Raw genomic sequence first — 72,089 nt, 5'->3', positions numbered from 1 at the left:
AGTAATTTCAGACGTTTGGAATATAATTTCTTCCCTGCTCCTTTAATCGGTCATTACCTCTTCAAATGTTGCCTGGACACCATTCTCTTTAGACGTATGTTGCACTTTACATTTTTGTGGGCGTTTGTGTTGTGTATTCAGTATCATTTCTTCATCTCTCTCAGTTCGCTCGTTCACTTCTCTGTTTAGTCTATATTTAATCTTTCCACCAAGGTTTTCATAATCAATTATATATCTTATTTCTAGAAGTTCTTTTTAAAATTCAAGTAGGCTGGTCATTTTGTTAGTTGATTATTTCTTACTTATGTTTCAATTCCTACTTTTAGAAATACATCAAACATAATTCATATTCTCTACCTGATATTTCTAACACCTGAAGCCTTTAAGGATTTTCTTTTCCTGCTGAATCTTGCTCATGGTGGCTTATTTCCTTATGTTGTGTGTGTGTGTGTGTGTGTGTGTGTGTGTATGTGTGTGTGTGAGAGAGAGAGAGGGAGAGAGAGAGATTGTTCACTCATGTGCTTTGGAATACAATCTGTGAGCATTTTTTGAGGCCTGGGTTAGAGGGTGCCTTCTCCCTGGGAAGACTTGCCTTCACTTTTGCAAAAGCACCTGCGAGACTTGGGTCCAGTTTAAGAATCTATATTCCAGACATTACAAATAATGTGAATTTAGCCCCCAGACTTACAAGAGGGTCGGGCTGTGGTCACAAATTCTCAAAAGAGACCTTTATATCCACTTGTATTCCAGGCTGGGCAGACAAGTTTACCTGCTGTCGGACTGCGTTTTATGAGATGCATTTTTAATTGTGTAGCTCTTCATGGGTCCTACTTTTATGCAAGGGGATCAGTGATCCAACTTCCCTCCTTTCACAGGCCCAAGGCTTCAATCCCTGCCCCCTATCCCATCCCACCCACCTCTATGTCAGCCCTGAAATCAGAGCTCCATCCCTAATGCGTCCCTAAAGCACCCGGCGACTTCACTGCTTGCTTCTTCCATGTATTCTCCTGCCTATTGCCAGGACTCTGGGTTTCCTTTACTTTCTGACAAACTCATCCATTCATTTTAAAAGTTAAGTATTTGTTTTTATATTTTAGCAAGCACTCTTGGTGTTTAGCAAGCACTCTTGGTGTTTGTTCGTTTGCCTGAAATAAAACACTCTGAACCTCACAGAGGGAAACACAAAGGGGAAGGCATTCTCCCCAGCTTTGCCAAAAACAACTACGCAGCTCACAGGCACACAGACCACAGACAGCAGATCAACAATGGCTCTAGGGGGAGGTGACTGGCAGTATCCAAAAGGAATGGACTCATTTGCCCACATGTTTAAGATGCCTCTGGGTCTCCCTGGAAGTATTTGGTAGGGGATCTTACAAATGACGAAGGGTTCCGTGTCACCCACCAGGAATAAAACCAGTGAAATTACAGCGTTCCATGTTCCAATGATGATTACCATTCATGTCCACAGACTGTGGACACCTAGGGAGTCTCAGATAACACCGATAATTCAAAAATTCAAAAGGCAACTATGATACCAAAATGCTGTAATTCTTTGAGGACAGGAACAATGGCTTTTTAATCCAGCTGCAAACCCAGCTTGCAGGAAGGCTCTGAATACATTTTTATTGACTGCATGAATTACTCATGGTTATGTTGTAACTGTTACAGATTAACCCTTTTTGCTTAAAAGAGAGATTGTAACTTTAAGAAATCATTTCTTTTCTCCAGCAAATAATACAGGCTCAAGGAAAATCTCTCTCAATAAATAAACCGCTCATGAGCTATGATTTTTTCTTTTTTTCTTTTACTACGGTTGTAGCGAAATTATGGTCAAGTCCTTCAGTTTCTCCTCGAGTTGCCTGCGATGGAAACCTACAATGGAAATATTAACCGAGAGAACAAGGATTCAATGACGCTGATGAGGAATCAATCATGAGTTTTGATGGGGCAAAGTCCCCTCCTGAGTCTATGCTGAGCCTGGGAGTGGTTCCTCTTGCATCTGAGTCCAGACTTTAAGAAGGTCTAGCAGCTTCCCTCTCCTCCCTCTTGGATTCCTGAGCTGCCATGAAGGCCAGGCCACCCTACTACAGAGAGAGGCCCAGAGGAGAAGCCCCAGAGAAGACAGCAAGCGACAGAGGGGCCACATGGAGGAGCATAGAAGCTCCACGTCCCCCTCCGGCAGCAGCCCAGCCTCCTGAAAGCCCTCTGAGGCTGCAATCCTGCGACTCTGTGTTCAAAACATGAGTCATCTTCTCTTGACATTTTTTTTCTTTGGATGTTAATATCATGTTTATGCCTCAACATAAAGAGGCTGAAACAGACAACTGTAGACAAAGAATGTCACCTGCCGTATCAGTAAACAAAGGATGTTGCGGCCATCAAGCCATCAGCCACTGCAGCTGCCTCTGACTGTGCACCCTGAGAAGATTCAGGATGGAAAACAACAGGACACTGGTCCTACATAGTTAAGGTGCAGATCAAAGGAATGATTTCAGTGAGCCCAGACTCTTGCATCTTCCCATATACAGAAAAGCACTAAATTCATTAACTTGAGACATTTGTTTTTTCTTAATTAACAGTAATTTTTGATGTTCTGACTACCTGGTTTTCATTGCAAAAACTCCTATGTATCCTGGATTCTCCCTTATCTCTTCAGAGCCATCCCTCAGAGCAATCTGAGAGGCTGTCTCCTGGGCTTAAGTCCTCAGCAAGTCTGCCGAATAAAACATAATACTCAACTTTTTGTTTGTGCTTTTTTTTTTTCAGTCGACAGAGCATATGTGCTATGCCCAGATCACCACTTGTTTGGAGAAAACTTTATAGCAAGCATATTCATACTGTATCGTTTAAACCAGGGATCCTCAAACTTTACTGTAGATAAGAAGTAATGGAAGCCAGGCCCGAGGGCTTGATCATCCTTGAACTCTGACCCATGGGCAAGTCTCTCTTTGTCTAGAACTGGATGTTGGACGGTGAGATTAATCGAGGTACACATCTGGACACCACTGTCACTGCAGACTTCCAGGTCTGTGGGGTTAATACCCATGGCAAAGAGGTGAGGCTTCTCTCTTTCTCCTGATCAAAACCATTCCCTTTATCCATCGTAATTCCTTCTTCTTTCTCTGAAGCTGGGCTTAATTTGGGGGCATCCCCATCTTTCCACGTTCTCCTCTTTACTGGCTACACACCCTCAGCCTGTAACCACCCGGGTTTCTTCTACGATTAGGATTAAAACATAAAGCCGTTTCTTCACTCCACATCCATTCCTAATTGTCACCCAACTTCACTTCATCCCAACCTCTCACAATAGCGGTCTATGCTCATAGCAAGTACTCACTTCCCATGTAGCCCCTAACCTACTGCAAATTGGCTTCTAATTCCACCCTCTTCTAAACTGTCCAAACATTCACAGGGGACCAGAATATGCCACCCCAAAGTATGCCACTTTGGCATAAGGATTATTTTGAGCTGAAGGCAATTGAGGAGAAGCAGATACAAGAGAAGCTCCCTGCCCTCCCCTATTTGCCCAACAGCAGGACACACATTTTCAAAAGGGACCCCTTCTCCTCTCTACTAGGAAGAACAGAAGTTAATAACCAGAGACAGCTCTAGACCCTTATCAGCCCGGAGACAGCACCAGAGGGATCTACACAACAAACTTTGCTGACTAGCCCTTACCTTCCATTAGTTCTCCCACGTATTTACCTTCCTACAATTCACACCCCTAGAAATTTAAAGTCCTTTTTCTTTCTTGTCACTATTCTAAAAATGTATTGCTCTTTGGTTAAGATGCTATATAAACCCACGTTCTAACCATCCCTTTGAGTTTTCTCTGAGTTCTCTCACTTGTGTGTGGGATGCACGTGTTAATAAATGTTGTTGCTTTTCTGTTGTTAATTTGCCTTTTGTCAGTCTTATTGACAGAGCCCCAGCCAATGAACCTCAGATGGGTAGAGGGAACAGATACTTTTCCTCCCCTACACATTTAACACTAAGAATTGTGTAAACTCCTGGAAGGTCTATTCTCTTAATACAATAGAGTGTGTTTCTGTGATAACGCACTCTTTGAATTGTCTTCATACTTCTCTGACTTCGTATCTCCTTCAGAGTTTTCTCCCAGTTCTCTGCACTGCTCTGGCCCCTCTCGTGCTGGGGTTCTCTAGAGCCTTGTTACTACAGGAATGGTGCTCAGACCAGCACCTTTGGCATCCCTGGGAGCTTGTTAGAGATGCAGAATCTCAAGCCCCGCCCCAGACCAGCTGCATCAGAGTCTGTAGTTTAACAGAATCCCCAGGTGATTTCTATGTACTGTAGAGGGGAGAAGCGCCCCTCTAGGGCTCACTCCTAGCTCCCTGCTCCACTTTCTGGGGGAGCTCATCAATTCCCAGGCTCACTACCTATTTCCTGATGATTCTCAAATCTGTGTCTCTACCTCCAGGCTTCAGACTCATATAACCACGTACTTGCTGGCTCCTCCGGTAGAAGTCCTTCCTTCCAACTCCATTCAGCATATCCACCACCTGCCAACCTGCTGCCCCCTCCTTTCATCTTTTTTCTCAATTGATGCCAACGCCATCACCCAGTTATCCATACTAGAAACTTGGGAGTTGTACTAAGGCCTTTTTTCCTCTCTCGTCTACTCCAGTTCCACTCTTCCCTCCTCCCCCCACTCCAATCAAATCCAAAGAGCCATCAAACCGGGACATTTAATGATATTTCTCTTACCTGTCATGTCCAGTCGGACATTCTTTGTCCTAGTTCAAGTTTCAGTTATATCTTATGTGTATGGCTGAAAGCCTGTTATGGGGCCTACACAAATCTATGCTTCACAAAATCACCAGAAAGAGTTACATAAAATAAAAATCTGGTCACATCACTGTCTTGCTTAAAATCTGCTTTACCCACAACAGAGGTTCTCAGACTGTAGTCCCCCGATCAGCAGCATAGCGTCGCCTGGAAACTTGTGAGAAAAGCAAACGATAGGTTTAACCCCAGACCTACTGAATCAGAAACTCTGGGGAGGAGGGCCTCACATCTTCATTTTGACAAGTCCTCCAGGTGAGGGCACACTGAGGTTGAAAGCCACACATCTACCAGATGAAACCAATCTGCTTAATCTGACATACACAGTCCTCCCTGATCTAGTCCAGGTCCGGACACTTTCGCCTTATTTCTATCCATTTTATGACTTGAACTTGACATCTGAAAAATGGAGAAATATTTGATATTTCCAGGTGTAGAAGCCCATCCCCAAAATTGTCCTCCAATGATCCCAGCCTCCTTGCATTCATGCCTTGTGTATTTCCCTCCACGTGGAATAGGGTTGGTCTCTAATCAGTGGGATATTGTGATAATGAAGGCATGAGGCCCAAGGGCAAGGGGATATGAAATGGGTAGTGGAAGAAGGTAATTACAAATACCAGCTACCACCACATGACCAGTTTCAGAAATGTGGACTACAATTGTCATGAGTATTTCTTCCTTATTTTGTTATGAACGTGTGATTCAGATCCATACACATATGTATATATTTGCACACACACGACAAATAGCTTCATTTCCTGCCCTTTTTAAAATCCCTTTATCGTGCAACATAAGATGTATTTATTTTATGTCATAGTATTTAAGTACTGATAACCTTACATCATGGTATTCAAGTTACAAGATATTAACAAGAGTAAACAGCATGCAAGGATGTTGCATCCTCCTCTGGAGAAAGGGTTAGTGAGTTTTCAGTTGTACACAGGATAGTTGTATCATGTTAGGTAGAAGTATGACCTCGTTATTATCTTTATTTTGAGATTAAGGGTGGTTGAAGGAGATGCCAAGTTGACAAGGGGTGGACTTGTGATGGTTAATTTTATGTGTTAACTTGTCTGGGTAAAGTTGGGCCTCATGCAATCAGTTGAAGGCCTTGATAGAACAAAAGGCTGACCTCCACCAAGCAAGAGGAAACTGCCAGCAGACAGCCTTTGGATTTGAACTGCATTATCAGCAACTCCTGGTTCTCCAGTCTGACAGCCCACCCTGTAGATTTTGACCTTGTCAACCTGCATAATGGCATGAGCCAATTTCTTAAATCTCTTTCTCTACATATACACATCCTATTGGTTTTGTTTCTCTGGAGAACTCTAATATATGGCCACACCAATTTATACCCTGTCCCACGTGCTTTTCTTACAACGAAATGTTGACATTCCCCCTTTAAATGGTGGAATCTATGATCCCCTTTAACCTAGCAGACCTTTGTAACTGCCTCAATTAGTAGAAAGAGGAGGAAGTGACACTACTTGACCTCTGAAACTTGGTCATTAAAGACCACAGGGTCCTTGGGATGCTGCTTTTGGAATACAACCACCATGTTGTGAGAAAGCCCAGGCCACATGGAGAGGCCCCAGCTGGCCAGCAGCCCCAGCTAGGGTTTCTACGTCACGAGCATCAGTGTGTCACGTGAGTGAAGGAACCTTCAAATGATTCTAACCTCTAGCCTTCAAGTCTTTCAGCTGGGGTGCTAGCTACTGAGGAACGGAGATAAGCCCTTCCTGCTGTGCCCTGTACAGGGTCCTCACTCCCAGAATCTACGAGCATAATAAATGAAGCTTTTATGCCACTACATTTTGGGGTAGTTTTTTATGCAGTCGTAGTAACTGGAACATCACTATTCAGAGAGGCACTTGAAGCAGCCTTTACGAATTCCCAGTCTTGCTATTGTAACATCAGGGGAAACTATAGGACCAGGCAGAATAAATTTCCACCATATTCAGGATTATTTTCTCCAGGCATTTTGAAGAATTCTTTTTTTTTTATGTTGATATCTTTTATTAATTTATTCAGTAAATATTTACAGAATCCCTCTTTGTACTAGGTGCTGCATTAGGGGATTAGGAGATCACAGCGTTTGCTTTCATGTTGCTTATGAGCTATATCTGAAAGGATTTAAGAAGACATATGAGTGACTATAACACAAAACATGGCAATTTGGGATCACAATATAACAGAGACCATACAAAGATTGAAGGAAAATGGATGGTATTGATTTCCTAAAGGAAACTGCTTTCTACCAACTGTGAATTTCTTTCTAAGGGTTCTGAGCACATAGAAGGGATTGGGGAGAGCAAATGTGTCGCATATGCTCTGTGCATGTTTTCTTTTTAATCTAGGCTAAATAAACTCAAATTGAAATTTTTCCTATAGGTCTTTGTATAAGAGAACCTGAAAATCAAAGAGGATATTCTTTTCAAATGTAGTTTTGTAAAATACAAAAAATTGGAGCAAATAATTTTTCTGATGGCCCTCTTTTTTCTGTTATGACTTCACAAAAGGATACAGAGCTGCAACAAAAGGAACTCAAAGTATATGCCTCAGAGCAATTAAATAGCCTGTTAGATAATCTCTCTCAAATATGAGCTATTTTCAATATACTTTGGATGCTGTCCTATCTATCTATAATCTATCGATCATTTAGCTATATGACTGATGTACCTGGAATAAGAACAGCAAAGCTGTCATTAACTGTGAAGATTTGGAGAATGGACTTTGCCCGGAATGTCTCCTACCCATCAACATGGACTTTGCCCACTGGAGTAACATATATATAGAACCTATATTTGTCTCGGAAAAAAGATCTTTGGATTTTCCCTGGCAATTGCATAATTGTTATTTGAACTTCCTAATTCTATTATGAAGGCAACTGAAAAAAATATGTCAGGCTTATGATAATGACTGATTGTTTCAGCTATTAAGAACAAACAAACAGAAACACAAAACCAGAACTCCAAACCAAAGTCTTCCATTTGGCCCTGTGGAACATTGAATTCCACAGGAAGATGGATTTATCTTCTCCCTGGGTCTGTCAATATGAATAAATCATTTTGAAGAATTCTTGACCATCCTTTATATCAACCCCCTCCTTCTTTAAATATAGCAGGTGGTCTTGTTTCAGTCTGCTTCAGATAAAATTCACAGACCTTGGGGATTTCGCTGGTGATCCAGTGGCTAGGACTCCTCATTCTCACTGCCGAGGGCCCAGGTTCGATCCCTGGTCGGGGAACTAAAATCTGACAAGTCGCGTGCTGTGCCAAAAAAAGTAAAAAAAAAAAAAAAATCACAGACCTCGTTAACAAGTGGTCAGTTTCACAGATAGGAAGGAAGTGCAGTAAAACAAGGACCCGGGGAGAGGGGCTGAGAAAGCAAGCCTGCACCCTGGGTGCAGGTGCAAAATGTGTCTCTTTTGTAGGTAATGGAACTCAAGGGTCCCAGCAGATTCTGGGCAGCTGGATTCAGGACATCTGTCTGGTGCAGAGTCTGTTCTTAAACACCTACAACCTCCAGGCCATGTTCTCCTGCTCAGACTCCAAGTGTGGAGCCATTTCCCCACGAGCCATCGGCGTCGCTGGCAGGAGCTGATGAGCACGGGAGATGGCGGGCAGGGGGGTCGGAGTGACGTTCACGCCTGCCGGCCAGTCAGCACCCAGCCATAAATCATGTCCCCGCCTGGCTTGCTTATAACGAGACCGACACAGTTAGTAAGATCTCTTTTTCTGTTTTACAGTCCCTCTGAAACTCATCCGAGTTGTGCTTTGTCTTCTGCTTCCCATATATCTGGAGTGATGGACTTTATGGCCACTTCTTCAGGGGATAGAGAATTATAGATCTCTGGATTTATGTCCATTTGCTGGGCTCTCTCTGGTCCCTGTACCATAAGGTGAACACTTGGGCAGCGAGAATGATGTTGCATTCTAATAGATCTAGACCCGTTTCTGACAGCTTATTTTGACAAAAGCATAAAATTCAATGATTGTTGCTCAGCTCAGAAGCTGTAGGAAATTCAGAGGGAAAAAAGGGGATGTTTAAACAGGAGCCTTCACTGTCTCCAAACTGCTTTCTGAGTCAGGTAAACTGTGAAAAACAGGGTAGACTAAGCCAACAAATTAATGACAACAATGGCTGGTCCGGAAGGAACATGATTTACCCCAGAGGATGAACAGGCTTTTTCCTGTTGTTGAGGGATTGCCACCTGCTACTTGAACAAATAAGGGGTCTGTTAGGGGAGCGGGGGGAGGGTGTGGAAGGCAACCTCTAAGCTGGTCCCTAAATTATCCTCATCCACTGGTCCTCATGCCTTTGTGTGTGTCTCATGCCTGTGAACAGCGCTCTGTGACCAATGAGATATGGCAGAAGTGGCAGTGTGACTTTGATGGCTAGGCTGTAAAAGATATCACTGGCTCTGCTTGGTTTACTAGGATCGCTGGTTTCGGTGGCAGAGGGGGGGTGGTATAGGGGGTGCCAGCAACCATCTCATGAGAACGTTCAAGCTGCCCTGGAAGAGGTCCAAGTGGAGGACAGAGGCCTCCTGCTAATTACCACGCAGTCATAAGAGCCAGTGACCTTTACAAGCTGATCTTTCCCCACTCCCACCCCGCCCCTGCCCCTAGACTTCAGATGATTGCAAACCTGGCTAGCAGCTTGACTACAGCAGCAAGAATGGCTCTGAGTGGACATGCCCAGCCAAGCTGCTCCTGAATTCCTGCTCCACAGAAGTGTGAGTGATAATAAATCTAGAGTCACAGTTCTGGCTGGTATGGTGTTCCTTGGTGCCAGGGACTCAAGTTACTTCTCTCTTATTGTTCTGCCATCCTCAGTACATGGCTTTCTTCTCATGGTCCAATATAGCTGCTCAAACCCCAGCCATTGCATCCCTATTCCAACAAGAGGAAGAAGCAAGAGCAAGAAGGATGCACCAACTCCATTAAGGGCACTTCTGTTTATATGCCACTGGCCAGAACACAGGCATACGGCCCCGCTACCAGGGGGTTAAGAAGTGGAGCCTTTATTCTGGGAAGCCATACATCTGGCTTAAAGTCAGAAATTTAAGGAAAAAGAGAAATAAACATTGGGGCAAACTAGCAGTATCTGTTAGCTGGGGATTGGCATTAAGCAGGATTTGCTGCAAGTTGCTAGCTTAGCTGAATCTGAATAATAATTAGGAGTTTGCCAAGAAGAGAGGCGTGGTATACTACAGATGGCAGCACACTCTTTGCCATTCCTTGCATCAAGAGGTAGAGCCTATTTCCGCTCCTCATGACTCTGGGCTGTGCTGATCATGTGACTTGTATTGACCAATAGAATCTGGCAGAAGTGACACTGGGCTACTTCCACAGCTGACTTGAGATATGCAGCCTCGGCTTTCTACTTTGGGGCCCTATCCTCTTGAAACCCAGCTACCATGTAGGAAGTCTGTCTTCCCTGGGATTAATCCTGCTGTGAGAAGGTCCAAGGTGGCCATGTGGAGAGAGCAAGACTGTGTCCGGGAGCCCTACGGCACCACCCATGGGAGTGAAGTCTTTTCAGACCTCCCAGTCCAGCCCACCAGCTGAATGCAGCCGAGTGAATGACCCCAGGCCATGCCGTGTGGAACAGAAGCAGCCAGGTAAGCCCTGCCCACATTCCAGGCTCACAGAATCATGACCAATAAATCGGTCGTTGTATTCAGTTGGGGGTATTACTCAGCAATAGGTAAGTGAAACTAACAGGGGAAGGCTATTCTGGGGAGAGGAAACAGCATTGGAAATACACAGCGGTGAGAGGCAACCTGCCGTACGCGAGGAATTCTAATATTCTTTTTTTTATTTGGCCGTGCTGCACAGCAGCCCCAACCAGGGACCGAACACGTGCCCCCTGCAGTGGAAGCACGGAGTCCTAACCGCTCGTCTGCCAGGGAATCCCCAAGGAATTCTATATAGTTTGACATGCTGGAGGGTAAAATGACCCCAAGGGTACATGCTGGCAGGAAGCAGGAGGCTGGACTTGGAGGGTCTGGTGTGTGCCATCCTGAGGAAGATGGAATCAGGAGTCTTACCCACCAAGAGCCGTGTCAAAGTGGAGAGGGTGTCCTGATGGAAGGTTGGCCACGTCCGCTCACAGCAAGATTCAAGATCCAGAGCAGGTGATGCCAAGTCCTCTGTTCTCCTAAGACATAGATCTGAGGGCAAACTTCCTGGGGAACCTTTAAGGAGGGAGGAGTTGCAGTTACCTGTGTGGCATGGTGAGTGGGTTTGTATTATGTATTGTGAGGAAGGATTTGGGGGGGAGCTATGTAATGAAGATATTGCATTTTCTAATTGACTTCTTTTACATTAAAACAACTCTCTCTTGCTGCTTCCCTCTTGGTGGTGGCTGGATCCTTAGGAGCTAGGAACGAGGGCCCAGAAGGAGCCAGGACAGGGACTGGGGAGTGTGGTTGGGGGCCAGTGAAAAGACAAAGTAAACAACCTGATTTGAATTATATTCCCTAGGCTGGGTTCAGGCTCACGTCCTCCATTACGTATGGCACATTTCATCTTCATCTTTGGTTGTGAGGAAATGACCATATATTCAAGGGCTGTTTTTTTTTAAATTCAAGTGATTTTTTTTTTTTTTTTGGCCATGCCACTCGGCATGTGGGATCTTAGTTCCCTGCCCAGGGATCGAATCTGTGCCTCCTGCAGTGGCAGCATGGAGTCCTAACCACTGGACCGCCAGAGAATTCCTCAAGGGTTGTTTTTGATGGTGCCTTCATGACTCAAGCCAAAGTCGCCTCCATCTTGGAGCCTCGATAGGTTTCTTATTGCTCTATTCTAGAACATTTGAAAAAATTTTCTGAGTGATTCATTACACAAAATCTATACTGATGAATCTCTCATCTCCTTTCTTTTCTGTACCTGTTAGGTATGTGTTGGGTGGCAAGCCAGAGAGAATTAACAGTGGCTCAACTACGTAACGCATTCTCCAGCCACAAGAGGTCTTGAGGCAGACAGACCTGGGCTGGTAGCTCACCACCATCATCAAGGATCCAAGCTCCTCCTATTTTCTGCTTCAATAGCTTTAGCATGAAGCTCTCATCTTCAAGGCTCATCACTGCCTTTCCAGGTACCATGTCCATATTGCAGAGCACGAAGAGTATCTGCCAGTCAGATTTCTTTTTCTTTTTCTTTCTTTAAGGAAATCCTCTCTATACTCTCAAGGGCCTGGGTATCTCAAGGACCTGTTTCGTAGGCCTGACTTTGTAGCTGCAAATCCATCTGGTCTGCAGTGGCCTATAGTACAGCTTACTTGAAAATTCAATACATGACACAATCTCTCTGGGTGTATGGATAATACAGCAAAATTCCACCATATGTGATTGGCTATGGGTCCAAAAGGTCCAATTACCCAACCCAATAAGATGCTGGGTTATTGTGAGGTTATAGAAATAAATGTCCAGGGAAAAGTCCCAGCTGGGAGTTTTACGTCCCTTTCAACCTTTACCGGGATCAACTGCAGTTTGGCGCCACCTAGTGGTGGTTGTCTTCCTACCTAATGATTTATGTAGGTGGGTTTCTGGAGCCAGGCAAGGATTCCAGGACTGTCTCCCTGATAGTATGTGCCCATTTAATCAGCCTGTTTTGGGCAGAGTGGACCAGCAGGATACTGGACTGGGGACACCCATCATTTATCTCTTGGTTGGATGAAGGGGTTGCCTGCCACTTCTTTGCCTGGCCTTGTCCTACCTGCCAAAGAGGGGAGCCAATCACATTATATCCCAATTCACATTATTGAAGGTATTATTATATCTCTCTCGTATTATATTTACTAAATAAGCTAAACTTGACAGGGAATGAGCAGAAAACATTATCTGTTACCTTGAAACCCTCTCTAGAGACTATTTTTTCCTCTGACCTAGATGGAATCTCCAGCATCTTCCAGAGTTTTTCTGGTCACTCCCAGATAACGAAATGTTGCCTGGCTATTTTCATCACAATTATAGTCTCATTTCTGTAATTAAACTATTGGGTCCAGTGTCATGATCATAACTCACAACTTTAGCCAAAATGACAGCTTCCTCCCTCCCCAGTTTATCAATGTGGTGAAGGATGCAGTCAATCTCTTTCCTGCTCTCCCCTCTACCATTAGCTGTTGTTTCTGACCCTTGGGGAGCGGTAAAATCTGGGCAGGGTGGAGACCCACCTTTATTTGGCTGGTGCCTTTGTGATCTGAATCTGGCGCTCTCTGGCTCAATAATGCCCAAGGTCGATTTTTTTTTTAGCTCAGGGGTACTTTTTGTTGGTTTCTTGGAGATTCTTCTGCTGGTATCCTGCAAACGCAACTTCCACGAAGCAGGTGATTTCTGTCCTCTGGTTAAAAGGTATGAATAAAACAGGGTCCTTTGGGGGTCTGTCTGCTGTATCATTTAGCTTCTACAGGCAGCTTTCTTGGGCACATTCCCCCCCCCCTTTTTTTTTTGGCTGCATGGCATGTGGGATCTCAGTTCCCCGACCAGGGGTTGAAACTGCGCCCCCTGCATTGGAAGTGTGGAGTCTTAACCGCTGGACCACCAGGGAAGTCCTGGGCACGTTCCCTTTGAAGAGAGCTTCAAGTCCACTCTCCACAGGTCCAGTTAGCCCTGGGTGGAAAAAGTCACACATGTTTCCCCACAGTTGTTGGAAAAGTGGTCTGCTCCTACAGCCGCCTTCTCTTGCCTCTGGCTCTTTTCCTGCCCTGCTGCCTTGGAGCCTTCTAGTCACAGCTTCTCATAGCATGCCTTCTGCTTCCCAAACTGCTGAGATCAAAAGTCCTCCGAGTAGTCCCCTGGAAAATGCTTTGTCCCTTGACAGAGGAAAAATACGGCGTACGTGGCATCTATTCAGAACTGCTACATTGCCTAACTCTCAGGGGGTATCACATATAAATTTATACAAAATATAATGAGACTATAGAATATCATGTGAATGGTGCCCCCTGGAGGTGCGAAGCTGCAGGCAGGCCTGACTGTATTGTCCTTGTTGGAACTTTAGGTGAATCCTATTACATGTAATAGTATAAGAATAGAGCTAACACATATACTGTTACCACGTGCTGTGCACGTGGTGCTTTACCTATTTTATTCAAGCCTCATACCAATCCTTCAAGTAGGTACTATTATTCATGGTTATTTCACAAATGAGTAAACTGAAGCCCAGACTTGTTCAAGGTTACACAGCTAGCAAATGGCAGGGCTAGAATTCAAACGCAGGGAGTATGGCTCCAGAAGTTGTAGTTCTAAGTCCATCTAAAACATCTTGCCTGAGGGTTTGACTTTTCTCATGTCATTCTGGGGCAGGCTACACATTAGGTACAGCACGGACCCTGAAGTTAGGCGGATGTGGCTCAGATCCCACGCTGCCATTCAGTAGCTATATGGCTTTAGATAAGTTACTTAATTTTCCTGAAACTTAGTATCTTCGTCTAAAGATGCTAATACAATCGGACAGAGTTGTTGGCAGGATTAAACATTCGTTTACTTTTCCCATCTTTCTGCAAAGAGAAGAGTCAAACTGTAAGGACGTCAAATAAACGTGAAATTATCAATACTCCATCAAACACCGGGGAAGGGAGGTTGGGAGACCGAAATCAGTCAAAAGTATTTAGTAACTGACTGTTGGGTGCCAGGCGCTCACTAGCGCTGGTTTTCTGGGCGATGAATTCAGTTCGTTCTCTCCAGGTCATTCACACACCACAAAGCCCTGCTTATCTTTGAGAGGCTGCGGGGTCTGAGTGAGGCAGCAGAGATGGCACAGTTTTGCTGTCAGATCAGCCTGGGCCACTGTGTGACCCTCATGACGTAACGTCTGCTTCCTTGCATGTGGAAAAGTGCTCCTGATGACACGTAGCATGCTCTACATAGACGGTAACTCTGAGTACGTCTGATGATGACGGGTCCTGGCTACTTAGGAAAAGCAAGGGGCAGATGAACTGGGTCCGCGCCTTGGAGTCCGCGGCGGGTCTTTTCTTCGGCCGGAACAGTTCTTTCGGAACTGGGTCCTTGCCGGGACTTGGAAAGCGGCACACGCGGGCCGGGGGCGGGGGCCGGAAGCGCCGGCCGCTACCGCGCCGCGTGTCCTTTCGGAGGGAGGGACCGCGAGCTGAATCGCGGAGGACGGGGCGAAGATGGCGGCCTTCTCCGGTGCGTCTGCGGAGCTGGGGCTGGAGCGGGCGGCCCGATGCACGCCTCGGCCCTGGGCCGGCTGGAGGGGAGCCTTTGGGGCGGGGGCGGACAGGTGCCGCGCGGGACAGGAGGGAGCTGTCCAAGGCGGTCCCCTCGGTCCCCGCACTGCGGGCGGATCAGTGGCGGCGCGAGAGGCCCGATCGGTGCGCCTCGGTGTTGCAGGGAGAGCCTTTCCCTCCAGGTGCTGGCCGGGCCGGGCCTCCCCGTGCTCGCTCTCTTCTTTTTCTCCTTCCAGTCTCCCTTCACTCGGCTGTCCTGCCAGGACACCCGGGGCTGCGAGAGCGATGCGGCGGCGTTGCTGCGGCCGCTCTCGGAGCCCCGGCCTCTTGCTCTTTGACGTGGCAGTGGTGCTCACGAACCCTTTTCTGTCCGCGCCCGACAGGGGCTTGGCCTGGCCGAGAAGCAGCAGGGCGCGGGGAGGGGTCAGTTGGAAATGACCATCGTGCATCTAGTTTTTTTCAGGCCCTTCCAAAACTAAAAGTTCCAGGCACAAACCTGATATTTATTTGTTGTTAACCTCTATTATATCAACAGTAACGTTGAATATCTAAGCTAAAGGGAAAGCATTTTCGTCCGCGTACACACGAGCCCATCACAGATTTTGAAAATCGTTGTTTATTTGCGGATGATACCCTCCTTTATTCCAAACAGGAATTTTGGGTGGCTTACCTAACCCGACAGTTGTTTCTCTCTTTTCCTTTATCATCCTTCCTTTATACATCCACAGTTTTACAAGTTGCAGTAAGCCTTACAGACTAAACGTTGTACATTTATATAGCAATAAATGTATCAAATTAGGGCTACTATGTTTTAATATTGTTAATCTATTAAGATGACTTCAGATATAACAGTATTGTACTTTCTTCATTTTTCTCCTATTAGAACATTAGGAATTCCAAGTTTTTAGTCGTGAGAGAGGATTTCTGATTGTTTTAGTTGCATTTCATAATAGGCAAGGGGGAATCTGCTCAGCCTGGAAGCTGTTTTTGTTTCCCCAGCTCTCTCCTCAAACAAGATTCCAGAGCCAAGGTGTGTAGAGCAGTTCCAGGTTGTCATTTTATAGGTTCACTTCTTTGGGAGTCATGCACAGATTTCAGGAATATTAAAGGACCAGAAGAGTCTGTGATGTGAAATAAAGACAAAAGTGGAATCAACAAAGAGCATGAATATTCCTGTTTTTCTTTTGAATGTTAAAAATGTTCTGTTTAAAGAAAACATGGTTTCAAAGCAAACCTGCAGAAAACATGACCAGAATGGAACAAGAAATTGCCTGGAATTTGCTGAAAGCTGTCTGTGGTTGCTGCTTGCAATAGAATAGTTTCACAAGCAGCTTCAGCTTGCAGTATTCTGTATGCAGCATATTGAAGACCATCACTCCCTTTTTTTAAGCAATTTGCGTTGTAGGAGAGAGAATACACCTAGACTTTAATGGGGGCAATTTTTAAAAAGGTCAGCTTGGATATACAACTTTTGATCTTGAGTAGTTTTTCAATCTGTGGATTTTTCTGAAGAGACTTAGGGGTGGGAAAGCCTGCCTTTTTGAAAAAGATTTTTCCCATGTCATCAATGTTTATATTAACTAGTTTACTATACAAAATGTTAGTGTTGTATCTATTGTTAATTGCTAGTATGTGTCTTCTCACCTGATGCAAAGAAAAAGCTACTCTTGCAGTGGATTGTAGTTTTATTTTATGCCTTTTCACAAATGATTACAAGAAATACAAAATTTCCAAATAGATTATCTCTGGGGCTTGGGTATATTTGAGTGTTGTTCATTTTTTAATAGAAATATATACTTTTGTAAAGATAACAATAATAAAAGCTACATTTTAAAAATGCAGACTTAAAAGAAAGATCACTTCTTATTTGGAAAGGAGATTTAAGTAATACAACTCACTATTCCATGTGTACCCTCTACAGTTCATTTGAGAAGTGATAAAATTTCAAAATCCAATCAGAGATAACCCAATCTATTCATTTAGGATTCACTTTGATGTAAATTACTTAAATATGTGAACAACTAAGAAGAGAGTAGTTCTTCAGCTGACATTTCCAGTTAACCCAAGTTCTCACCAGCAGCCCCTCCCTTTTCAGTTTATCAGAGTTTTGATTATGACTGCCTATAAATGTGGGCTCTCTCTACTGCTTATTCATTTTTCTCAGATCGCTGAGGGTATTCACATGGTCCTTAAAGAGTCAAGGCACATGATTTCCACATTATCTCTAGGTGAAACAACCATGGTACTGGTCTAGAACTTTCTCTCCAACTCTGGCAGATTTTTCACCAGTCATAGGGAGGAAACACTCACTGGTGGATACTAGGTACTAAGTGATAACTATGTGCCGGATGCATTCATATGATTATCTGTAATCGTCCCATATTCCTACAACATAAACAATATTAGCTCCATTTTGTGTGAAGAAATAGGTTTATAGCTTGCCTAAGGTCACATTGCTAATGAGAGCTTGAATTTGAACTCAAGTCTTTCTCCAAAATTTATACTCAAGAGATACTATGTAACTGAGCTATGCTTCAAACCTGTTTCCCCATTGAACAGTAATTTTAAGAGCAATATGATTTAAGTTTAGTATGTGTAGTTTTTAAAATTAATTTTTGTTTTCAGAGATGGGTGTTATGCCTGAAATTGCTCAAGCTGTGGAAGAGATGGATTGGCTGTAAGTACCTCCATCTTTAAAAGCTTAAATGTACCTGTGACAACAATGTTTTTCAATTTAAATAGTGGTTAGTGTTTTTATCAAATATTTTTGGGCCCTGTTGGGTAAGTGAAATTCAGTTTTTTCCTGTGATTCTTTAAATCATAGAGTTTCCTTTCTAAACGTTGATATATTTTTAGCTGAAAAAGATTGGTAGTGTTTACCAAATAAAATTCTCTTTTAGGTTTATAATTTAACATGTCTTAATTAGCTTAGGTGATTCTTTTTTTTTTTTTTTTAACTAACTAAAATTCTTCAAAATATGATTCTTTTAGTCTCCCAACTGATATCCAGGCCGAGTCCATCCCCCTGATCCTAGGAGGAGGTGATGTCCTTATGGTATGTTTCAATGTGGTGAGGTGGTTGGAAGCTGGGGAAACACAAGTCTCGGGCTGTTTGTGACCCACTTTAAGAACTCCATAGGCTTAAAAATGGTATTTTCACCAAATTAATTTTATTTGTTCACAAACATTTAAGATACCTATGCTACATTCAAAGTAATTAGGTAGAAGTTGTGGGGAACACAAAGGTGAATAAAATGCAGTCTTTGCCCTTCAGAAGCTTCAACCCAGTACCACAGTAAGACATGTACATGGATAAATGTCATACAAGGGAAAATGTGACACCTGCCTGAGAGGTGCAAAGTATGCAAAGATTCAGGTGGGGTCCAGTTACCCTTCTGCTTGAGGAATCATAAAGGACTCTGCTTGGAAGAAGTAGATTTTGGACAAGGGAAGATAAAGGAGGAATGCTCTCTAGGTAGAGAGCACATCAACAAAAACCATGAATAGGAGAATGCAGGATATGATCCCAGAGTAATTCACTTCGATGGTAGCATAAAATACGTGTGTCTGGGGTGGAGAGTGTACCTTGAGATAAGATGGGAAGTATACAGTGGGTCAGATTATTTGTGCCCTTTCTTAAGTGTCATACTAAAGAATTCGGGTGTTTGTTGGCAGTGTGGATCATTGGAAATGTTTAACCAGGGATGCGTTGCACGGTTAGAATTGTGTTTTTATGAAGACTGATTTGGTAGCAGCTTGTAGTGTAGCTCTAAGACATGAGATACTGTTAGGATACTTTTGTAACAATCTAGGTTAGAATAATAAGGGTTTAGATTTGAATGGTAGCCATGGGAAAATAAAAGGGAGAACAGATTCTTGAGGGAATGGAAGAGAAATGGCAAGATTGGCAATAAAGTTGAATGACGAAATCTGAATAATCTGGAGACACTGTGGAACTAAAGGTAGCTTGTGAATTGTTAAAGATTTCTACATGGTATCACATTAATTTGATTTCCTTAACTGACAACTTAAACTTTTTTTTCTTTTTCATTTAGGCTGCAGAAACAGGAAGTGGAAAAACTGGTGTAAGTAATAAACTTAAATTGACTTACTTTGTAAGAGTTGATTTTATTTTTCATGAATTTATTTTATTTACTTATTTTTGGCCGCGTTGGGTCTTCGTTGCTGCACGTGGGCTTTCTCTAGTTGCAGTGAACGGGGGCTACTCTTTGTTGTGGTGCATGGGCTGCTCATTGCAGTGGCTTCTCTTGTTGCGGAGCACAGGTTCTAGGTACATGGGCTTCAGTCGTTGTGGCACGCGGGCTCAGTAGTTGTGGCTTGCGGGCTCTAGAGCGCAGGCTCAGTAGTTGTGGCGCATGGGCTTAGTTGCTCTGCAGCATGTGGGATCTTCCTGGACCAGGGCTTGAACCTGTGTCCCCTGCATTGGCAGGCGGATTCTTAAGCACTGCACCACTAGGGAAGCCCGTAAGAGTTAATTTTTAAAGCAACTTTGAACAGTGGTTTTTACTTTGAAATATTTAATCAAATATCCTCCTTCCAAAATGTAAAAAGTGGTTGCTTGCCACAGAGAACAATATTTTTGTTGCCAGCTCATTCTGAAATAAGATTTATAAGAGTATGGCTTTAAGAATATAGTTTAAAACTGGTCTTGGAGAAAGAGTTACAGTATCTTTAGTATTTATACTCACTTCTGAATTTTAATGCAGTGGCTCTAGTGATAAAGAAGTTGCAAATAGAGGTTGATCTCCTGTTGGCCTAGACTAGAGAAACGGCTTGTCAGAATAATATTTATCCTTTTTTTTTTTTAGTTCATTCTATGGGTCCTGATTGTTTATTGTTTTGGGCTATCAGCTGGTTCTTATTTCCTTCATTCAGTCAACTCTTGTTATCTTACTGGTATTTTGGGTTTGGGAAAATTGGAGCAGTGCTCAGGAATATGTGTCATTATTTAAGGTGCGTGCATGATTTTTGTAATTCATATTGATTATTGAACTGTCACTGATATCTGAATGCTAATATAGAGAACTCTTGTTTCTTTGCTAGGCTTTCAGTATTCCAGTTATCCAGATAGTTTATGAAACTCTGAAAGACCAACAAGAAGGCAAAAAAGGAAAAACGACAATTAAAACTGGTGCTTCAGGTAATTTTTGCATATTATTAATTTCCTTTTGTATAAATTAGTAATTCTCATTCCTGGCATTTACAGATGTGAAGTTTTTTTTTTTTATAAATTTATTTTATTTATTTATTTTTGGCTCCATTGTGTCTTCGTTGCTGTGTGCGGGCTTCCTCTAGTTGTGGCGAGCTACTCTTTGTTGCAATGCGTGGGCTTCTCACTGCGGTGGCTTCTCTTGTTGTGGAGCATGAGCTCTAGGTGCGCAGGCTTCAGTAATTGCAGCACGCGGGCTCAGTAGTTGTGACACACGGGCTTAGTTGCTCCGTGGCATGTGGAATCTTCCCGGACCAGGGATCGAACCCGTGTCCGCTGCATTGGCTGGTGGATTCTTAACCACTGCGCCACCAAGGAAGCCCCAGATGTGAAATTTGAGTGTGCATTTTTATTGTCAACATCCAGGGGATGGTATTATCATTTGGTGCCCTGGAAACCAGCGTTGCTAAATGTCATTTAGAGCATAACACTGAAAGATTGTCCCTCCTAAGATACTAACAGTGTTGTCTTTGAGAAAACACTGGCATTTTAGAAATTATAGTTATTTTAATGTTTTTCTTAACCTGATAACTTTTTATGCATATATTGAAGATAAATTGGTACAGTATTTTACAAAGGCATTAAGGAAAGATTTTACAAATAGTTGGTAGAGTGTAAACCCATGGTGGTAGGAAATATTGCCTTCTACAGGGAAAAGAGGCATGCATTTTCCTTTAAGGTAAGAAAGAAGGAGCCCAGGAGGTTGAAATGTAAAGTGTACCTTTTAAAGTCAGTTTCTTATTTTCAGTCCTATCTCCATGGAGATTGGTCCTGTCTGTGCCATGAGCAATCTTACATTAGTTTTCTCATCCTTAAATTTTGTTGCTTTTATTAAATGGTTTCTGAATTCCATTCTATCTTGAGTAATCTATGGTTTTGTTATATTTTAAGTCACTTTTGTTTCATGATACAAAATAGGATTGTGACAAAATTGCAAGCTTAAGTGGAGTGAGCTGGCATATCAACATTTTCTTCTCAGTAGTTTGAAAGTAACAATGTTACATAGTTTGTAGAATGAACTCATTTGTAAATGAATTGTGAGATAATGGATATGAACTATTTAGAGTATTAGTCTGTTTAAAAATAGTCTCAGAATTTGTAGCAACTATAAACCATCATTTATCAGAGAGAGTGATGAAAGAGAAGGATTCTATCTGCTTCCACAGAAGGGTAACCAGAATGGTTGTAGTTCCAAAAATCATGTCCTATTAGGAGTAAGGAAGCTAGATATTTAAACATGGAGAAACAAACAAAAAAGGGAGGTGGTATAATTGTTAAATCATTGTTGGGATCTGGAGAGAGAATAATTGTTCTAGAAAATACTGTTTAATTCCTAGTAGCTTGATTGAGCCCACAATGGATAGAGACCCTCAAGAGAACGTTACTTCTCCATCATTTCAGGTGTTTAAGCAGATGATAGATATCATTTGACCAGAAATAACCTAGAAAAGATTTCTACCTTGGGTGGAAATTGGGCTTGAAAACACATAGCATTCTCTTTAGCTATTGTGATTTTTTGATTATCCAGACTCTTAAGATGTTTTAGAAAAGGAAAATGCCGATCCCATAAAAGTGAGGAGGAAAATATTTTGTGACTTATGAATTATTTAAAATAAAGGACTTGCTTTTCTTAATGATAATGATAAAGTGATAATTAGATTCTGATATGTTGGTGGATTATTTTCGTTATGATTGAAGTCACCAGAACTTCATTTTATTAATGCTTTCATAGTTATGACAAAGATCAGTGCCATCTAATAAAAAGGCACTGAAGCAAGTGAGCAGAAAAGGTTGCCCTGGATGGGCCAGTGACTATAATTTTTGGCTTGTTTCAGTTTTCAGTTTCAGTTTTGCCTTTAATAAAAACAACAATTTTAATCGTACATTCCAAATAGTGTGTAAAACCATATTGGATCTAGAGGAGTTAAGATATCATATAAAATATAAAATATAAAATATTTGCTTTATTTTTTGTAGAATGTTTTAAATTATGTTTGTTTGGGGTTAACTTTTCTTGTTTTAATTTGCTTAGTGCTGAACAAATGGCAAATGAACCCATATGATAGAGGATCTGCTTTTGGTAAGTGGATAGATTTTAGCAGCACATTTGTGATTCAGAAACTTGTTTTTAATGCAATGTTGAGGAAAGATAAAGAATCCTTGTAAACTGGTAAGGGGTTCTTGTGTTGACAGCAGATAAAGTGTTACCTGTTTTAGTAAGAAAGAGATAAGCAATCTGGAAAATGGACAAAGGATGTGAATAGGCAGTTCAGAGAAGAACCAAATCCAAATGGCAATAAACATACAAAGGTCAGGTTTACAGGTAGCAGGGAAATGGAAATTAAAGTTACAGTGAATGTTGTTTTATACCCATCTGATTGGCAAGAATCCAAAAGGGTGATAACCGACTTACAGATTACTGCCTCTCTGGAAAGGAGTTTGGCATTACCTGTTAATATTTAAAAAAACATATATTCCTGGAAGGTCAAGCTCATTGGAATGAAAGTACCAGTATGTAAGAATATACTTTCAAAGCTGTTCGATGCAACATTATTTGTAATGATAAAAACTGCCAGCAAAGTAAATGATACTGCTAGAATGGTAAACAAAGATTAGGGTGTATCCAAGTACTATTGTGTAGCCATTATGAAGAATAAGTCAGAACTGCAGAGTTGACTTGGAGGAATTTTCTCCAGGTGTCAATGAGTAAGAAAATCAGGATGCAGAGAAAGGTAAATGGGCCTTGAGGAATCATGACAGAAACAAACAACCCCATACTGCTACTCTCTACTGTGTGATATCTAATTTATGTAAAAGTTTATATATGTATATATGCATAAAGAATTTTAAATACAAAAATTTTTATGATTTACCCTTGTCAGAGAACTTTTTTAAAAGTTCAGAGGTTTATATAATGTACCCACATGAATAAGAATTTATACTTTGAATAAATAATTTAATTTCTTATAAGTGAAGGAAAATGTGTGACGAGATGCATTTTTAAAAAATTTCTTCTGCATTCAGGTGGCGAATATGATTTGCAAGCCTGAATCAGGACAGAAGTTATAGTTTCCAGTACAGACAAAAGCCAAATGCATTACTTAACGCCAAAAAGCACCAATAAGCACTATGACTGACTATGATGTATAATATAGAACTTCATCTTTTAGAGCCCTAATATTAGCAAATAACAGCTACAGGGTTATTTGTTCAGGCTTTTCCTGCTTTCCCTTTATGGTTTCTGGATCCACGGATTAGGGAACAAGCCAGAGTTTCTGTTTTTCTTTTAGTGTAGCATTCACTCAAGCTCTAATTTCGGCATAAAATCAGAGCAACAAGCATTGATGAGTGGGTGCTGCGTCATCCTTAGTATCCGTTTCTTTAAAGGACTCTAGAGAATAGTTGTCTAAACATGTGTTGGTGATGCAGCTGCGGTAGTACAAGTCAGGTTAGGTGCTCTGTTGATGCCTTTTTAGAATTGTTGTGGTAAAATCCTGTCCTAGCCAACAGATAACAGTAGAGAAACTAGTCCTCAGTGTAAGCCACAGCCCTCCAGGGGATGAATGAGGGCAGCTACTCGTGGGGACGACATTGCTATCCTTCAGGAATCAGCAAGTCTCAGTCCCTGGAACATTGCACCAAGTAATGAATTATCTTATTAGTGAGACTGAACGATACTTATTTCAGAATGCGTGATTTATGTAATCTGTATTGACATGGTTTTCTGTGTTTTTCTCAAATCCAGCAATTGGGTCAGATGGTCTTTGTTGTCAGAGCAGAGAAGTAAAGGAATGGCATGGATGTAGAGCTACTAAAGGATTAACGAAAGGTATTTAAACAACATTTGTTCTTGTCTGAACTTTTGGGGTGATGTATTAATACATGAACTTTCTTTAAAGTAGCTTTGAATCAAGGATCTGAAAAGATTTTTAATGTTACAAAAAGATCTACAATTCTTCATTTGGAAGATACAAATTGTTATTCAGAAACAATGGGAAAGTAGCTACATGGTAAATGAATCATAAGTGTATAATTTATATAAATCTCAAAGTATTTTGCCTTTGCAGGGAAACACTACTATGAAGTATCGTGTCATGACCAAGGATTGTGCAGAGTTGGGTGGTCTTCTATGCAGGCTTCCCTAGACCTAGGTAAGTGTTTCTAAAATAAACTGAATTTGTTGTTTTACATTTGTGAATTTTTAACATTTTATTTTAGTGGGGAGCAAAATAGTAAACTTAACCATACAAAGTTTATATTTAGAGACATGGAAATAATAATATTTACCTATACCCTCCTTGTTCCAAGAAAGATTTGAAGTACCAAAAAATAGATATTATAACATCATAAAATCAGGAGGAATAAGGTTAAGGGTATGAATGAAGTCAGTAAAGTTAGTATGCATTAATATGTACCGCACAATACTGTGTAGATGCTTCAAATTATCTTCAGCTTGTGAACTTTTATGGTGCTTTTAACTTTATTCTTACCACATTTATAAAATACTTTTAAAATCTAGGTACTGACAAGTTTGGATTTGGCTTTGGTGGAACAGGAAAGAAATCTCACAATAAACAATTTGATAATTATGGAGAGGTAAGTTGTATTAATGACATAATCATAGTGTTAGTAAGTTTTCTTGCATACTTACTTGATCACTCATGACATGACTGAGGGTATAGAAATGATTGTGAAATTCAAGTGAATTTTCTGAATATTTTCCATGGAAAGTTCAGATTGGGACTTCAGTGAAGAAATGTTACAAAATGAGAAAAATATTTTTCTTTTGTGCCATTTATTAGCCCCTCCAAAGTATATCACTTTGTTTTCCGTGTTCCCCCCATTTTGATTTTGGCTTTGACTTTAATACTTGTGTCGCTCTCATTTCTTATTTTGAATCATGTTAAATCTAAATATACTTGTTGTGGTAGCCGACATCTCTAGTAATGTGGAGGAGCCTTAATATCATGTTGCTTCTAAAAAGTCTGTCTGATGCTTCTACTATTGTATATGATATGCTGTACTAGGCATTTTTAAAATCTACATTAGAATTTAAGGAAGCATTATGTAACACTAACACATACTTTGGATGCAGCTATTTTTGACCTTTTAACCTTATTTTCAATTTTGCTTTTTATTAACAGCACTTGACTTTTTGGTTTTCTAGGAATTCACTATGCATGATACCATTGGATGTTACCTAGATATGGATAAAGGGCATGTCAAATTCTCCAAAAACGGTAAGCTTTCTAGGGACCATTTTGTTAGAGAGTATGTATGATATTCATTATTTGTGATTTTTTAAATTTCCTCACCATCTTCAGTCTTCTTTCTCTTCCTCCCTGCCTTTCTTTTGAACAAATACTTATTGAGCATTTGCTGTGTGCCAGGCAAGCTGTTAGGTGCTGGAGATACAGCAGAAAATGGACTAGACACATTTATGTATACTTTTGTGGGGCTTAGCTACTGATAGGGAGAGACAGACAAATATATATGTTAGGTGGGAACAGAGGGAGAGTATAAATCCGGGTAAGGGGGTGGAGAGCATTCTGGGGTGGTCAGAGAAGGCTTCTCTGAGAAGGTGACATTTGAGTAGAAATATCTTGGAAGAGTATTTCAGGCAGAGGGACTAGTAATTGCAAAGGTCCTGAGATGAAAGCGTGCTTGGGGTATTTAAACAGTGAGGAGGCCATTGGGTCCGGAGGACACTGAGCATGGGGGAGGGTCGTAGAATCTTAGGTCAGTGAGGTGGTGAGGCCAGGCCATACAGGACCTTATAGGCTATGATACAGACTTTGAGATTGCAAGCCATTAGGTTTTGAGTAGAGAATTGGCATCATCTGTCTTTTAACAGTTTAACAGTACAATCACTGTGGCTGCTTTGTTGAAAACACTGGGTGGTGACAATAAGTAGGGAACCAGTTGGATGCTAAGAGTTCTGTTTGGGGCAAGTTAAGTTTGAGATACTTATTAGACATCTGAGTGATGAAATCAAGTTAAGTAGTTAAATGTACAGTTAAGCGTTCAGGGGAGGGATCAAAATTGGAGATTTTGATACATCTTTGAGAGTTACTGGCTTATCTATGATCCAGTCATAGGTCTAGATGAGATCACCTAGGGAATGAGAGTAGGTAATGAAGAGGAGAGATCTGAGGCCCAGGGTATTCTTGTGGTTAGAAGTTGGCAAATTGAGGAGAATCCAGCAGAAGTGAATGAGGAGGAAAGCCAGAAGAGGTTGCGGTCCTGCATTTCAGGTGAAGAAAGCTTTTGACGGAGGAGGGAGTGATCACATGGTGTCCAGTGCTGCTGACGGGTCTAGCCTAGAAAGATGAGGAACGAGAACTGCTGTGTTTGGCAAGTGGAGATCATCAATGAGCTTGACAAAGAGCTGTTGCGGTGGAGCGAGGAGTGTGTAGGGGGAGCCTGATTGGGAATCAGTTCAACAGAGAACGGAGTGAAATGAGGTGGACACAGTCAACATGGAAATCAGGCAGTTTTACTACAAAAAGGAGAAGAAAAAATAAAGGACAGATGGAGGAAGTTTTGAGCTCAGGGAGGTTTGTCTAATTCAAGTGTCTACTGGAAGCAATCCTGTAGGAAGGGAATAATTAAAATTGTAGCGGGGGAGAGGGGACAATTTCAGGAGTAAAGTGAAAAAGTGAAGAGGTTGGTATTAGCACAGCTAATCTGCAGTAACAGGAGGGGGAGTGTGAATATGTGTAGGCTGGTGGATTTGGTGGTGTGAGCGTGTGGAGGTTCTTTTCTGGTCGTTTTAATTCAATTTCTCTCTTTTTTTTTTTTTCTTAAAGGAAAAGACCTTGGTCTGGCATTTGAAATACCACCACATATGAAGAACCAAGGCCTCTTTCCTGCCTGTGTTTTGAAGGTAATTAGAGACATTTTGCTGTGATTATAAGCTACTTTGATCTTCATTATTTCATATTGGTTAGTTTGCTCTTAGGTTAAGCATTTTCATTTTCTCCTTTATTCAATGCTAGAATGCTGAACTAAAATTCAACTTCGGGGAAGAAGAATTTAAGTTTCCACCAAAAGATGGTTTTGTTGCCCTTTCCAAGGCACCGGATAGTTTCATTGTCAAATCACAGCACACAGGTATAGCACCTGAGAGGGTAAAGATTTCAAGAATGGGGTATTGAAAACTACAGTAAGTAAGGCTTCTTGTAGTGAGGTACAGATACCCCCCTTGCCTGTTTGGTCATGCATCTTTATTGAACATGTCAGTAAAATTCAGTTTCAAAACCTAATTCATAAACCCCAAGTATTTGGTTTCAGTTCACGCGTTTTGGGGAAGCTGGTCATGATGATGATGGTATCCAGTATTTATAATGTGTGTGCTTATTAAGTGCCATGGCACTGTGTTAAGTGCTTCACCTGCATTATTTAGTCTGCATAACAACCCTGTAAGGTAGCTTTATAGACAAAGAACTTGAGGATTAGGGACTCGAAGTCGCTTGCCCAAGGTCACAGGACAAGTAAGTGGTAGAACTGAATCCAAATCCAAGCAGCCTGACTCCAAAGCTCCCACTCTCACCCCACTGTGCTGCCTAATCGCTTCCAGTTATTTAAAGAAAGTACATTTCATAGCTCATTTAATTTATCACAAAGCATATAATCCATTAAAATTACTGCAAGTAGATTTAAAGAATCTGTAGTTCATTTTAAGAATCTTTATTTTGTTTAGTTTGACTATCACCTATACCACTTGACAATTATTTAAAATTTTGATACTGGAGTATTAGTGCTCGTGTTTTACAAATCAAGGTATCATGAGGTGTGATCTGAATGTATTCTAATCTTCTTTATTTTCTTAAGGTAATGCTCAGGTGGCACAAACGAAGTTTCTCCCCAATGCTCCAAAAGCTCTCATTGTCGAACCTTCCCGAGAGCTGGCTGAACAAACTTTGAATAACGTCAAGCAGTTTAAGAAATATGTCGATAATCCTAAATTAAGGTAAAGCTTCCTTTTGTGCTCAAATGCCTATTGTCTTTAGGTCTGAGGTGTTTCAGAAGAAGAGTAAAGTAGGAAAAAAATGAGGTAGAAATTCAGCGTGTGTACATATGCATGTGTATGAGTTTGTAAATATATTTAACTTTGACATATAGTAACAATTAGTTTCTATTATAAAACTACTGTTTAAGTGAGAAGAGTTCTATTAAAAAAAGTAAATTGAGGGACTTCCCTGGTGGTGCAGTGGTTAAGAATCCGACTGCCAATGCAGGGGACACGGGTTCGAGCCCTGGTCTGGGAAGATCCCACATGCCATAGAGCAACTAAGCCCGTGTGCCACAACTACTGAGCCTGCGCTCTAGAGCCTGCGAGCCACAACTCCTGAGCCCGTGTACCACAACTACTGAAGCCCGTGCGCCTAGAGCCCATGCTCCACAACAAGAGTGACTACCACAATGAGAAGCCTGCGCACCGCAATGAAGAGCAGCCCCCTCTCGCCGCAACTAGAGAAAGCCCGCGTGCAGCAACGAAGACCCAGCGCAGCCATAAATAAATATTCTTAAAAAAAAAAAAAAAAAAAAAGTAAATTGAGATTTTTCCTGTGTCTCTTATATAAAATAAGAGTCATGGTTTGCAAAACAGTTATCAGAGTAAAAATTAATTTTTTAAAGGGACCATTTCATTTAATGTTAGCTTCATCACTTCATTTGCATAGAAAATGTATCACTCTCTGTCTAGTGTGTTGGTAAACCTGACTTGGTGAGGTTAATTCTAGCCTGTCTCCTAGTGGTGACCATCTTCCCTGTGGGCATTCACACTGGTCACTCTAGTTCGAGGGCTCTTTCTGCCATTGTGGGGAGACCATAAGTCTAGTGATCTTGGGGAACTTCTGGCTCAGTAGCAATCCCTTTTAATTTGAGGAAAGCCATACCATATAAGTAAACTGCTCTGTCAGTTGATTTGACACTTGATTTTTATTAATTTTTCTTACTGAAATATAATTCACACACCATAAAATTCACCGTTTAAAGCGTACAATTCAGTGGTTTTTAGTGTATGGTCACAAGGTTGTGCAGCCATCACCACTATCTAACTTCAGAAACTCTGAATTATTGATGTCCCGTGGGCCCATCTATTTATTTATTTATATTTTTAAAAATCTTATTTATTTTGATGTCTGAGCTTTTTTTTTTTTCCGACTGTGTTGGGTCTTCATTGCTGTGCGCGGGCTTTTCTCTAGTTGAGGCGAGTGGGGGCTACTCTTCGTTGCCGTGCGCGGGCTTCTCATTGCGGTGGCTTCTCTTGTTGCGGAGCATGGCTCTAGGCGCCACGGGCTTCAGTAGTTGTGGCTCACGGGCTCAGGAGTTGTGGCGCACGGGCTTAGTTGCTCCGCAGCATGTGGGATCTTCCTGGACCAGGGATTGAACCCGTGTCCCCTGCATTGGCAGGCGGATTCTTAACCACTGTGCCACCAGGGAAGCCCCCCATCTTTTTAATGTTGATCTTTCTCATAAGTTAAACTTATTCAGGGATAAATTTATACTTAGTAAAACTTTTTAGGTAAAATAATTCCTAATTTTGTCTTGATGATTGATGCATTTCACTCTTTCAGTAACTATTTGAATACCCACCATGTGTGAAGACTTAGGCTAGGGATCAAGATATAACAACAAGAATTCATCTTTGCTTTTATAGAATTATGTGCAGGAGTGTGGAGATAGTGTGGAAGGCAGAGGAACAACCAAAGTAATGTGATAAAATGCTTTAAGGATACGACAGGGAGAGTCACTAGAGGAGTACATCACCAGAGCAGCTTCTTAGTGGAAGAGACTCAGAACTCTTCACAAGAGAGTGTTTTTGGAAGAATGTCAAATGCTAATATAAGTTGATTTTTGTGCTCTAATTATGTGTAAAGATTAACGTGCATCTGGACAAAGCCTGGAAGGGAAGATAGATGACAAAATCAATTTATTTGCTAAGATGGTAAAATTGTGTTACTCCTTTCGGTATTCAGTACAAATGAGCCTTTTCCTTGAAGACCCAGCTCAAATCCTGGTCTTTCTGTGAAGCTAACGTGTTGGTGCCAGCCCGGTCCTTTCTCCCTCCTCGGATACAGCTGACTGTTTGCTTCCCCATAATCCCTATGCACTGTCATGTGTTAGTGTTTCTTGTTTTAAATGTGCATAGCTTTACTCGTCCCAACTCAGTTTTCCACTCCATGAGACGGGGGCTGGTCTTTTACATTCCTCAACCCTACAGTGCTTTGCACACAAGCACAGATTGTTACGTGTATGTGTAGTTTTCTGCCAGATTTGTAGAAATAAATGTATCTGATCAGGAAAGTGGGTAAGAGTAAAGTTTTATAGAAGAAATGATAGATTTAGGACCATAGTTACCAAACCTGGGAACTAAGGGACCTTATTTAAAAATACAAATTTATTGGTCCCTCTTCTGGATATACTGAATCAGATTTTCCAGGGAATAGGAATTGGAGCTCTTTGTTTTTTAAGGAAGAATGGCACCTCTCCTCTTCCAGGTGATTCTTAAGTAACCAATCTGGCCTCTGGTGTTACCGGATTTAGGAAACATGGCTCTAGTGGTGGGTGGTTAAGGACTATGCCAAGGTAATGGACATTCACAGGCTAGAAAGCTTTTTTTTTTTTTTTTTTAAACACTATATAAATCGCTTAAGATGACAGTAGGCAACCGTGAAGCTGTTTCTTTTCATCAGTCATAGAATTTATGAGACTAAGTGTTAACATCGTCCACTTTCCCAGGATTTTATGGTATTTTTTAAATGACTGATTAAATAAGAATAAAATTAATAAACGAAGGTAGTTGATAGCTACTTCTGATTGAAAGTTGTCTGGCTGCCTCAGGAAGTAATTTTGTCTGCTATTTATAAAAAGGAGACAATCTTTTTGTGAATAGCTATAGTGAGATATAATTCACATATCATATGATTCACTCTTTAAAGTGTACAGGTTGTTTTAGTTTTTATTATACTCACAGAATTGTGCGACCACCAAAACCAATTTTAGAACGTTTTCATCACCCTCAAAAGAAACACTACCTTTTAGCAGCCACTCCCATTTCCCTCACACCTGCCTATCCCTGGGCAGCCAGTGACCTCTTTTCCATATTTAGAATTGCCTGTTTTGGGCATTTTATATAAATGGAATTGGACAATGTGTGCTGTTTCATGACTGGCTTCTCTCATTTACCATAATGTTTTTAAAGTTCATCAGTGTTATAGCATGTATCAGTACTTAGTTCCTTTTTATTGCCAAAAAGTATTCCATTGTATACATATACCACATATTTATTAATCCACTCATTAGTTTATGGATGTTTGGGTTGTTTCCACTTTTTGGCTGCTGTGCTATGAACATTAGGATATAGACTTCTGTGTGGACATACATTTCCATTTCTCCTGAATATACATCCAGGAGTGGAATTGCTGGATCATATAGTAGCTTCACGTTTAACATCTTCAGGAACCACGCAACTGTTTTCCAAAGTGACAACACTATTTTACATTTCTACTAGTAATGTGTGAGGGTTCCAGGTTCTCCACATCCTCACCTTATTATCTGTCTTTACAGTTATAGCCCTCCTAATGGGTGTGAAGTGGTATCTTACTGTGGTTTTGGTTTGTGTTTCCCTAATAGCTAATCATGTTGAACATCTTTTCATGTGCTTACTGGCCATTTGTAAAGTCTGTTCAGATTCTTTGCGCATTTTTCAGTTGGGTTATTTGTCTTTTTATTGTTGAGTTGTAAGATATATACATGTAGTATTATGATTAGATATATATAATTTGCAAATATTTTCTCTCATTCTGTGATTCTGTAGGCTTTTTCACTCTCTTGGTAGTGTCCTTTGAAGTACAAAAGTTTTTAATTTTGATGAAGTCCAATTTATTTTTTGATCTGTTGCTTTTTTGTTTGTTCATCTTTTGGTGTTGTAAGGGACTTCGCCTAACCCAAGATCATGAAAATTTACTCTTATGTTTTCTTCTAAGAGTTTTGTAGTTTTAGGTCTTATATTTAGGTCTGTGATTCATTTTGCATTTATTTTTATGTGTGGCCTAAGGAAGAGGTTTAACTTCATTCATTTGCACGTGCATATCCATTTGTTCTAGCACCGTTTGTTGAAAAGACTGTTCTTTCCCCCCATGGAATTGTCTCGGCATAAGGCAATTATTATTTTTTTTTTTTTTAGAGAGTGTATTTTATTATTTATTTTTGGCTGCATCGGGCCTTAGTTGTGGTCCACAGGATCTCCGTTGCGGGGCGCAGGCTCCTCGTGGCAGCGCACAGGTTTCTCTCTAGTCGTGGCACGTGGGCTCTGTAGTTGTGTCACGTGGGCTCTCTAGTTGTGGCCCACGTGCTCAGTAGTTGTGGCACGCGGGCTTAGTTGCCCCGTGGCTTGTGGGATCTTAGTTCCCGGACCAGGGATCGAACCCGCGTCCCCTGCATTGGGAGGTGGATTCTTAACCACTGGACTGCCAGGGAAGTCCCAAAATAATCTTTTTTAATCTAAACATATTTTTGGAAGTATTTGGAGTGAGAAAAATTCAAACACAAAAGGATATTCTGTGCAAAGTAAGTCTCCTTTCACCCCATTCCCCAGTTTTTGGTTATCAACCTGGAGGCAACTTTTAAAAATTAATATTTATATATTCTTTCAGAGTATATATTTTATACACGTACAACCACATATGTCTATAAAGGTTGATTGAAACCAGAGTTTGGGGTACCTGGAATTATCCTAATATAGAAAGGTATGTAGATGAGGACTTATGTTTTCTGGGTTCCAAGCTTTCACATTCTCCTCAGTTACTTTCCCGTGCATTAACATTTTATGTAGCTCCTGGAAATGAAGTGCCTTGTTTCTTTCCTTCTCCAGACCTTTATTGTAGATTCTTTCTCAGTTATTCAATTTTAATATCCACCTCCCCAAAACTGAAAAAAAAACAATAAAGCAGGCTTTAATCTTTTTCTACATTATTATTCTGGTATTTATTTCAGGGAGCTTCTGATAATTGGAGGTGTTGCAGCACGGGATCAGCTCTCTGTTTTGGATAATGGGGTAAGTTGTACTTTTAATTTTTAAAAAGTAACACTATGTGTTGTCATTTTGGCAGTATAGTTCTGCTGTGTTTCAAGAAAAGTCAAATGAGGCTGAAATTAAACAAGGTCAAAAGAGTGTATGCATGTTCAAAAACATCTCACAAGTCTGCCTTTTCTTTTCCCAAAAGTGTACAGCATAGTGGTTGCTTCCAAGCACCTCATGCAAAATTCCAACACATGTGAATTTTTTTTGGTTTATCTTTTGAGAACCTGCGAATTTCCTTCGCATTTTCATGCATTGAGTCATTTCCTCTGGGGATAATTGAAAAAGAAGCAGCTGGAGTTAAGAATAGAAATAGAGATAAGGTGGATGGCAGAGAAGGTAGTTTTGGCAGTCATCCTTGGGGAGGCTGAAGGATGGTAAGGCAGTGGCTCTAGTAGGAGGGGAGATGGGTTCAGATTTGTGTGAGGGGAAGTCTCGAAGGCTGTGCTGTTGCCGAGGACGAAGCTCGGACTGTGATCCTCATTCCTGGGGAAGAAGTTTGGGAAACTCTTAACTGCCTGTCAGTTCAGGTACAGGTAGCACTTCATAAAGTATGTTGTATGTACGAAGTAACTTGGTCCTTACAAACTTCTCTTTCATTTCCTTCCCTAAATATTTTATCGTTTAATCTAAACTGCTTGATACTGAGTTATGGTGAGCAAATATGTTCTCCCCTCAGTTGCCTTGGTGCTGCTGTCAAATGAAATTTCATGCTGAATGGTTTTGATTTGACTTGGTGTGGCATATTAAGAGCAAGGAATCATTACTGTACTTAATACTATGCTAAGATAGTAACATAGCTTTGTTATGTTCTTGTTTGATTTGCTATATTTTACTGGTTATAAGAGAGATTTAATATGTTCATTCCCTATCTTGGTTCCTCAAACCCAAATTCATTTTCCACGTAAAACATTGTCCAGCTACAGAGCTTTTAGGGAATTAGATCTGCTTTTGCCAGGCAGATCTAAAATTTGGTACTGGCTGAAGCTAATGGCAAAGTAAAGGGAGTGTTATTCCATAGCTTTCCTGGCAGGATTCAGTTCCATTCTACTTAGGGGATGTAATGTATTCTCTTTCTGCTCTTCCTTCCATCTTACATTCTCTACACATCCTCTGGCACCCTTAGCCCTGTGTTATGTCTTACGCTGCAGGCAGAAGTCAGCTTTGGAGTCAGAGAATAGAACTACTTAATTTTTTTAATCTTTTAAAGTTGCACAGTTATGCAGCATGTGCAGTTAGGCCTGAAGAAGTGGTCGGTGCTATTTTCCAAGTCATATAGCTGTTTCTCTCAGGCTTTTCCAATTTGACTTTTTTTTTTGAACCTGAGAGACCAAGTTTCTGTTTTCATGCTGACTACCTGCTGAAATTGAGGAGGGAGGAAACTCTCACAGTGGGTTAGAATCCTTTGGTAAAGAGACATTACCCACAGAACCAGAGTGGTATTGTATTCATTGCCGTGCCCAGCACAGTGCTTGGCACGTAGTACATTCTTAATACATTGCGTGGGTTTTATTTTCAGACAGTATTTTCTAGATTGAACTGAGACTTGCTTACAGTTATCAACATAGTTGAAGCAATAGCTTCAGAAATGTCTTTCATTTTTTATGGGAGTTTAAATGCCTTCTACTGGATCAAATTGAAAGTCCATTCAGCACAGTGCTTTTTCAGTTTTTCAAGGGGTGAGATATTGAAGTAATGAGACTATAGTGATAAATTTGTTAAGAGATAGTTATGTTTTTAGTCTGGAGTGGAGAACACAAGTGAAAAAGAAGTCATTTTTTATGCCTGTTGATAAAGAGTAGAAGTTTTGAATTGTCTGATTTATTGAATGATTTTATATAATACCTTATTGTGCTCACACACATACATCCATATACACACTTTAAAAATATTTATCCTTTATTGATTACCTTCTAGAAATGGGCCAGGCCCTGCTAAGTGCATTATATACATTTTCTTATTCAGTTCCCACAATAGCCCTTTGTGATGGTCCTCTTCCCCATTTTTACAGATTAGGAAGAGGGCTTATACCAAATATTAAGTAATTTGCCCCAGATCTTACAACTCATAGGTGGAACTTACTTCAAAGCCTGTGTTCCTAATCACTATACCATGGACTTGATTAAAATGTGTGTGTGTGAGAATGGAAAATGTGGTTAATTGGGTGTACTGGTGTTGGCAGCTCATATTCTCTTTGTAGATGTCTTAAAATTTTTATAATAAAAAGTTAAATAAAACTTGTTCTTACTTGAATTAGACCTTTTCTCATGTTTGGACTTTGAGTTTGAATCCCAGTTGGGGTACTTACTAGCTGTATCATCCAAGTTCTTATGACTTGAGAATTCTAAACTTCAGTCTCCTCATTTAAAAACAGGACTAATAATAGTAGTGTTTTCCTTAGTGGTAACATGAAATGATATAATACCTGTAAAAGGTTAGCACAGCACATGTTCATTATAAGCACTTGACAAATAGTAATTATTACTGTTTTTCCTGGGTTAGTCAGGTCATCTTCATTATTAATTATAACCAAATTTATCAAGCACCTGGCACACTGGGCATCAATTGCACTACATATCTCATCTCTTAATTGTCACAACCGTCTTCCAAAACACAAAATGTTACCCATTTAAAAAATGAGAAAATTGAAACTAGAAGAGATTAAATAAGTTGAGGTCACACAGCTGGGTAATGGTGGAACTGGGATTTGGATCCTGGTTTAATTTCAGAGTTCCTATAAATTCATTTGATTTTTCACTTGGAAAACAAATTTTATATACTAGACTGTCTATAACAGTTTAAAATGTTACAATCAGTTGCCAAAATCTTCACATTAATTTCAAACCAGATATAAGTTTAATAATATAGCATTATCTAGAACTCCTTCTTTTCAGATTTAAAGTTGACTATGACTACTTCAATATGCATGTTTTTATTGTAAGTAGACCATTGTTGGTTGCTATTCTAAGGTGATTACAATAGTTCTTCAGTTTTCTTAAGGTGCTTTTTTTGGATATTTTTTAGGTAGATATAGTTGTTGGCACTCCAGGAAGACTGGATGATTTGGTGTCAACTGGAAAGCTGAACTTATCCCAAGTTAGATTCCTGGTCCTGGATGAAGCTGTATGTTAAAATATACTCATGCTTTTAAAAAAAATATTTGCTTATGTTTTGGGGGATAAAATATGTGAAATGATGAAGAAAAAATACAATTTAGTCATGATCCCGATACCTAGAGAGAAACATTGTTACCAGTTTGGTGTATTTTCATTCACTGCTTATATTTATAATAAATACTATTTTATGTAGTTGCAATCAGGCTATGTAGAATCTGGGAAATCTTTTTTAGAAAAATATGGTACATAAGTATTTCATGTCATTATTTATGAATAATTTTTAAAGGCTGTCTAATGGTCTCTTATATGCACACTTCATGGCTGATTTAACCACCCTTATTATTAGACATGTAGGTTTGTTTTGTACTCCAAATAGTTATCTTGTTTGTACATACATTTTTTTTTTTTTTAAACATTACAAATTACATTAATGTGTTTTGGGCTCTTGAGATATAGTTCCAAGTTATTTTCAAGATGAGGTAGTTTTTCAACATTGAAGGTCTTTGCTTTTTCATATTACAGTCGTATTCTTAAGGAGATGTGGGAGTTATTAACTCTTGTATTCATTTTAGAATACCAGAGTATGGTTTTTGAGTTATTTATTGTCAGCTTTTTCATATTATAGTCACATGGGCTTTAAAGTTGAATTTACAACTTGTCTTTAAATATCCAGTAGAAAATAATTACTTTGAAAGTATGGAGATATGTATGTGTATGAATTAGTTTCTATATCTTATATTTTGCAATTGATTTAGAAAAGAAAGATTTAGATACTGATTAAAAAACTTATGTTCTTCTTTGCTTCTCATGCAGGATGGGCTTCTTTCTCAAGGTTACTCTGATTTTATAAATAGGATTCACAATCAGATTCCTCAGATTACCTCTGATGGAAAAAGACTTCAGGTATGAAATAACTAATGCATCTTAAAATACATGTAGACAATTGTTACGTATTAATGCTTACTTTTTTTGTTTTACATTCACATTTTAGTGTCTTCTGATTACGTTAACTGCTGTATGAAACATTTTCTTCATTACCTGATTAAGTAGTACACACAAAGAAAACAGTCTTACAAGCTGCTTTTAGAAATAAAGGTGAAGGGAATTTGAGGAAATTACTTAGGTGTAACAGAAGACTATAAGTAAAAAATTCTGAATCGTTATTTTTGTTTTCTACAGAGCATTTAGGGTTTATATTCAAGACTCTGAGTACTGCTTCCTCTTTGAAGGAGAAATGTCTTGAACTGTTGAAAAACAGTTATTTCCTTAGTAATTATTTCTTAAAATATTACTCTTTCTCATTCTGTTTTCTTAGGAAGAATTCAAGAGGAGAGGCTTTTAAGAGAAGGGGACAAGTTTATGGCTTTAGATTTTTAAAAACCTTTTCATCTTACTTAGTTTTTGTAGGACCTTGAGGAATAGCTGGCATGATTTCTGTGGCAGTGAGGGGACTGAAGCTCAGAGAGATTAACCCACCCAAAGTCACACCACTAGTTGTTGCTACAGAGTCAGGTATTGAACTTGTCTTAGGTTCCAGGCTTAGCGTACTTCGTGCCCCACATCTGTATTCATATGCTAGAATCATTATTACTATAAAAGCTTATCTAAATTTTGGTTTTTCTATTCTTAGGTGATTGTTTGCTCAGCCACTTTGCACTCCTTTGATGTGAAGAAACTGTCTGAGAAGATCATGCACTTTCCCACCTGGGTTGATCTGAAAGGAGAAGATTCTGTTCCAGATACTGTCCACCATGTTGTTGTCCCAGTGAATCCCAAAGCTGACAGACTCTGGGAAAGGCTTGGGAAAAACCACATTAGGGTAAGTACTTTATAACGTTCACATTTGTATAGAGTAAAGCATTCATAAACTAGTTTAACCTGGAGCTCTTCATGATGCTTAAAGCAACCAGACATTGTACCTTTAAGAAAAGAGCAGTCTGGCACATTGACCAGAATAGTTTAGTTCTATTAGGTATGGAATAAGTGATGGGCTCATACTTTACTTTTCTCTCTATATAAAGTTACTTTTGTGATCATCTTTCTTGACATAGTTTTTGTAAATAAATAGGATTACCTGTGTGTATATAGGTCTAATTTCTGATATAATGATTTCCATTTTTAGTAGTATTTTAGAATCTCCTTGATGTGCCTTATTTTTCTAAATATCAGTTTCATGAGTTCATCATCTCACTTTTTCACCATTGTTAGATTTACCTTTATATAATAAGGGTATGCTTATTCTAAATACACAATGTTTTGAAAACCACCTTTGCTTTTTTATTATTATATTTAAAATTGATTAGCCTTAGACCTATAATTAATAAAGGGTTTTTCTGAATCTGAAGAATGGTTTTGCCTATAGATGATAAAGATGTATGTCTGAAATGCAATCTAAAGTTAGATACAGTTCTCCCTTTATAAAATATACCTGTTCTGAATCATTACTTAACCCTTCCCCACTTCTCTTTTATCCTTTCCTTTGACAGACTGATGAAGTACATGCAAAAGATAATACAAGACCTGGTGCTAACGGTCCAGGTAAGTTAGAAGAGTCAATAAAATGTGTGGAAAGGTTTTGAAAACGAATTGATCTGTTTTACTGAATTTATGCCCTGTCTACTCTCATGAAGGAACAGGAAATCTGAAAATAAAAGGAACAAAAATAATTTAAAAATGGGGGGAAAGCTGATATCAGTCAACTTAGAGGAATATTAATCACTGAATTTAAGATATTAGTCTCCTGGCATCCAAATCACAAATATTTTGGATTATACAATTCTCATTTTTCCAGGAAGCCAGCAAATTTCTCTGGCTACGGGTTGTATTTTAGCCCTGAATTCCAAGAGAAATGTCATGTAAATTCTTCATATCTGGCAATTGAGTAACAAAGGAACATGTCTTTAGCTACAACCCTGTGAAAGATACGGAAATGATCCTGAGATGATTCTTTTTGTGTGTAAGTGTACAATTCAGTAGCATTGAGTACATTCCTACTGTGCAATCGTCACCGCTATCCATCTCCAGAACTATTTTATCTTCCCATACTGAAACTCCATATCATTAAATATTTATCAGCTTTTAAAAAGCCTAAAATTAATTGATTCAATGAAGATACTTCTATGCAGAATTGAGACAGTTTGTATCAGGTACATAATATTTCAAAGATATATGAAGATCCAGCATGATACAAGGATAGTGTTTAGAGAACCTAGAAGAGATCTGAAACCCATTAGGCCACATGTCTGATATCACATGTCTCAAGTGGATCATTGGCAAGGGTTAGGCTGCATTTTGTTCATAGTTGGATTCATTGGTAGATTTTTAACAAGTATCTAAAAGGTGAATTGTCTGAAATTTTGATTGAAGACAGTTCCTTTGAACTCAGTTTTACGTGTAGCTCCAAATTTATGAGGCGTCTGCTCAGCCAGCCTTCTTGTTGGAGAGGAGCGGACACTGATAGTCAAAATGATGATAATGTATCATCCGACTGTCTGGGAACGCATTTTATAAAATAAAAATGTTTTACTGCCTCATATATTTTTCCTTGTAAAAGTTTTGCTTAGTTTTTACTACCATTAGAGATGACTAGAGAGACCTTAGAAATATGTTGGATTACAAAACTAAAATGTTGCATTAGATAGTTGCAGAGTAACTATAGCCCAGCTTCACACTGAAAAATGGACATTTGGAGGATGGCAACTAAGAAGTTACTAACTAGGTTTGACGTAAAATATTTATTTCATAGAGTGAAGTTTGAACTTTCTGGTGTTTAGATTGATTTAGAAAGTACATTTATTATTTTTTAAAGAGGTTAAAGTAATTGAGTAAACATTTATTGAGCATTTAGGGAAGTTAATGCAAGGCAGAATATGATTAGTTCTCAATGAGAGGTAAGAACAAAGTTTTGTCGTGGGTATGTATTTCTGTTTATTTGTGTGTGTGTGTTTGTACGTGTGCATTTTCCCTTATAAGAGGTATGGTTATAGGTGTTTTGGTATCCCATAAACTGGCATAAAAAACATTAAGAGAAACAAAAATAAATGAGCAAGTGGATTACCTCACCATTTCACCCTATCTTTTTATTTCTTGGTTTTGTCTATAATACTTGTATTAAAGTAGAGTTTTTTAGGTGAGTGAAGCAGTGAGTCTGTGTAACTATGTGTGTTCATGACAATTTCAGATTGAAATTCTGTTGTTCTTTTTTTGTTGTTGTTGTTGTTATTGTGTTACTCAAGAGATGTGGTCTGAAGCTATTAAAATCCTGAAGGGGGAGTATGCTGTCCGAGCAATCAAGGAACACAAGATGGATCAAGCAATTATTTTCTGTAGAACCAAAATCGACTGTGATAACTTGGAGCAGTATTTTATGCAACAGGGAGGAGGTAGTGTTTCCTCGCTTGAAATAAATTGTGTTTATTTTCTCACTTAATAGATTGTTAGTCTCTTGTTGATGCAGTATAGCGTGGATGCCCAGATTTTAAAGCAACGATGTAGGAAAAACAATGAGATAATTTTGCACATAGGTACAGTTTCACTACAGTGAAGATGAATCACAGCATTCGAAGGCCCTTATATCATTTGGAAGAAGGGTAGAGTTTTTGATTAATGTTAAAATTTCAAGTGTAATCGTTAAATAATAGAATGTATATCTTCTAAATCAATAAATGAGAAAAAAAAAACCGTAATCTAAAAAAAAAGGTAAGAAAGGAAGGGGGGAAAAAATGAGAAAAAGCAGAGCAGTTGGAAATTATAGAGTAATAACGGCTGGCTGGTGGAAAAATCTGAGCATATGGATAAACACTATAGTATTTATCAGTGGACTGAAGTCTTCTGATGAAGAGCATAGATTGTTAGACTGGATAAAATATAGCTGTATGTTGTTTACAAGAAACATACCTAAAACCTGAGGACATGGATAGATTGAAAGGAAGGGGAATGAAAAAATATATGTATGTGTCAGCTAAAAGATTAATTAAAAGAAAGTTGGTCTAACTGTATTAATGGAGATGTCATAGACTTTAAGACAAAAATATTACTAGAAATAAAAAGGGTCACTATGTAATAAAATATTCAATCTACAATGAAGATATAATGATTCTAATTTTATGCTCCTTATAATTAACGTTAAATATATAAACCAACCTGAGAAAATGTTCAGTATAATCAGTCATTAGAGAAATGCAAAATAAAATCACAATGTAATACAATTGTACACTCAGAGTGACTGGATCAAAAATAATTAAAACACCAAATTTTGGTGAGGATATGGAGAAACCGGAGCTCTCATACATTGTTGAAGTACAGTCACTTAGGTAAAAGGTCTTACAGTTTTTTATAAAATTAAACATTGCTGTCTTATGGCCTAGCAATTCAGCTCCTAAGTATTGGCCCAAGATAAGTGAGAATATATATTGATGAAGGATGTGTGCAAGATGGTCATAGCACTTCATTTATAATGGCCCCAAACTGTACACTAAGAGGCCATTAATAGGAGAATGGCTAAACAAAATGCAAAATATCTGTACAGTGGAATACTTACTACTGAGCACTGAAAAGGCATGGACTGCTGGTTGACACAACAATGGTGGGTGAATCTCAGAAGCATTATGCTGAATGAAAGAATTCTTACACGAGAGTACAGGCTGTATGATTTGATTTGTGTGAAGTTCTAGAAGAGTCAGAACTAATCTGTGATGAGAAAAAAACCAGAACAGTGGTTGTCCCCAGGAAGGTGGGAGTGTGGGTAACTGGGAAAGGGCATGAAGGTACTTTGTGGATGATATTCGTGTTCTGTATCTTGATAGGACTTTGGGCTACATGGGTGTATGCATTTGTCAAAACTCAGAAAGTGTACACTTAAGATTTGTACATTTCCTTGTATGCAACTTTAACCTCAACAAGAAAACAAACCTAAACAAATACTGTACTCTAGTTAATGATACGCATGTTTAACTGTGTACTGATACCTGCAGTTTACCTTGAAATGCATCAAAAATATAAAAGTGAGTTGATAGAAGGATGGATAGATATGTGGTAAAGCAAGTATAGTCAATGTTAATGGTTATTTTTACTTTATATATTTTCCCAACACTTATTATATTCTCAAACATATAGCAAAATTGAAAGACTTCTCACAGTGACTATTATTACTCTGGTCTGAACTGCACTGCTTTCTGTTACTGTGTCTACTTGAAAACTTTCTTTTTTGGGATTGGCTACCACTGCACTTGCCTCTAAAATACCACTTCTCCATCCTTCCAGTTTGCTGTTTCTAATCTGCTTTGGCCAGGAAACCAGGTAACTAAGTTGTTTAGAATACCTCGAGGAGGGCAGGCTTGTGACCATGGCCTTTTAGTAAGGGCATGAACTTCCTGATGCCTATTTTGGTTCCTCCAAGAATAATCTCTTTTGTTTACTTTTTGGTTCTTCGCTTTACATGGGTTAGGTGAGGTTCCTGGTGTACACAGGAACTACCACTGCAGATTGGGAAAGGTTACTTAAAATGTCCTTCAAAGCAAATCAGTTTTAATGCTGATGGAGTTCATTTTAAGGGTATTTCACCTACGACAGATATTGTGTTAACCATGGTTTATGACAAGTTGGGGTATAGATTTCCATAGAATTATACCCCAACTGGTAGTCTAAATGTTACTGGGTTTTTTGACATAGTCTTAGTCGTAATCTTTTCCAAGATTAACTGTTTAATGTGCTTTTCATTAGGACCTGATAAAAAGGGGCACCAGTTCTCATGTGTTTGTCTTCATGGTGACAGAAAGCCTCATGAGAGGAAGCAAAACTTGGAAAGATTCAAGGTACTGATATTTAGTTGACAGCATTTCCTTAAAACTTAAGAGGGGAGTTGTATCTAGTTTTAATCAGTTCCAGTTAATATTGTTAAAGCAATTCTTGTCCTAGAAATGTCAAAATACTTCTGTCCTATTTTTATATCCTCATCACAGCAGGGCTTTGTCATCTTTAACAGTCAAATGGTAAATTACATGTTCTCCATCAGCACAACACTACTTGATAAGAATTTCCAACTTAAGGAAGCTTTAGTTAAATTCTTTCAGGTAGATATTTTTAAGAGAAGTATCATCAGATAGTTAAATCATGTCTGTGAGCCTTTTTTTTAAAAATAATTTGTAACAATACCCATAGGGAACTTAATTTGTAGATTGAGACAGGTATCAGAATACCTGTTTTGTAGAATTAAATATATTTTGAATTATTTGGGGTAGACTGTCACAGTTTAGTGATTTCAGCACATGAACAGGTTGTATAGCTTTTGGTGTAGATGGGTTGGGCTGAGCCATTTAGAACTCAGGGTCAGTGGCCTCCACCCACAAGCATTCTCATCATTTATCACAGTGTGTTTACGCAGTGTATAGTACAAATATCATTTCTCTCAGACCCATAATATGAAAAAAGGTAGGAAGTACTGGGCTTAAAAATTTTGGATTATGTTTCCATGCTGAGCATAATTGGTGTGGATGTTAAAACATCACAAGGGGTGGGGGGCGGGCTCCCCTGGTGGCACAGTGGTTAAGAATCTGCCTTGCAAGGCAGGGGACACAGGTTCAAGACCTGGTCCGGGAAGATCCCACATGCCATGGAGCAACTAAGCCCGTGCACCACAACTACTGAGCCTGTGCTGTAGAGCCTGTGAGGCACAACTACTGAAGCCCGCACGCTCTAGGGCCCGCATGCCACAACTACTGAGCCCATGTGCTGCAACTACTGAAGCCTGTGCACCTAGAGCCCGTGCTCCACAAGAGAAGCCACCACAATGAGAAACCCGCGCACCGCAACAAAGAGTAGCCCCCGCTCGCTGCAACTAGAGGAAGCCTGCACATAGCAATGAAGGCCCAACGTAGCCAAAAATAATAAGTTAATTAATTAAAAACAAAAAAAATCACATGGCCTCATTTCAGCATTTATGCCACCCTTCTCTATCCTGGCATTTTGTTGGACTGGAAGTCAGTATGCCCCTCACCCCCTCCAAATCTCTAACTTTGCTGTGCCTTGCAGCACAAATGACATCTGAAGGCTAATTGGTATATTCTTGGTGAGAACACCAGGGGCCCAGTCTCTTTAGGATTTTATCTGTTGTCACAAAAAGTGTAACCTTGAGGTAAAATATCTAGTATTTTGAATTATTTTAATACAAGGGTAAAAGTAAAGCTTATGTTTTTATATTTTATTCTGTCTTATGTTTTGAATTACCAGTCAGGATTTCTAAAGATGAAGCCAAATTTTAGCAATGGTTTAAGAACTTTTATGTGAAAAAAGCAAAGATGAATCCAGTCATTGATTTATTCACCTTAAATGTCATATTTCGGCAAATTATAACTTAAAAATGCAATACTTGTTCCAGTGAATTATGAATGACTGGACCACTAATATGATACGAATACATTAGTTATTAGAGGTCTCATTTAGTGGAAAGATGGTATTTGTGGGGGTTTTTTTAGTATATATACTAATAAAGTCCTTTCTCTCCTCTCTGTTCTCTTTAGAAAGGAGATGTAAGATTCTTGATTTGCACAGATGTAGCTGCCAGAGGAATTGATATCCATGGTGTTCCTTATGGTAAAAAGAAAGTTTTTATGCTTGCAGTTTGAATTTTATGGAATTCAAAGGAAACCATTTAATATGCTTGAAATACTCAGAACATCAAACATCATATATGTTTGAAAATTTTAGGAACTAATGTCAATTGGTAGTAATTGTTTTTATTTGCAGTTATAAATGTCACCTTGCCTGATGAAAAGCAAAACTATGTCCATCGAATCGGCAGAGTAGGAAGAGCTGAAAGGTACTCTGTCATTTTTTTTGTCCTTTTTAAGCTTCTGTGCTTCAGGAATAAAGTCTAATAAAGAGTTTTAAAATCTTTCAGGATGGGGCTGGCCATTTCCCTGGTGGCAACAGAAAAAGAGAAGGTAATCTTTTCAGTGCTGTATTATATTCATTGTTTGTGTCGTTATTTTAGATGTTGGAAATAAAAGCAGTTTGAGTTTTTCATTTACATTGAATTCAGTTGCGTATGGAATATAAATGAGCTTTTTAATGGCATCTTTTTCTCTTTATTCATTGAATGGACGACTAGTAGGATGACGTTTAGGAAGGAAAAATATGAAATGTAATTTTCCCGAATAGCTTTCATATAATTTTCAGTGAAAAGTATTTAAACCCTCTCTGGCATCATGCCATGGTAGACTTTTTATGGGAGAGAGGGTTAACTTATTATTTTGATATAAATTGATACAATAATTTGATACAGATTTACAGAAAAGCTGCAAGAGTAAGGAACTCCCACACACTCATTCCCCAAACTACTTGTTCATTTTGCTTTTTGCTATTTGCTTTATGGTACTGATGAACCTAGTGGCAGGGCAGGGATAAAGATGTAGACGTAGAGGATGGACTGGAGGACACGGGGCGGGGAGGGGGAAGCTGGGGCGAAGTGAGAGTAGCATCGACATATACACACTTCCGAACGTAAAATAGCTAGCTAGTGGGAAGCAGCAGCATAGCACAGGGAGATCAGCTCTGCGCTTTGCGACCACCTAGAGGGGTGGGATAGGGAAGGTGGGAGGGAGGCTCAAGAGGGAGGGGATATGGGGACATGTGTATGCATATGACTGATTCACTTTGGTGTACAACAGAAACTAACACAGCATTGTGAAGCAATTATACTCCAATAAAGATCTATTAAAAAAAATTCAAAAAAAAAATCTTATAGAAAACATTTGAACTTTATTTTTGATGCTAATCTTGATATAGCATTCTCCAGTATTTACTTTTCTCATTATTTTTATTTGAGAACTCCTTTCTATAATTGACATCTGTTTTAGGAAAACTTTTGGATTCCTTTCAAAAATAACTCTTTCAAAAGACCTAGTTAGTGAGCTACGAGTAGTGGTAGTAACTGGGTGACAGACCATACCTGCAATCTATTTTTATCTTGTGCTCTGAGGACAGAAAATGTTAAAAAACTAACTGAGAACAAAGATACCTAGCATGTTTCAGTCTCCGTACATGTTAATCTTTTTTCCTTCGTAGGTTTGGTACCACGTATGTAGCAGCCGTGGAAAAGGGTGTTACAACACAAGACTCAAGGAAGATGGCGGCTGTACCATATGGTACAATGAGATGCAGGTAAGGCTCACAGAGTCTTATCAAAATTGGTAGCAATAGACTGCATTTATCTGTAAAAGTTACGTATCAGCTCTTGTCTATTTGTGAATTGTGAGAATTAATGAGTGATTATGTTATGGTAGTTCATAAATTGTAACTTGTGAGTTCATCTCTTCAGAAATCTTACTTCCATTTATACTAAGTATGATAGCCTTCCTGGTTTTATTTAATGCTGTTAAAACGCAGCTCTGTTGATTTCCTCTCCCTTTCTTAGTTGCTGTCTGAGATAGAAGAACATCTGAATTGTACCATTTCTCAGGTTGAGCCAGATATAAAGGTACCAGTGGATGAATTTGATGGGAAAGTTACCTATGGTCAAAAAAGAACTATTGGTGGTAAGCTCTGAATTACTTTTAATTCTGTTTTAAATGTGAATGTGTCCTTTTTTGAGCTTCAGTTTAAGAAGAGAGTATTTCTTTTCCTTATGTTCAGTGTATATTTTTAGCATATTAATCATTCCCTCCTTATTAGTCTTATAGCACGTTGTTCATACTTGTCTTGCAGCATTTTATATCGTGTGATCTCTATGTGAATGGACAGCAACTTAGCTGTTTCTCTTGAGGTGTTAATGTCATAAGAGTAGTTGAAAATTTATGGAATTATTAGGAAACAAGAGAATAATGGTAATTTTGAACAAGGGGTAACCCAGGATACTATTTATTCCCTTTGCCTGCAATGGTCTTCGTTCGTTCCTGAAATTTTTTAAAGATTCAAGCTAAACTGGTGGTTTCTAAACCAAGGAAAAGAGAATAGGGGAGGGGTTGGTAGGGGTATTGGGACAGCTGTTAGTAAGGAAGGCCTAATCGTTTATTTTAATTGATTTAACACTTTTAGAACTCAGTTTTGTAGATAACTTGCTCAGTAGTACATTTTTACTGCTAGGAGCAACGTTTAAATTGATATAATTGAGCCAAAGCATTGCTGACAAGTTATTTCAAGCATGTCATTTACATTACTTTGTGATTCGTGCGTGTGATACAGGTGGAAACTATAAAGGCCATGTGGATATTTTGGCACCTACGGTTCAAGAGCTGGCTGCCCTTGAAAAGGAGGCACAGACGTCTTTCCTGCATCTTGGCTACCTTCCTAACCAGTTGTTCAGAACCTTCTGATTTTAACATACACTGAATAAGATTTGAATAATAAAAGTCTATAGTCTTAAAACTCTAAAATAGTTGTACTGCTTCCAAGCAGCAGTATTTATAGTAACTTAAGCTATTAATGCTAATAACTCTTGCATGTCAAGAAACATCAGTCTTAGGAATTCTTCATAGAATGGCAACCTAATGAAAATAATAAATATGATGACTATATTTTCATGAAAGTTTGTGTCTTATTTTAAAATTATTTTATAGTTTTTCAAGAAAGCTCTGGGTTTATGAAGTAAAGTTTATGGGTATGTGCATTCGGCAGAGGACCTGTGTGGAATTTTCACAAGAAGTGGTCCTAAATAGAGACAGCCTTGAGACGGTCACGGTCGCCTCGGTATATGCTGAAGCTAGAGAAGAGTCGTGACATGAAAGAAAAGTGTATGATCCTAAGGTGGAAGGACAGCTGGGTTAGTTTGGAGCCCTAGAGTTTTTTAGGGACTTAGAAAAGGTTCTGTGTCTAAGGACTGATGACTGATTTGGTGATGGTGACAGTGAAGATGTATTTCTGAAGGTTTATCTTCTTTTTAAGAACCTTTCTTTCCAGGTGATACATACTGTAAAGATAAAACTATTCTGATGTCCCTCTAGGTCTTAAAATTAAATTTAAAGGCCGTTCTTTGAAATACATTTCCTCAAACCCTCTTGCCTAAAATACCAGAAGGAAAAGGGAAAATTTATATAGATACAGTTGAATTGTTGCTTTGTACCTTTTGACTCTTATTTATAAAGTAGTTTCTTTGGGAAAATTATTCTTACCCTAGAGATTCCTTCATAGCACAGGCAGGCTATTATAATTTCTTATATGATGGTTTTTAAATCTTTTAGCACTGAGATATTTTCTTCAAACAAAATCTTGAGTGAAATTCACTGTGTAAGCAGTGGGAAAAGCATTACCTAGTATATTGAGTCATAGTTTATGTGAAATGATTATGAGGATTCCATTCTTTCACTTATATCTAGACCACTGTCTTTGCTTTTTTTTGTTTTACTTCTACTACATAGAACAAGTAGTTTTTCTTTTATTTAGCAAGTAAGGGGGGTGGTTTACAGAATAGATTAATGCTTTTTTGTGACTTTTGTGACTTTCTTAATTAACAGCTATTAAAAATAAGTATTTCCATATATTTAGTTATCTTTCTATTTTTATATTACATAGTTTTTTTTTAAATTACATAATACATTATCTGTAAGTAAGAAGTACATAAAAGTTACTCAAAATCCCAACACCAGGGAAACACACTTTTTACATTGTATATATTATTTTTCCAGATATTGATACAGAAGTAAAACAAGTGAAGAGATAAAGCAAAGAGATTTCTATAAAAGAATTATTTAATAGCTATATAGTATTTTATTGTTTGGGTGTTCCATATATTATTTTAACAGTCTTCTATTGCCGGACACTTAGGGTGAATCCAATTTGTCACTAGTTTCAACAATACTGAGAACAACTTTACACAGTTATTCATATGTTTGCATAATATTTCTTTGGCATAACTTTTTTTTTTTAAATTGGGGTATAGTTGCTTTACAATGTTGTGTTAGTTCCTACTGTACAGCAAAGTGAATCAGCTATATGTATACATATATCCCCTCTTTTTTGGATTTCCTTCCCATTTAGGTCATCACAGAGCACTGAGTAAAGTTCCCTGTGCCATACAGCAGGTTCTCATTAGTTATCTATTTTATACATATTAGTTAGACAACTGTCTTTGGAGATTTCCTAGAACTACCATAACCAATCTCAAAGCTATGTGATGACAGCTCCTTGCTGTGTTCATGCCCATTAATCAGTTCTTTAGAAACAAGTTTTGAATTGATATAATGGCAAGGAAAAGTCTTGAGATTTAGAGCATTTAAGATTAGAGCTGGGCTTCCCTGGTGGCACAGTGGTTAAGAATACACCTGCCAATGCAGGGGACACGGGTTCGAGCCCTGGTCCGGGAAGATCCCACATGCCGTGGAGCAACTAAGCCCGTGCGCCACAACTACTGAGCCTGTGCTCTAGAGCCCACGAGCCACAACTACTGAAGCCCGCGCGCCTAGAGCCCGTGCTGCACAACAAGAGAAGCCACTGCAATGAGAAGCCCTCACACCACAATGAAGAGTAACCCCCGCTCGCTGCAACTAGAGAAAAGCCTGCGTGCAGCAACAAAGACCCAATGTAGCCAAAAATAAAATAAATTTTAAAAAATGATTAGAGCTGGAAGAGGTCTTTCTGATCTTGTTCATGTTCTTGTGTTGTAGGTACAGAAACTGAGTTTCCAGGAGTACGTGTTCACATAGCCCGGTTGGTAGAACTGGGACCAGAACCTGGGTTTCCTAGTTTCAGCTTTTACTCTTGGGTCTCCCTTTGGAAGAAGATTCTCAGGTCCAAATGGGGAGGTTAGAGAGGAATTCTAGATAGAGCTGGGAGTCCGTGGGAGGGGTATTTGGTTTTTCTCCTCAAAGTACTGTCTAAATGCCATTACTCAGGCAATGGAGTTTTTAAAAGAGGAAGTGACATGTAATCAGACCAGTAGAGGGGTTGCCTGGAGACCTGACTTTCCACTCACATCACCATGAATCCTTCCCTTTATGCTGGGTCCCTGCTTCCATTTTATTTAAGAACATTTTTTATTAATTAAAAAAAATTTTTTTTTAGGCCACGCCACATGGGACATGGGATCTTAGTTCCCTGACCAGGATTGAACCTGTGCCCCCTGCAGTGGAAGCGCAGAGTCCTAACCACTGGACCACCAGGGAAGTCCCTGGGTCCCTGCTTCCAGGTGCCCATTCTTCAGCCTCCGATTAATGCTAAGGATGTGAATGATTGTTAAATTCTGGTTATGTTGTGGTCACTGAGCCATGAGAGATGCTCATTGCCCCTCCTTCCTATTAGAAATGGAGCCTCCTGAGCTTCGGTTGGTACTAGATTACCTGGCTGGAGACTGTCCCTCCCAGGCTCTGGTCAGTGGGGTATGAGATGGGTGATGTGTCACGTGCCCTTTCCACCTGCCCTTTCCCGCCCCCCTCAGGCTGGAACCTGGTGTATTAGTGAGTCAGTGTCCCCCGTTAGAGAAGTGTTACCCTTGGGGAGTGGCAGAGCAGTGAGACAGAGGGCACCTGGGTGGCCTTGCGGAAGAGCTGCCACCCTCTCTCAGAGGCTGCCTGGTACGGTATGTTTAGGTCCCCAGTTAACACAGACACTAGAGGCACCTGAAGGTCCAGAAAATGTTAAAATATTAACCAGCAAATGTTAGTATTTCTGACTCACAGAGTCAGCTCTGCCTACTATATAGCGTAAGAATTTATGAGTGTAATCACAGATCTCTTACTGTCAGTCTCCCCTCTGCACAGAAATGCCTAGACCGGCCCCATCTTCAACACTTCATAGACATGCCCTCCGGTCTTATGAGTCTCGGCACATTCTCCTTGTCACCCATCTCATCTTCTGTTCACCATTCATTCTCTTCAAAGCTACCTTCAAGCTCTGTTAGAATTATGCTTTTCATAGTGACTGGAGTGGTTTTGTGATTGGGGATTTTGTTTTGCTATCCACATTTGAATAAACTTAAATGAGCTTCTCTAACTCCGGGTTATGTCTCCACTGTATTGCTCATCTGGAAGATACTGGGAGCCTCTTATTCGGACAGAGCCACCCGAGAGAGAACACAGAAAACTAAATAGAAGGACCAAGTGCTTTCATTGCCCAGGGAAGTTTGCCGTAAGAGAACTGATTCTAATGGGCTCCAGCTAGTGGGATTAGTTATAGATTGCCAAAGCCTTTCCGTACCTGGTTCTTAACATGTATGTTTCTATTATAAACAGAAATGAGAACTCAGGTTAGAGTAATCCCCACCCTTCCCTACTTTTTTACTTATATTCCCTCTCGTAGAGAAAGTCACCACTAAATAACATTTTGGCTCATTGCTTTTTTTCTGTAAATTTTTTGGTGTACAGTTTAGATCTTACCATATGTACAATGTTTATATCTTCATTTAATGTAAGTGTTTTTCTTGTTATAAATACTTTAATGGCTGCACAATCCACTGAAAATGCTGTGGTCTGTAACTCATGAGCTTTGAGGGAAACTGAAGAGAACGTGAATCTCAGATGTCAAGCCCGGGTGCGAATCCGGCTCTGACCCTACTCGCAGGGTGACCGAAGCGAGGTCCTTAGCTCTCTAAGCTTTTGTTTCTTTGTTTATAAAAATGGTGAAAATAATTCTTATCACTCAGGATTATGTTAAACGTTCAGCCAAAGTCAGCAGATAAGAGGCGCTCATACCACATTTTACGGTGTTTACACCGTTTACGGTTGTCCTGTGTTACCGTCAACATCTTAGTTCTATCTTTTGGATTGTTTCCTTCACCTGGATTCCTAGAAACTGGATTCTTGAATTAAAACCAATGAAACTTATGAAGATTTTTCAGGGTCATTTTCAGATTGCTTTCTGAAAGGGTGGTACTGGTCGACATTCACATTAACAATATAGGAAGAACTCTGTACAACTTATTTTACAAACTGAAATAGTACTTGTTGCACTTAAAGTTTGCTTTTCTCCTGTCTCTCCACGCGCTGTGTGAGTTGGTGCTGAGTGGAGGTCCGCGTGTCCGACCACCGGCAGCTTCTTTGCACGTGACTCCTTAGTCTCCACGCCCTCTCCGCTCCTGCCCCACCGCCATCCTTATGCTACAAACAAGGATCCAAATTTACTGTAAATAAGGCGCAAAGCTTCTTTCTTTCTTTTTTTAAGGTAGAAGTGTGTGTGTGGCAGCGATCGAGAACGGTCCAGATTTAAAAATAAAAGTTGGTTCCCAGCCAATTCTAAATGGGCAAAACTACGTAGTCAAGTTTTTCACCTTATTCTTCTGACTTAAGAGGGAACTGTATACTTTATTGCAGCTTGAATGAGATATGTAAAATATGAAAAATGTGTAGGTAAATATAAATGAGATCTGGGGTAGTTTCCTTTATATAATACTTTTATTATTTCCCTATAGAGGCTGACATCTATCAGGAATTTTTTTGCAGGTGACCTTATTTGGGAGAAAAAGGAATATTTGTTAAAAGGGAAAAAATGCAGTGGAACAGGAAGGAAAGGGAGGGATAGTATTTTGCTACTCCAGAGTAATTGATGGAGGATTCCTTTGGTGGGAGGAGTGGCAGGGGAATTTTTACTGTTGTTTTCCGTCCTGTGGATTTAAATAATTACCTTTCATTAAAACCATTTAAAGCTCTGATTTTTCTTACAGAGATTCTACTTGTACTGGTCAAAAGTGTTGATAGGGAATTGGAAAGAACCTGGAGTCAGATAGGCCTGGACCTGCTCCTAGAAATGCTCCTGACTTCTAGTTATAAGTCACAGGCAGAGACCTCCAGGTCTAAAGTGGGGCCTGGAATCTGCACTTTAACAAATTCCTTAGAAGATCATGATGCAGATGGACCTCAGACTACACATCAGGAAACGCTGTTACGGACAAATGGCTCTTAGATCTTTAATTCCCACTGCAACCTTTTACCCCAAGACTCAAGCAAGATGACTGAAAAGGACACCTGAGAGGCAGGTGCTTGCAGTACTAGAATCGCCTGGCTTCCAGGGCTGGTCCACCGCCTTTAATGAGGTTCCTTCCCTTAGGTCAGTGGTTCTCAGCCCTGGCTGTGCATTGGGACCACCTTAGGGAGCTTTAAAAGAAAATACCAGTATCTGTACTTCACCTCCAGAAATTCTGATTTTATTAATCTGGGGTGGGGCCTGGTATCCCCGGCGGCGCTTATGCGTTGAGAGCTGCTGCTTTAAACGGCCTGGCCAGATGTTTCTTGATCCTGCTGCAAATCATCGTGTGCCCTCTGCACATGGCCCAGCTGATACATGTCTTAAAGTTAAATATAGTTTAGATTCATGCTGGAGCCCTTGCCATTATACTATGCAGCAGAGGTTACTGTAGAGAAAAACTTTGATAAAAGTGGTACCATTTGTCATTTTTGAGAAACTAATAAGGTTATTTTAAAAATAAATTTTGCCGCCAGATGAGTTTAGTTCCTTTCAGAATTGTTACTTTGGGGATTCAGACAAATCTTTTAAGGATGCTTCAGTTTTTCAAAACCCATTTGGCCTTCTAATTTTTTTTTTTTTTTTCTTTTTGCCACTTGTTTGTATTTGAACCATTTCCTCTGCTTTCCACAGAGCCACATTATAAGCCTCTGGAAATCATTGGCTCAACTCATTATTGTACCTTAAATCTTGTTCCCCAGCTTGGTAACTCATCCTGTTCACCAGAAAAGGCTTTGGTTGGCTGTTGGCTGTTATGTTGCCTTAACTTAAATCCCAAAGGATAAATACTTGCTACTGCCAAGTAGGACTTTGAGGAGGCAGCCAGAGGTTGTCTCTCTGCAGGGCAATAATTGGATGGTAAGGGCGTTCTCCTTTTTGTGGTGGGTTAGGGTCTCAGGGAGGAGAGTCTAGCTTGGGAAACCCTGATCAGAATAGGAGTCGCCAGGGTGAGTGTGGAGGTGGAGAGTGATGGCCCGCAGGTACGGCATCGACTGAGTCTCATGGGAGCAACAGCGTCTGCTGATGAGTTTCGATTTTCCTTTCCTACAATGTGATTCCCCTGAAATCCTCAAACGTTGCTCAGGGTGTTGGCAATTAGGTATGTCAGTATGACTTGGGTCGTAAAAGGAGGGTTCTGTCCGTGTTTGGACAGGGAGACGCTGGAGGGCGGGGGAATTGGTTAGGACCCTGTCCTGTGGGAAATGGTTATGTAACGGCAGGAGGGGACAAGAGAACCTTCTGGAGCAGTCGTCCAAACCAAAGCTCAGCAAGGTGACAGTCAGGCTCAGGGCAACCAGGTTTAGCAGGCGCTCCCACGACTTCGTAGACATATTTGGGAGAGAATTGGCTCAGCGGTAGTCGCGCAGGCTGGAAGCTTGAGGTATTTTGTTTGGCTCTGAAAAGCTAGCAATTTGGAGACATTGAATTACACCCATATCATTAAATACCGTTCACTTAGAATATTGGTGTTAGTTCTGTTGGTTGTAATAACAAACTCTATTATATGCTTCCGTCCATAAATTTTTTATTCATGTCCCCGCTATTGGCTCACACCCAGCACCACGAGAAATGACGCAAAGGCAGCAGGGCCCACCTCTACCTACATCAGCTCCCCGGGGTCCGTGGCTTATCGTTTCCAGCCAAGTGCACCAGGTGGCGTTAGTGTCACACTGTGAATACCCACAAAGACCTAAACCCTTCTGCTGGGATATTTTTACCACTTGGGGTCACTTAAGGATTACCTGACTTCCTTTTTTTCTCTGCTAAGCAAATCACAGATTCAAAGGAATTATTTCCCATTACATCTGTCAGAGTCTGTTGTCTTTTTTTCTGGATCCTGAAGGCCAAGAGATGAGAATTAGGATTTTTTTTTTTTTTACCCGTGAGTTGGCCTCACACGGTTTGTGCTGCAGTGGTTTCTCCTGTTACAAAGCACTTATGGGACCACCGCACCCTGGGCCCAGCATTCAGGAGTTCTCTGTACAAAAGAACTTCCACGCGTGTCAGAATTGCATTTATTCTAATTGCCATTCTCATTACCATCTCCAGAACGCAGGCTGCTTTTCCTCAGTCATTTCCTTGATTCTGCCTGTCTCTAAAAGCCCAGATCTGAACGCAGTGCGATGGGGTATCATGTTAACGCCACTCACCTTCCTGCCATTCATCCGGTGATCCTAGGAATTACGGCATCGCCCTTTGAGAGCATGGTGGAGATTTGTGGGATGATCCCCAATTGACTTGGCCTGCCTGTGGGTGGGAAGGGGTGGGGTGAGGGCAGGATGTGTGGGCTCAGACAGGCAGCCCAAACAATGAGCCTAGTCACTTCAGAAAGTGGCTGCACCTCCTTTTTTGAAAAGCCAAAATGATAAGTGGACACCCCAAGTGCCAGTCTCCCTGCCCACCAAGTGACTTCATGGGATTGAAGGTTAAGAGAGATCTGAGTGGGAACAATGACCAGATACGTGATCTGTCCTTTGCTTTCTACTTTTCTGCAAAGAATAACATCTTGCGGGGTGGAAGCAGGAGCCTTGAGTCATTATTCAAGAACAGCCTTTTCTGGTATAATTTAAAACCACAACAGGAATTCATTTATTTTCACCATTTCAATTTATAATTAATTCGTGTCAACCCCCAGTCAAGAACCTGAAATGGGCTTTTATTGCCTTAATTAAGTCCAGAATAACTTGGACACTTAAGGCCCTCTAAAATTTGGTCCTAGCCTTCCTAGCCTTATTTCTTTTATTCACCAATTCACATTGAACTTGGTCTTCTCACTTACCTCCATGTATAACAAGAGCTAACATTAATTGACCCATCCCTATTTACCAGGTATTGTTCTAAGTGCTTACTCATCTTAACTCAATTAACCCTCATAACCCCAGAAGATAGGTTCTAATAGAGTTTCCATTTTACAGATGAGAAAACTGAGGCTCCAAGTGGTGAGTGATTTTCTTAAGATGACCTGGCTAGTGAGCAGTGGCTCTAGCGCTGGAATGCAGGCGCGTATCCACTACGCCCTGTCGTTCTTGCTGCTGGCTGCTGTTGCCTCCTGGGAGGCCTTCCCGCCTTCCCTTTGCCTGTCAGATTCCGCCCAGCCTCAGGCATCGGAGTCACTATTACCTCCTTTGTGGGGGGCAAGAGAACACCCCATTTTTGAATACCAACCACGAGCCAGATATTTTATATGCAGCCTCATGTAAGAGCCAATGTTCTTTTTTTTTTGCAGATAAGGAATTCAAGGTTCAGAAAGGTTAAGTCTGAGGCCAGAAGGTTAAATCAGGGCTCCAGAATCTATGATTTTTGGTTCTATGCTCTGCCTTTAGGAAGCCTTCCAGTACATTACTCTTGGTCTTGCCCTTATACTTTAGATAGCTCTTGATTTTAAAAAACGATTTCATTACTTTTCCCCCCCTCTGTGTCTTCAGGTGGATCCAAAGTACTTCTCAGGAAGGGTTTCTGGGCTATACTCCCTTTTCTCTTCCTGCAGTGTCCATAGTTGGCATATGACAGATATTGATTAGCTTATTTTTCATGCCATGGGGAAGAGTCTATCCACTTACCTGACAGTGACGACCATTCTATGGAGACTGAGCCCCAAAACCAAAAGGCCTCTATTGACTTTTAACCCTGAGCAGGAATGGCCAGGACAGGATAGAAGATCAGGACCACTTTCAATGGGAAAAGATAGCTTTTAATTTCTTCAAGAAAATTTGGCCAAAACATGAGCATGATTTTGAACGTATGGGGCCCAAAGCTCCGACACCCTATGGCTGAGGTTTCAGTGTTATGGTGGACCCATACTTGCAGAGAAATATGTGAATTCATCACGGTTATTTTTGTAGCATTAAAGTTGGCGAACTTCCAAGTCAAGAACTTTCTGCCTTTGCAGTTCTCGGTTATTTGAGGCTGGATGACTCACTTTGTGTAACATCCTCTTGTCTTCCTCCTTTTCCTCCCATGGGTCCCCTCCTACCTGAGAGGATTGGCAGGGGCAGAGAGGGTTATGAAACTCAAGCCTCTGTCGACAACTTCTTTTCAGTTTTGTTAACATTTGTTGGGAAGCTGTCTTGATCTCCTCTTCTCTTTTCCCCATTAGGCAGGTCACTTCCTCTTCTGTGCCCTCCAAATCTTTTGTTCCTTCCTTTATTGTAACATTTATATTCCTACATTTTTATTTACCTGCTTCCATGTGAGGGTCTCTTCCTAGCTAGGGTAGATCCTTTACAGCAGGTCTGATTTCAGTATCCTCAGTACCTGGACCAGAGTGTGACCCCAAGAAGATCGTTTAGTAAACATTTGTTCTGTTGGAAGGAAGGAAATAGGAAGGAAGGAAGGAAAGATGGATGGATGGATGGATAAATGAGTTATCACAAGAAATTTCTATGAAGGAACTTTAGACACTGGCTAGCAAAATAAGGATGAGAAGTTAGCATTTGTTAGCTACTTAGTTTTTATTTTCTGGACAGGAGATCTGCACATCCTGAATACAAGGCCACTGAAAGAGACAGACTCCAAGCCTCACCTTTCTCTTTAAGAAGGATTAATGTTTTTCAGACTGACTGTACTGGCTTAACCCAGAACCACCTGGTTATTCTCGGAGGAAATCTTCAAGACCACTGTCCTCTATTCTGTCAAGTCATTCTGAGACACAGCAACAATATCCATCATGTAGGTGTACCACCATGCTTTGCATTTTCTTTCTTTTTTGGTCTCTACACCTCTGCAAGGCAAGAATAATTATTTTCCTCTAAGGAAACATAGGTTCAAAGAGGGGAGGTAATAGTTAACGATAATAATTGGAAACTTCAATACCCCACTTTTAACAGTGGATAGAACAACTAGACAGAAGATGAACAAGGAAATAGGATACTTGAACAACACTATAAACTGACGAGAAATAAATATCTCTACGACACTTCACCCAGCAACAGCAGAACACACATTCTTCTCAAGTGCACGTGGAATAGTCTCCAAGATAGACCACATAGTAGGCCATGAAACAAGCCTCAGTATGTTTAAAAAGATTGAAATTGTATATATTCTTCAATCACAATGGGAGAAAATTAGAAATCAATAAAAGAAATAACAAATATGTGTAAATTAAACAGCACAATACTAAACAACAAATGAGTCAAAGAAGAAATCAAAAGGGAAATTAGAAAATACTTGGAGATGAATGAAAAAGGAAACGTAGCATAGGAAATCATATGAGATGTAGGTAAAGCAGTGCTTGGAGGGAAATTTATAGCTGTGAGTGACTATATTAAAAAGATCTCAAACAGATACACTAACCATCCACTTCAAGGCATTGAAAAGAAAAAAAAAAAGAGTAAACTAAACCCAAAGCAAGCAGAAGGAAGGAAATAAGAAAGATTAGAGTGGAAATTAGTGAAACAGAAAATAGAAAAACAACAGAGGAAATGAACAGAACCTGAAGTTGGTGTTTTTGAAAAGATCGACAAATTTGACAAACCTTAGCTAGAAAGAGGTGAGGTAATTTTCCCAGCATGACCCCAGTAGTAAATGGCTATTGTCCAATAGACAATAGGACTCTCTGATGCCAAAGCTGGGGTTGGGGGTCTGTCTCCCACCTAGACTGTGAGCGTCTCAAGGCCAGCAGCCTGCCTTACTATCTGTGCATCCCCAGTGCCTTGCTCTGTGCCTGGCACATGCAGGAGCTCAGGAAATGTTTGCTGAACTAAAATGGAAAGTAAGCCTCCTCCCCATCCTTAGTCAACCATCTGTGTGAGATGATAAATTATGCTTCCAATGCAGATTGGGCTGAATTGCACTATTTCTGATGAGAAACGCTGAAAACAGCAAACTGCTTGTCCTTAAAAATAAACCTTTCAGCTTCAGGGATTTGGCCCAGAAATGAACCGTGTTACAGCTCAAGCCCCAAGATTGAGTTTATTACCTTGGAGCCAGGGGTTATGGGGTTTCTGACTGAAGTGAGAAACTCGATCACCTTGACCTGGCCCCAGGGCGCGAAGTAGGATTTGGCCACCCCTCCCCATCCGGTACCACTCCTGGTGAGGGCCGGCCCAGCTCAGAGGGGGCAGCTGATCCCAGGGAGCCCCAGATGCTGGATCTCGTCCCCAGACTGATATATTAGGAGCAAGGGTGTGGCGCTGGCACCCCAGCTGAGCCAGACTGGGCTCCAGGTGGAGTCTGGCTTTCTGACATTTTATAAGGGGTGAAATGTAAAGAATGTTGACTTTAATTAACCCAAGTGCATGTTGATACGTCCTGAAAGGCTGGTGGAGAGAAGGGGATCCCAGGTAGATTATGTGCCAGAAGGCTACCACGTGTTCAGGCTGGAGTGACAAGGCCACCTGTCCCGGGGGGCAGAGAGAAAGCAGAGTGCCTTCACAAATGGCACATCTTTTTGGCCAGACATTCTGCTACGTGAGAAAGGCTGGGTGCAGGCTGTTTGCCCATTTTTCAGAAGGACAAGATGAAGCCCCTAGAAGTTGCCCAAGACTCACAGCGGGCAGGGAGATGAACCCATTTTTTGGCCTCCCAGATTCAGTGATTCCTGGTGCACCCCTGCGTGGTGGGAGCCTGCTTGAGGAGCTCTATTTACGGGTCCCCACGAAGGATATGTGTGTGGTGCGAGGCAGGAGGGCGGGTGCTGGGCACCTTCGTGTGTGTGATTTCCCTTTTGGCTTCTATGCAAGGGCCCCCTTTTTTCCTTTTCTTAATTTAAAGATGACTCTTCTGGAAGCCTCCAATGTGGAATTGACCCTAAAGTGAAAAGAAGATCTTTTTAGGGCAAGAGCTTTGTTCTTGTGAATTTTCTGCCTCACCAACCATGGGGAATGTGAGCGGGGGCAGGGGGAAAAGTCTGTTAAAGAAGCTGCTCATTCATTTCAAGGGGCCGAGGAGCTATTTTGAAGGAGAAAAGTCTCCTCATTCTCTTGGCCTTTTGATCCACGCAGGCTCCATGGCAGGGAGTCGTTGAGGAATTACTCTGACCACCCCGAGCCTTCCCACCTGCTGTCGATGGGGCAGAAGGGACTAGAATTAACATGAGGAAATATAAGCTTTAACTGTAACTTTAAAATTAACTATCTCTAATTTTCCACACCATAAAATCAGTAAAATGGTTCCCTTTTTTTTTTTTTTTTTTCCAGGGAAAGTGATGAACTGGTACGTGCATTTTAATCAATTATAAAACATCTCCCTCTCCTCTTCTGTATATCTGTCTCTTCAGGATATCTGGCACAGAGGCACTATGCCAAATGTTGGACATAGATATAAAACTTCTTTTTATAATTAGAATAAAAGAAATACCTACTGTCAATGAGTATCAGTGTAAAAATTTGGTGATATAGTACATCAGGATTAGGTTCATTTACATACAGTAGCGTATTCAAAATAATGGTGACCTAAGCGCAAAATATTTATTTACTTACTTACTTGCTTATTTACTTATTTATTTACTTTAAATATAAAAAAGATGTGGAGGCAGGCAGTCTGGAGCTGATATAGTTGGTCCTCCATCATCAGAGATCCAGGTTCCTTCTGCTCTGCCATACTTAGTTCATAGCTTCCAACCTCAGAGATGCCTCATGAGCTTAGCTTGCTGCTGGGGCTCCAGCCATCACATGTGCCCTTAGAACAGCAGAAAGGGGGAAAAAAGGGAGGGGCAAAAGGAACTCCCTACCTGATTTTAAAGGGCCTTCCCAGAGGTCTGACCCAACAACTTCTATTTACATCTCTCAGAACTAGAGGCCACATCTCTGCAAGGGAGGCTAGAACAAGTAGGTTTTTATCTTTTCTTCTCTTTCTTCTTTCTTCCTTCCTTCTTTTTTCCTTTCTTTCTTCCTTCTGTTTTCCTTTCTTCCTTCCTTTCTTTCTTTCCTTCTTTCTTTCTCTCCTTCCTCCCTTCCTCCTTTCCTTTCTTCTCTTCTTTCCTTCCTTCCTTCCTCCTTTCCTTCCTTCCTCCTTTCCTTCCTTCCTTCCTCCCTCCCTCTCTTCCTTCCTCCCTCCCTTCCTTCCTCCCTTCCTCCTTTCCTCCTTCCTTCCCTCCCTTCCTCCCTTCCTTCCTTCCTTCTTTCCTTCCTTATCCAGGCATTTTGGGGTTCTGTGCCTGAGTCAGAATGGAAAGTTGGATATTGGAGAGGCAACTAACACCCTCTGCAACATGCACTTTATATATTTGATGGTGGAGTTATGTGATTTTGGTGTCCGTGCATGTGAATTTTTCCCATCCATTGTGTCATTCATCAGTCACTTACTCCTCATTCTACCTGCTCATGCCTTGCATGCCTAAATGATTAATACCCAGATCTTTTCCTCCTCCTGTGCGGGAGATAGACAAGTAGACAGAATACAAGTAGGATCCACAAGTATGATGGCAGAGAGAACACTGAGGGCCCAGAACACTGGGCGCAGGTTGGAGAGTTCAGGGAAAGCTTCTAGGTAGAGGTGACAGTGGTAAATTTTGAAGGATGATTAGGAGGAGTGAGTACTTCAAGATAGGAATGTTTACTTATTTAAGCAGGTGTGTGTCGACCGGTTCTCTATACCAGCATGAACCACAGAAACAACAGCAAAAACTCCTCGGAAATATCCTCTGAACAATTCCTGCTTCGCTAAGGTATGAGTAGAAAATGAGAAACTTAGAGATGTGTCAGTTAGGAACCTCCTGATTCCAAGTGATACCAAATGCAACTCAAACTGGCTTAAGCCTAACAGGGAACGTACCAGCCTACATAACCAAGAAGCCCAGACGCAGAGTGGCCTCAGACGGTACTTGATCCCGGGGCTGACCCGACGGCAACGAGCCTCGGTTTCTCTGCACTCCTTGGCTCTGCTGTTTTCTGAGATGGCTTCGTTCTCAGGCTGCATCTGGTGACCCCCCTCCCATCGGTCCCAGGCCCAGAGGCCCTGAGTCCAGCCAAAGCAGAGAACTGCTCTTGTGTAAGACCCGGATATTTTATGATGATTTGAACAATATAGATCATAGCCCCACTCATGACCAGTCACTGTGGCTGGGGTATTTGGTGCATGGCTGGCCCGGCCCAGGTTGCATGCTTGCTGCATCCCTAGAGCTCAGACCCCCACCGGAAATGAAAGGGATGAGGAAGGAAGATGGTCCCCCAAGGGAAGTTGGAGTGCAGTGGTTAGGAGGAAGGGGTATGAAGACTGGGTGACTGAACGTCAAGTATCCACTACAATAGGCATGGGCAGGTGTGGTAAGTATTGAGGCGGACCTTCACTGATGAGAATGGTGAGGGTCGAATGGGTTAGATAACTTATCCAGCACCTGTGGCCAGTGACTGAAGCCTTGACTTCTCTGACGGCAAAGCTGGTGGTCTTTGTCCTCACTGATTCCCACAGCGGGACCCCGTTCAGTCCCACGGCTTTGTGGTTGGGTCTGATCTGCCTGCGTTCAGCTGAGTTATTTGCCAATGGGCTGTCAAGGACGAGCCGGGAGCTGGGTGGCGCCCCAGGGCAGGGTGTCCGCATGTCCTGTGGGATGGGAATGACCTACACCATGGACACCCAGAGCCTGGTGGCTTGGCTCAGGGAAGGGACCGAAATGGGCTTTAGAACCTAGAGGAAGAAAAAGCTAGCCTGACCAGTGCCTCAGTTTCCCCATCTGCATACTGGATGAAATCATCTGGACGGTCTGTCCTACTTCCCTAAGGTGTTTTTTGTCTTTTATGATTTTGGTCAGTTCAAGACCTGTGGCCAAATAAACCACACCCCATGTACTCAGGCCCTAAATTCCCTAAATTCAGAGCTGAGGGACCACCGATCCCCCTCAGGAGGGGCCCCAGTGTGGACGGCGCCAAGCCAGCACAGTCCTCTTGGCTTTGTGCTGCTGTGCTCGGGCTCCTGGGGGGCAGACACCCTGGCGCCCCTGGGCACTGAGCCCCCTCCACACAGAGCACCTCTCAGGGACAGACCCAGCCTGCCCTGTGGTGACCTTCCCACTGATGGCGTGACCTGGCGGATGGCAGGCGCTGGGTAAGGTTTTTAGGAGCAGCGTCAAACACACTGGGAAAGGGGTTTTATGAGAGAATTGGCTGAGGAGGAGTGAGGGCGGTGACAGGACAACAGGGAGGTCTTCTCTGGAACCCGGGCTCCACTTCCTACCCCCATGGGATGTGCAGCCCCTCAGGGTGTCCTCGGGGAAGCCTGACTCCCCAGCTATGCAAACACTGTGATGTCTGTAGCCGGCACCGAGGGCTCTGCCAGGCCCGCCCCCCAAGAGGCTCCGGAGGCCCCAGGGATGCCACAGGATGCCCTGCCCCACCAGAAACAGGATACCCAGCTGGGGACCCCTGAGAGGAGACCGGGGCCAGGAAATGCTTCTTCCTGCTGCAGGGACAGCTCAGTGACCTGGAAAGGTGCGGACTAGAGTGCTCGTGTTTCCAGGGTGACATCACCTCTGGTGCGGACCCGAGGCTCCGCTCCCTGGACTCAGTGAACTTGCACAGTCCACGTGGTCGGCAGGGAGAACCTGGCGGCTGATGTTTTTCTGCATCCAGACAGGCGCACCTTGCATTATGGGTTCACCACTGGAAGAATTCCTAGAATCACAGAATCTCAGCTCAAAGATGCCGGAAAAGGGAGAGGGATTCACTCCTCCACGGCACAGGCCCACTCTCTCCAGCCTTCCACGTGACGTTTGCTCATCTTCGTTGCACGCTCCCAGGTATGGGAAGCTCGCTCTGTGTGAGGCCATGGCGTCACAGCTGGACCAGTTCTAACTCGCGTTGAAATGTGGACTCTTGTCATTCTCTCCGCTGCTCCTCACGGGCTCGCCCCCTAAACCGGATAAGTCTCTCTCCACTCCATGAGGTCCTTCAGAAATACACCCCACTGGGCTTTTCCCCAGACCAAAGGGCCAGGGCCCCTCTACTCTTTAATGTGACTTCAAGGGCCTCCTCGTCCTGGTCGCTTTTCGCTGAATGTGCTCAAGTGATGGGAGATGGAGCCCAGGACCGACGCGGCGCTCTGAGCGGGGTGTGGCTGGCGGGGAACGAGGCAGCGCCCTCGCCTCCGTGGAGCCGGACATCGGACCTCCATTCATGCAGCCGCGGGCGGCCTGGAGTGGGGGCAGCCGTCAAATCTTAGGAGCTCGGCCGCCGTTCCACCTCAGCCTTCACCCCGTTCCAGCCATTAGGTCGTCCGCTTCTTGGACGATAATTGGCATCTCGAGCCAAACCTGCGGCTGACGCTGCTGGAGCGCACCTCGGCGGTGCCGGCACCTCGGGGTCCCCACCGCTCTCATCCTCCCGAATTGTTTGGCTTTTCACCTCATGAAGGACAACGAGTCTTTTTTTTTTTCTTCACTTCGTTTTGTTCTGTGTGGGCAGCACAGCTTGGGGGATCACAGGTCCCCAACCAGGGACTGAACCCGGGCCACGGCAGTGAGAGCACCAAGCCCTGGCAGCTAGGCCACCAGGGAATTCCCAAGGACAACGGTCCTGACCATCTGAGCTTGGGCCCATCTTTCCCGGGAGATGCAACAGCTTGTGGCCCCTGAGGAGTGGACGCCCTTCGCCGCAGAGCTGCCCGGGGTGTCTCCAGGAGCTGCCCGAGGGGCCTGGGACCTCGGCCTCCTCTCTCCTGCCTGCCCCTCGGAGCCCGACATCCTGTGTAGGATGTGGTGGTTCTCTCACATGCTCCTCTCGCTCTCCCCGTTCCCGTATGTTCCCTCTGCCTCTCTCCGCCCAGCCACTCATCAGGCACCACCTTGGGCATTGCCCCCAACCTGTGCTCAAGGGCAGCGCCGTGTCATCTCTAAGGATGTGCCACAGGGAGGGGACACGGAGACTGTGGTAACTCCTGGGAGAGCGTGGAAAGCTGGAATCGTAGACTTAGAAGGGCTGGGGGGCCGGGGTTGTCCGCTCAGCAGGGACTTAAGGACAGACCTGGGTCCTGACGCAAAACCGGGCTATGAAGGAACTGACGGGGACCAGGTATTCAGGACGGCTGTGCGCTCAAGCGTGCTGTGTCCCATACGAGTGTGCCAAGCCCGGGAGGTGGCAGCTGGGAGCAAACTCCTCCCACAGCGAGGGGTCCCTTCTTTTAAGGTTCACCCTCTGGGCTACACGTGCCCCAGATGTCTCCCACCCAGTCCCGTGGGCCCGGATTTGAGAGAGCGGTGGTTTCATGGCGCCGGCTTTGCCACGGCTGCCGTGCCTCTGCTTTCCCTCCTTTTAGAAAAGGACTAACTTCCTAGGCGGCGTCCCTGCCAGCTCGCCAGCTACCCGGTGAGGCTCTCCTGCGCCCCTCCGTCGCCTCCTGAAGCATTAAAAGCGAGGATTGTTGAGGCCTCTCACCACGTGACCATGCTGATGCTTCCGACCTGGGGAACCTCTGCAGCCGAATCAGGGGAGCCTCCTCCCAGGCCCCCCACCTTCCCGCACGGGCTTCAGGTCAGAGGCCTGGGGTGCGCTGATCCGAGGCAGAGTCAGAACCAGAGGTCAGTTCGCCCAGAACCAGCTTGGGCTGCGTGGCCCTCGGCAGGCGGGAAGGATCTGGGGACTTGCCACCTCGAAAAAAGCCCTGTTAAATGAAAACTCCCTTTCATTTAACTAATGCAAACTAGAAGCTGGGGCCGATGATGGGCTATTGTCGCAGGGCTAGTTTTCCTGACTGAATAATAACAAAATTATGGGCACCTTTTAGTGAGCGCTTCTCTGAACCAGAGACTTGGACCCATTATCTATTCCTATTGAGCCCAGGTCTCTTTAAAGCAGGTCGGACCACCTCCACTTTACAAGTAAGGAAATAGAGGCTCAGGGAAGGTTCAAAAAATGCCCAAGAGCCTCCCAACTGGTAAGTCTGGGCCTGAGTTTAGAACTTTGGTATCTGACTCAGAGCTTGTGTTTTTTCTGCCCCACTGCTCTGCCCCCCTGGAAATAGTCCTGAAGAACATCCTTCCCCCTCCTACCTCTGCCCCGGCTGCCTGCCCACCAGGGCCTAAAGTCAGGCCCCCTCCCTCGTGGGCCGGGCCACGAGGGTAACAGGAGCCCTGCTGGGTGGATGCAGGATGGCCGCCTAAATGCACTCAGAGCTCAGGCCAGAGATCAAACAGGGCAGCATCAGAGCTGCCACGTGTAAATCACCCCTCAGAGAGGGGCAGTTCCAAGTGACCAGCGAACTCAGAGATTCCCACAGACATCCAACACCACCCTCGGGTCCTCCCTGCATGCCCTCGGGGGGTGCCTGGGAACCCAGACACCGAGTCCTCCCAGGCTTCGTCCCCCCACCTAGGATCTCCTGCGGCAGAGCTTTGGACCTGGTCCCCACAGTAATTAACACTTGCACGCGGCCTGTGAAAGGGTGGAGGGTGACTGACCTCAGATTCAAAACTTGCGGCTACTTCCTGGCTGTGTGATGTGAGACCGCACATCGCGAGTTAAATAACCATACTTTGTAACACAGTGATGGAAAGAATGGCGTTGAGCTGTGGTCTGGGGATGGGCTGGGATGGCGTGTGGTACCCACTGATGCATGGTCGGCACCTGGAAGAGGTGAAGCCCTTCCCCACGCCGGCCCTCCAGGAAAGTTTTCACAGCCGTCACATCACTGAAACGTCATAACCCTCGGATAATAGGCAGGATTGTCTCTGCCCCTTGAGGAATTAGGTTCCATGATTAAGCCGAGGTCACGTGGCTTTAAGTGTCAGCCTTAGGACTTGAATCTGGCACTGCCAGACCCCCAAGAGATTTATGCCTAAAATTACCCATAAACTTCGAATAATTTTTCCCTGTACAGTGACAGTGTTGGTCGTGACGCCCTAATACGTTGAATTCCCTCCCTGTTTTGAGAGACCGGAGACAGAGCAGTTTTGCAAAGGTGCTCTGCAGAAGTGAAGCGTGTCCTCGGAAGGGATCCGTCAGTGCCGCTCACGCCTCATGACCGTCGGTGTCTGTCCAGGGTCCCTCGGAAAAGCTGGCGGTTGTCACCTTCTCTGGGCCTTTTGGTGATGTTCTGTGGCTGCAGGTTGGGTGTCGAAATGACAGCGCAAATAACCGCCTCCTTGGCCTTCACCCCTCCCATCCAGCTCCAGCAGCTCTGGATCCTGTGGGAACCGGAGCTGAGACCCCTGCCCTGGGGAAGCCGGGGTCCCCAGTGGACCCCTCATCACCCCCGGGGCCTGCTTCTCGTCTTCCAGCGCCACGGGCAGTAACCCCTCGTCCTGTGAAGGCTGAAGAGGGAGGAATGTCACATGAAAGGTGCCCGAGGAGGCCTGGCCAGCGTCAGGCCCCCGATGGCAGGTGGTTAGCATTAAGGCAGCGCCGGGGGGGCTGTGCTGGGGGTTTGCTGGGAGAGAGCTGGTGCGACGCTAACGGGCCCCTTGGCCTGTGCGTCCTCGCCCTTCCTTCCTTCCGCCTGCCCTCGGCCTCACGCTGCCTTCAGTGACAAGGTTCCCACGTGCACTGTCCCAAAGGCCCCCTAACCGGGCCTGTGGCCTCCGCTCGCCCACCGTGCTCTTCCCCTAACACAGTCTGAGCTCGTGCCCCTCCCGGGGCCTCCAGGCTCCCCGGCCGGGCACCGAAAGCCTGATGGTCCAGCCTCTCCCCTCCCCAGCACACGCCATCCTCCAACCCCACGGAAACGTCCACAGTTTTTGTGCTTCTGGCACTTAGCACGTTACACGATCAGGTGGAAGGAACGTGTCTCCAGCGTGGCCGGGAGCGCCCCGGGCACACCGCAGCCCCACAGCAGCGTGAGGGGGGCACCGTCCTCTCCTGGGGCAGCAATTTCTTGAATCAGGCAGAAGCCCCAGAAGAAGGTGTGAGTCAGGATTGCTGAGCCTGGAGGGAAAGGCCTCGGTAATTATATCGGTTTGAGGATCCCTTGTCCCCCCGTGAATGTATAGGATGTTAAAGATTCAATTAATCCCTGAGCACTTAGAAAGTTTCCTTATTCTATTTTCCTTCCCTTGAAACGTTTTGGACATTTTCAGAAATATGAAGTAAAAAACAAATAAAAAATAACATGCCCCACTGGGCTGTCTGTGCCCCTCCTGGGGGTGAAGCTCCTCTCATCCGGGTTTCTCCCCTGTCCTTGCACCGGGAGCCGCCCTCGGGCCAGCAGCTGCCTCTTCTGTATCTTTATGTCCCCAGCACCTTGCTCACAGTCTGCACGTAGCCCATGGCCAGCGCTTGTTGAATGAATGAGCTGATCTCCAAAACCAAGATGGATTATTTCTTCTAATAAACTGCAGTGAATATCACCATACCTTTGACCGTCGGGGTTGATTGACCAGTCCTATTGCTTGATTTGTCCACATTTTAACCAGACCTTCTCGTTGCATCCCGGCACCTGCCTATGAGCTTTGAAGGTTCCACCCCAGCCTGGTCGTACCACGTGCTCCACACTCTCAAGTGTGAACCACGAGGGGCTTCTACCTTTGGGTTAAGTTGAACAAGAGTGAAAAATGATTGTGCTCTCAGCCTCTCTCTCTTTTCCTTAATAAGAGAGGAAACGTTACCAATGGCAAGGTCTTCAAAAGGCCACTTCGCAAACTCCAAATTGACTTGAAAGCACACAATCTTTCGCTGGAGGCCAGGGTTGGTATGTTTCTTATTACACCAGTGACCCTCACCCTGGAAAGCCTTTGTAGATGGGGCTTTTTTCTAGACAACCCACTGACGAGCAAATGATCTAACAGATTTCACACCACATAAATTTAAGCCTAATAAATGCCTTCAAATTCAGAGCTCCTAACTCTGGGTTCAGAGAGGTAGTCCCTTCACAAAAGCAATCATGTAGACAATTAATAAACCCACACACAGCACTGGGAAAGAGTGAATTCTGCTCCTGTCCCCCAATCCCCTGTCCCAAACCAAACTCCAAATGATTAACCTCGGGAAATGTAGATTTACCCTGGGGCTCCTTATTGGGACAGAAGGCGTGTCCATGGTCAGGTCCACTTGGCTGTAAACATATAGTGCCCTGTCCAGCACATTAGCCACTGGCCACATGTGGTTCTTTCAGTTTACATTTATATTAATTAAAATGTAAAATTCTGTTGTTTAATTGCCTTGGCCACATGTTGTTAGTAGCTACTAAATTACAGCACAGGATAGAATGTCTGTCATCACAGAAAGTTCTATTGGACAGCGTTGGTCTATTATGCAGGCAAAACCTCTCAGGGCCCAAATTGCTTCTGCTTTGTCTCAATTATCGGTAACCATACCCCCCTGGGACTGTTTTATTACATTCGTTTAGGTAAGCAAAATGAGGTGAAGTTCATACTGAGGGAAAATGTAGAATAAAAGAAAAAATCTTATTGTTAATGAGAAAAAAAAAGGGGGAACTTTGTTTTAAATCTGCTGATGAGCTCATCTTCTTTCAATGCTTTGCTATTTTGGGTGGCGTATTTACAGCTTTGGGGATGAATAATCTCGATTATTCAGGGCCGGAAAATAAAATCTGCTTTCTCATACCAGTAAGACAATTGCTCTGTCTGAATTAACAAGGTGATTGCTCTGGCTGCTTGTCCTTAAGCTGCTAAGGGCGAGTACATATCTACCAGCGGCAGTAAGGGCCTTGGAGACCCCTGAGGTCCACAACCTCACGTAGGTTGCGGTGGGAGGGGTGGGAGTGGGGCGTGGCAGAAGCAGGAGTGGGACGGCTTATCCATGGCCACATGGCCACCCTGTGGCAGAGCCAGTCCTCCTGACTCCTTCCCCAGCTCATTCTCCTTAGTGAATCACATACCACCTCTCTTGGGATGTTTACGCCTTGGTTTAACAAGCTATAAAATGGGGAAAGCCTTGCCCTTGTCTGGCAGAAAGAGCTACTTCAGTGCCAAGCCAAACCAGAAGCTTGTAGGGCCACAGAGGTCCTGGGAGGTATGGCCCTAGGTCTAAATTGCAGGTCATCCCCAAAGCGGGCCTTCTCAGCTTCTACACTGGGAAGTGGGCTTTTCCTCCTAAGACGAGGGATTTCCCAAACATGAGAAGTGGGTTTAGATGAGGGAAAGCCCAAAAGAATGACAAAAGGCCAGTAGCCTTCATCCACAGATGACACTGCCCGCTTACAAAATTGCATCCCGGACCTCCCTTGTAACTCCAGACGTCTGTATCTTCCTCTTTAACATCTTTTTTGGGAGGTATTTTAATGACACCTCAAACTTATTAAACTTACCCCAAAACTAAACTGATAGTCACCCTTCTCAAATCTGATTCTCCCCAATATTCACCAGGTCAGCGAATAGACCATCACTGTCTCGGTTAAACAAGCCCAAAGTCCCGGCATCATCCTCGACCCCTCCCCATCCCTAGGCTAACTGTGTCATTGCCCTGTTTTCAATTCTTTAATGACTTACGTTGACCTTAAGAGAAAGTCAAAGCTCCTTTATTAACTTGGAACCCTTACATAGGGTGCCCCTTCCTCTCGCTGGTCTCCCCTCTCTCCATCCTTCCCCTCTTTTCCTCCATTTCGGATACATTCTTCGCCACCTGTCAGTCTCTCTCAACTCCATGCTTCCTTCTCCCATAGAGACTTTGAAGTTTCCTCTTTCTGAATCCCTCCTGGGGTGCCAGGCCTTGGCCCATGAACTCTACTCACACTTCCCATCTCAGCTCAAGCATTACTTCCTCAAGGGCATCTTCCATGCCCTCTCGTCAAGGTCAAATCCCAAGTACAGGTTCTCAGAGCACCTTGGACCTCTCCTTCAGAGCCTGCATTGCAGCTGCAATGTCTCATTTATTCGTGTGATAACTGGACAAACATCTTTCACCCCCACTAGATTGCAAGCCCCAGGCTGACAGGGATCCCCTCTGTGTGCTCACAAAGAACCCCTGGCCCAGCATAGAGGGCGCACTCTATAATACTGAATGAATGAGTGAGTGAGTGAGTGAATGAATGAATGAATGAGCTCCACTGTGGAGTAGGTCATGCCTGGGTTTGAATCTTGGTTCCAGTATTTCCTCAGTTGTGTGAACTTGAGCAAGTCATTTAATCCCTCTGAGACTCACTTTCCTAATATGTAGAAGAAGAACCTAATATTTCCTACAAGGAACTTAGGGCAAATGAAATGATGGTGATAGCATGCCTAAAATAGCCACTGTGTCTGGCACACAGTAGGTACTCAAGCAATGGTTGTGGTCATCATCTAAACCTCCTTCCCATTGGAAGACTGGGTATCCTACTTAATATCCTTTAAGGCTTCTTTTTTTTTTTGGTTTAAATTGGCCTGTATGTCTGCTGTTTGCAACCAAAAAATCCTATAGGGAATGTAGCTGTAGTCCAGACTAACAAAATAAAATCATCAAGTTCCAAGTTGATGCCTATATTACTTCTTTCTAATATTTTTTGAGTACAAACGTTAACTCAATCAATTCTGTGAGCATGTCAACCCTCAGAGGCATGTACTATCATTATCCTTATCCTACCCAGTGAAAACTGAGACACAGCAAAGTTAAGTAACTTGTCTGAGGTCACACAGCTAATAAGTGCCAGAGACAGGACTCAGACCCAAGCTGCCTTGTGTTTAACCCTTGTACTCTGCTACTTTATCTATATTTTGAAGAATTAACCCCAAAGCAATTAAAGGTAAATAAACAAAATGCTTGTAACATGTTACATAAACCACTCCCTCCACTCCCATCACCTCCACCAAGATCCAAATTACGTAAAAAAACCCCAAACACATGTATACTTATCACATACGTAGAAAAAAGACATGAAAGGAATATACCAAAACAATGATTATCTCTGAGTGATAGGATCGTACATAGTTAAAAAAATTTTTTTCTTCACCAATTTTCAACACTATAAAATGTAT

At 42.0% G+C, this 72,089-nt stretch overlaps 1 protein-coding gene across 1 annotated transcript; it reads left to right on the top strand.

The window, feature by feature from the left end:
* The first annotated feature begins 14,821 nt into the window (after positions 1–14,821).
* On the top strand, positions 14,822–47,943 carry DDX1 (DEAD-box helicase 1). Its single transcript, XM_082425882.1, has 26 exons — positions 14,822–14,959; positions 17,626–17,677; positions 17,992–18,055; positions 19,056–19,085; positions 20,065–20,161; positions 22,263–22,310; positions 23,976–24,059; positions 24,298–24,381; positions 24,750–24,826; positions 25,398–25,470; positions 27,040–27,116; positions 27,229–27,343; positions 28,064–28,202; positions 33,233–33,293; positions 36,342–36,440; positions 37,247–37,336; positions 38,064–38,252; positions 38,920–38,971; positions 40,669–40,815; positions 43,154–43,245; positions 44,950–45,022; positions 45,176–45,248; positions 45,330–45,372; positions 46,496–46,591; positions 46,845–46,965; positions 47,612–47,943. The coding sequence occupies exons 1-26, from the start codon at positions 14,944–14,946 to the stop codon at positions 47,740–47,742; spliced, it is 2,223 nt and encodes a 740-aa protein (XP_082282008.1). The 5' UTR covers positions 14,822–14,943; the 3' UTR covers positions 47,743–47,943.
* The last annotated feature ends 24,146 nt before the right edge of the window (positions 47,944–72,089 follow it).

Source organism: Balaenoptera physalus (genome assembly GCF_965194825.1).
Source record: "Balaenoptera physalus genome assembly, chromosome: 15".
Taxonomy (NCBI): Eukaryota; Metazoa; Chordata; class Mammalia; order Artiodactyla; family Balaenopteridae; genus Balaenoptera; species Balaenoptera physalus.
Note: the sequence above shows the minus strand (reverse complement) of the source record. Positions and strands in the feature narration are given on the sequence as shown.

Bases quoted from the DNA above. Each gene is read 5' to 3' on its own strand.
- DDX1 (XM_082425882.1), top strand. The intron at 27,344-28,063 runs GTATAGCACCTG...TATTTTCTTAAG, and splicing joins TGTCAAATCACAGCACACAG to GTAATGCTCAGGTGGCACAA. The intron at 43,246-44,949 runs GTACTGATATTT...TGTTCTCTTTAG, and splicing joins AAAACTTGGAAAGATTCAAG to AAAGGAGATGTAAGATTCTT.